A 72,089-nucleotide genomic window follows, 5' to 3' on the forward strand; every position below is an offset into this window, starting at 1 on the left:
TGTTCTCCAAAGGCCAAAACCCCTCTATATTTATAGGAGGAGGGGGAGGGGGTGCGCCACCCCTAGGGTTCCCCCCCTAGGGGTGCGGCAGCCACCAGATGGGAGGGGGGCGGCGGCCAGGGCAGGGAAAGAGGGGGGCGCGCCCTAGGTGGGCCTTGGGCCTCATCTGCGCCTAGGGTTTCCCCCTCCCCCCTTCTCTGGTGCGCATGGGCTGGGTGGGGGGCGCACCAGCCCACCTAGGGGATGGTTCCCTTCCCCACTTAGTCCATCTAGCCTCCCGGGGTCGTTGCCCCCCTTCGGTGGTCCCCCGGGGCCACCTCCGGTGGTCCCGGTGGTCCCTGTACATTACCGGTGACGCCCGAAACACTTCCGGTGTCCAAAACCATCCGTCCTATATATCAATCTTTACCTCCGGACCATTGCGGAGCTCCTCGTGACGTCCGGGATCTCATCCGGGACTCCGAACAACTTTCGGTAACCTCGTACAACAATTCCCTATAACCCTAGCGTCATCGAACATTAAGTGTGTAGACCCTACGGGTTTGGGAGACAGGCAGACATGACCGAGACACCTCTCTGGCCAATAACCATCACCGGGTCTGGATACCCATGGTGGCTCCCACTAGCTCCACGATGATCTCATTGGATGAACCACGATGTCAAGGATTCAATCAATCCCGTATACGATTCCCTTTGTCTGTCGGTATAGAACTTGCCCGAGATTCGATCGTCGGTATACCTATACCTTGTTCAATCTCGTTACTGGTAAGTCTCTTTACTCGTTCCGTAGCACGTCATCGTGTGACTAACTCCTTAGTCACATTGAGCTCATGATGATGTTCTACCGAGTGGGCCCAAAGATACCTCTCCGTCACACGGAGTGACAAATCCCGATCTTGATTCGTACCAACCCAACAGAGTCAATAATCTAGTTACATTGTGATGTAGCGAACACCCATAACATTATGGTGTTGATCATGTTTTGCTCGTGGAAGAGGTTTAGTCAACGGGTCTGCAATATTCAGATCCGTGTGTACTTTACAAATATCTATCACTCCACTCTGGACATGGTCCTGGATGGAGTTGTAGCGGCGTTTGATGTGCTTCGTCTTCCGGTGAAACCTGGGCTCCTTGGTTATGGCAATGGCTCCAGTGTTATCACAGAAGAGTGTCATAGGACCCGACGCACTTGGAACCACTCCAAGATCGGTGATGAGCTCCTTCATCCAAATTCCTTCATGAGCCGCTTCTGAAGCAGCTATGTACTCCGCCTCACATGTAGATGCTGCCACGACTTCTTGCTTGCTGCTGCACCAGCTCACTGCCCCACCATTCAACACATATACGTATCCGGTTTGTGACTTTGAGTCATCCGGATCTGTGTCGAAGCTAGCGTCGACGTAACCCTTTACGACGAGCTCTTCGTCACCTCCATAAACAAGAAACATTTCCTTAGTCCTTTTCAGGTACTTAAGGACATTCTTGACCGCTGTACAGTGTTCCATACCTGGATCACTTTGGTACCTCCCTACCAAACTTACGGCAAGGTTTATATCAGGTCTGGTACACAGCATGTCATACATTAGAGAGCCCATGGCTGAAGCATAGGGGACAGAACTCATCTTCTCTCTATCTGCTGCCGTGGTCGGCGATTGAGTCTTACTCAATCTCATACCTTGCAAAACTGGCAAGAACCCTTTCTTTGAGTTTTCCATATTGAACTTCTTCAATATCTTGTCAAGGTATGTACTTTGCGAAAGACCTATGAGGCGTCTCGATCTATCTCTATAGATCTTGATGTCTAATATGTATGCAGCTTCTCCAAGGTCCTTCATTGAAAAACTCTTGTTCAAATAGGCCTTTATGCTCTCCAACATCTCTATATCATTCCCCATCAATAATATGTCATCCACATACAGTATGAGGAAAGCTACAGAGCTCCCACTCACTTTCTTGTACAGACAGGCTTCTCCGTAAACCTGTATGAACCCAAACGCTTTAATCACCTCATTAAAGCGAATGGTCCAACTCCGAGATGCTTGCACCAGCCCATAGATGGAGCGCTGGAGCTTGCACACTTTGTTAGCACCCTTAGGGTCGACAAAACCTTCTGGTTGCATCATATACAACTCTTCCTTAAGGTTCCCGTTAAGGAACGCTGTTTTGACGTCCATTTGCCAAATTTCATAATCATAAAAGGCGGCAATTGCTAACATGATTCGGACTGATTTCAGCTTCGCTACGGGAGAGAAAGTCTCTTCGTAGTCAACTCCTTGAATTTGTCGAAAACCCTTTGCGCCAAGTCGAGCTTTGTAAACGGTTACATTACCGTTTGCATCAGTCTTCTTCTTGAAGATCCATTTATTTTCTATGGCTCGCCGGTCATCGGGCAAGTCCACCAAAGTCCACACTTTGTTCTCATACATGGATCCTATCTCGGATTTCATGGCCTCAAGCCATTTGTTGGAATCTGGGCCCGCCATCGCTTCTTCATAGTTCGAAGGTTCACCGTTGTCTAACAACATGATTTCCATCACAGGGTTGCCGTACCACTCTGGTGCGGAGCGTACCCTTGTGGACCTTCGCGGTTCAGTAGTAACTTGATCCGAAGCTTCATGATCATCATCATTAACTTCCTCTTCAGTCGGTGTAGGTGCCACAAGAACAACTTCCCGCGCTGCGCTACTTTCCTGTTCGAGAGGGGGTGTAATTACCTCATCAAGTTCTACCGTCCTCCCACTTACTTCTTTTGAGAGAAACTCTTTCTCTAGAAAGGATCCATTCTTGGCAACAAAGGTTTTACCTTCAGATCTAAGATAGAAGATATACCCAATAGTTTCCTTAGGGTATACTATGAATACGCATTTCTCCGCTTTGGGTTCGAGCTTTTCTGGTTGAAGTTTCTTCACATAAGCATCGCAGCCCCAAACTTTAAGAAACGACAACTTAGGTTTCTTGCCAAACCATAGTTCATACGGTGTCGTCTCAACGGATTTAGACGGTGCCCTATTTAAAGTGGATGCTGCAGTTTCTAATGCGTATCCCCAAAATGATAGCGGTAAGTCGGTGAGAGACATCATAGATCGTACCATATCTAATAAAGTGCGATTACGACGTTCAGACACTTCGTTGCGCTGCGGTGTGCCAGGCGGCGTCAGTTGTGAAACGATTCCACACTTCCTTACGTGTGTGCCAAACTCGTGACTCAAATATTCTCCTCCACGATCAGATCGTAGACATTTAATTTTTCTATCACGTTGATTCTCAACCTCACTCTAAAATTCCTTGAACTTTTCAAACGTTTCAGATTTGTGCTTCATCAAGTAGATATACCCATACCTACTCAAATCATCGGTGAGAGTGAGAACATAACGATAATCACCGCGAGCTTCGACGTTCATTGGACCACACACATCGGTATGTATTATTTCCAATAAGTCGGTTGCTCTCTCCATTATTCCTGAGAATGGAGTTTTAGTCATCTTGCTCATGAGGCACGGTTCACATGTGTCAAATGATTCAAAGTCAAGAGACTCTAATAGTCCATCAGTATGGAGCTTCTTCATGCGCTTAACACCGATATGACCAAGGCGGCAGTGCCACAAGTATGTGGGACTATCATTATCAACTTTGCATCTTTTGGTACTCACACTATGAATATGTGTAACATCACGATCGAGATTCATCAAGAATAAACCATTCACCAGCGGAGCATGACCATAAAACATATCACTCATATAAATAGAACAATCATTATTCTCTGACTTAAATGAGTAGCCGTCTCGCATTAAGCAAGACCCTGATACAATGTTCATGCTTAAAGTTGGTACTAAATAACAATTATTAAGGTTTAAAACTAATCCCGACGGTAGATGTAGAGGCAGCGTGCCGACGGCGATCACATCGACCTTTGAACCATTCCCGACGCGCATCGTCACCTCGTCCTTGGCCAGTCTCCGCTTATTCCGCAGTTCCTGCTTTGAGTTGCAAATGTGAGCAACAGCACCGGTATCAAATACCCAGGAGCTACTACGAGCGCTGGTAAGGTACACATCAATAACATGTATATGAGATATACCTTTAACGTTGCCGGCCTTCTTGTCCGCTAAGTATTTGGGGCAGTTCCGCTTCCAGTGACCTTTTCCCTTGCAATAGAAGCACTCAGTCTCAGGCTTGGGTCCGTTCTTTTTCTTCTTCCCGGCATCTGGCTTACCGGGCTTGGCAACAGCTTTGCCGTCTTTCTTGAAGTTCTTCTTAACCCTGCCTTTCTTGAAACTAGTGGTCTTGTTGACCATCAACACTTGATGCTCCTTCTTGATTTCTACTTCTATAGACTTGAGCATCGAGTACAACTCGGGAATGGTCTTCTCCATCCCTTGCATGTTGTAGTTAAGCACAAAGCCTTTGTAGCTTGGTGGGTGAGACTGGAGGATTCTGTCAATGATAGCATCATCCAGAAGTTCGACTCCAAGTGAAGTCAGACGACCGTGTAACCCAGACATTTTGAGTATATGCTCACTGACAGAACTGTTCTCCTCCATCTTACAGCTGAAGAACTTCTCGGAGACTTGATATCTCTCGACACGGCCATGAGCTTGAAAAACTAGCTTCAGCTCCTGGAACATCTCATATGCCCCGTGTTGCTCAAAACGCCTTTGGAGCCCCGTTTCTAAACTGTATAACATGCCACACCTGACCAAAGAGTAGTCATCACTCCGCGCTTGCCAGACGTTTAGAATGTCCTGGGCTGCTGCGGGAGCGGGAGGGTCACCTAGCGGCGCATTAAGGACATAAGCCTTTTTAGCTGCTTCAAGGATGAGCTTCAGGTTGCGAACCGAGTCCGCATAGTTGCTACCATCATCTTTCAGCTTGTTTTTCTCTAGGAATGCGTTGAAGTTGAGGTTGACGTTGGACATCTACAATATTTGTAAAGACAACTTTTAGACTAAGTTCATGAAAATTAAGTTCATTTAATCAAATTAAGTATGAACTCCCACTTAAATCGACATCCCTCTAGTCATCTAAGTGATACATGATCCATGTTGACTAACCCGTGTCCGATCATCACGTGAGACGGACTAGTCACCATGGTGAGCAACTTCATGCTGATCATATTCAACCATACGACTCATGTTCGACCTTTCGGTCTCTTGTATTCGAGGTCATGTCTGTACATGCTAAGCTCGTCGAGTCAACCTAGGTGTTTCGCGTGTGTAAATCTGGCTTACACCCGTTGTATGCGAACGTTAGAATCTATCACACCCGATCATCACGTGGTGCTTCGAGACAACGAACCTTCGCAACGGTGCACACTTAGGGGAATACGTTCTTGAAATTTTAAGAGGGATCATCTTATTATGCTACCATCGTTTTTAAGCAATAAGATGTAAAACATGATAAAACATCACAATGCAATCATATAGTGACATGATATGGCCATTATCATCTTTGCTCTTTCGATCTCCATCTTCAGGCATCGCATGATCATCATCGTCACCGGCGTGACACCATGATCTCCATCATCATGATCTCCATCATCGTGTCTCCGTGAAGTCGTCACGCCAACTACTACTATCACTACTACTATAGCTAACCGTTAGCGATGAAGTAAAAGTAGTAAGCACATGGCGTTGCATCTCATACAATAAATTAAGACAACTCCTATGGCTCCTTCCGGCTGTCATACTCATTGACATGCAAGTCATGAATCCTATTACAAGAACGTGATCAATCTCATACATCACATATGTAACATTACATCCTTTTGGCCATATCACATCACATGTCAAACCCTGCAAAAACAAGTTAGACGTCCTCTAATTGTTGTTGCAAGTTTTACGTGGCTGATTTGGGTTTCTAGCAAGAACGCCTTCTTACCTACGTGACAGCCACAACAATGATATGCCAAAGCTATTTACCCTTTTATAAGGACCCTTTTCATCAAATCCAATCCGACTAGAGTAGGAGAGACAGACACCCGCTAGCCACCTTTATGCACGGTGTGCATGTCTGTCGGTGGAACCAGTCTCACGTAAGCGTACGTGTAAAGTCGGTCCGGGCCGCTTCATCCCACAATACCGCCGGAAAAGAATAAGACTAGTAGCGGCAAGCAAATTCAAAAATCATCGTCCACAACTTTTGTGTTCTACTCGTGCATAGAATCTACGCATAGAAAACCTGGCTCTGATACCACTGTTGGGTAACGTAGCATAAATTCAAAATTTTCCTACGCATATTCAGATCTTCCTATGGAGAGACCAGCAACGAGAGAGGGGTAAGAGCATCTTCATACCTTTGAAGATCGCTAAGCGGAAGCGTTGCTAGAACGCGGTTGATGGAGTCGTACTCGCGGCGATTCCGATCTAATGCCGAACAACGACACCTCCGCGTTCAACACACGTGCAGCCCGGTGACGTCTCCCGCACCTTGATCCAGCAAGGAGGAGGGAGAGGTTGGGGAAGAAGTCCAGCAACACGACGGCGTGGTGTCAGTGGAGAGACGAGGTCTCCCGGCAGGGCATCGCCAAGCACCGGCGGAGAGGAGGAGGAAGAAGAGCAGGGCTGCGCCGAGGGAGAGGGAAAAGTGTGTTCTCCAAAGGCCAAAACCCCTCTATATTTATAGGAGGAGGGGGAGGGGGTGCGCCACCCCTAGGGTTCCCCCCTAGGGGGTGCGGCAGCCACCAGATGGGAGGGGGGCGGCCGCCAGGGCAGGGAAAGAGGGGGGCGCGCCCTAGGTGGGCCTTGGGCCTCATCTGCGCCTAGGGTTTCCCCCTCCCCCCTTCTCTGGTGCGCATGGGCTGGGTGGGGGGCGCACCAGCCCACCTAGGGGCTGGTTCCCTTCCCCACTTAGCCCATCTAGCCTCCCGGGGTCGTTGCCCCCCTTCGGTGGTCCCCCGGGGCCACCTCCAATGGTCCCGGTGGTCCCGGTACATTACCGGTGACGCCCGAAACACTTCCGGTGTCCAAAACCATCCGTCCTATATATCAATCTTTACCTCCGGACCATTCCGGAGCTCCTCGTGACGTCCGGGATCTCGTCCGGGACTCCGAACAACTTTTAGTAACCTCGTACAACAATTCCCTATAACCCTAACGTCATCGAACCTTAAGTGTGTAGACCCTACGGGTTCGGGAGACAGGCAGACATGACCGAGACTCCTCTCTAGCCAATAATCATCAGCGGGGTCTAGATACCCATGGTGGCTCCCACTAGCTCCAAGATGATCTCATCGGTTGAAGCACGATGTCAAGGATTCAATCAATCCCGTATACGATTCCCTTTGTCTGTTGGTATAGAACTTGCCCGAGATTCGATCGTCGGTATACCTATACCTTGTTCAATCTCGTTACTGGTAAGTCTCTTTACTCGTTCCGTAGCACGTCATCGTGTGAATAACTCCTTAGTCACATTGAGCTCATGATGATGTTCTATCGAGTGGGCCCAGAGATACCTCTCCGTCACACGGAGTGACAAATCCCGATCTTGATTCGTACCAACCCAACAGACACTTTCAGAGGTACCCGTAGTGCACCTTTATAGTCACCCAGTTACGTTGTGACATTTGATACACCCAAAGCACTCCTACGGTATTCGGGAGTTGCACAATCTCACGGTCGAAGGAAAATACACTTGACATTACAAAAGCTTTAGCATACGAACAATACGATCTAGTGCTATGCTTAGGATTCGGTCTTGTCCATCACATCATTCTCCCAATGATGTGATCCCGTTATCAATGACATCCAATGTCCATGATCAGGAAACCATGATCATCTATTGACTAACGAGCTAGCCAACTAGAGGCTTGCTAGGGACACATTGTGATCTATTTATCCACACATGTATTACTGTTTCCTGTTAATACAATTATAGCATGAACAATAGACGATTATCATGAACAAGGAAATATGATAATAACCATTTTATTATTGCCTCTAGGGCATATTTCCAACAAATATACCCCCAAGAAGAAGCCGTTCAATAATCCCATCCTGGACCAACCATGCCCGGTTCATACGAAGATGGACGAAGAGGGCAACCCAAATATCCCAAGCATACCACTCGGCAGTGCCAACTCCTGATCCAGGGATTTGGCGAAGGACAACCGAGTGAGAAAGTCAGCGAACAAGATGAGGAGGATAAAGAGGATCTGTTCCCCCAAGTCCATGCGACACTCATGATTTTTGCTGACGTCGAAAGCAAGAGTCGACTGAAGCTGGTGAACAGGGAGGTCCACATGGCCGTTCCGACCAACCCCAAGTTCCTTAAATGGTCTCAGACTGCGATCACCTTTGACCAGTCGGATTATCCAGCGCATGTCCCCACCCGAGGAAGACAGGCTCTGGTCGTCGACCCGGTGGTGGAAGGAGTCCGACTGCGCAAAGTCCTCATGGACGACGGTAGCGGACTGAACATCATGTACACCGACACTCTCAAGGGAATGGGCATTCCGATGTCCAAACTCAGCGAGAGCAGTATGCAGTTCCACGGAGTCGTCCCTGGACGGAAGGCCAAGTCACTCGGCCAGATCGCGTTGGACGTCGTTTTTGGCTCCGACAAGAACTTTTGCAAGGAGAAGCTCACATTTGAGGTGGTGGATTTCCAGAGCGCTTACCACGCAATTCTGCGCCGCCCAGCATATGTGAGCTCCATGGCACGTCCATGCTATGTATACTTGAAGTTGAAGATGCCAGGCCCGAAAGGCGTGATCACCATCACGGGCAACCGTCAGCGAGCCAAAGAGTGTCTGCAGCAGGGATCAAGAATCGCCGACCAGCAGATGGCTGTACTCGAGCTCGAAGAGTACAAGAAGACAGTCGACCATGCCGACCTCATGCGCTCAAAGAAACCTGCTTCTGAGTCTGCGTTCGACTCGGCGGGGGAGACGAAGAAGGTCAGCATCCACCCGACGGACGACTCTGCCGCCCCGAGGAACATCTCCACCACCCTCGATCCTAAATAGGAAGCCGAGCTCACCCAATTCCTCCATGAGAACTGGGACATCTTCGCATGGAAACCCTGTGACATGCCAGGTGTACCCATGGAGTTGGCTGAGCACCGACTGCATGTGGATCCCGTCGCTCGGCCCGTCCGAGAGCGCCTTCGCCGGTCCGCCGCGCACAAGAGGAAGGCAATCGGAGAAGAGGTGGCCAAGCTGTTGGCCGCCAACTTCATTCGCGAGGTTCACCACTCCGAGTGGCTCGCCAATGTTGTCATGGTGCCCAAGAAGGACAAGTCGTTCCGAATGTGCATTGACTTCAAGCATCTCAATAAGGTCTGCCCGAAAGACCATTTTCCGCTCCCCCGCATAGATCAAATTGTCGATTCGACTGCGGGATGCGAGCGTTTGTCATTTCTTGATGCCTATTTGGGCTATCATCAGATCCGTCTGTATGGTCCCGATGAGTTAAAAACAACCTTCATCACCCCATTCGGGTGCTTCTGCTACATCACTATGCCCTTCGGTCTAAAGAATGCAGGAGCTACCTTTATGCACATGATCCAAAAATGTCTCCTCGACCAGATCGGTCGGAATGTGGAGGCATATATGGATGATATCGTAGTCAAGTCACGCAAAGGTTCCGACCTGCTGACTGACTTGGCAGAAACATTTGCCAACCTTCGTAGGTACGATATCAAGCTCAACCCCGCCAAATGTTCATTCGGCGTTCCCAGCGGAAAGTTACTCGGTTTCTTCGTTTCCGAACGAGGGATCGATGTCAACCCCGAAAAGATCGGGACCATCGTCCGAATGGAGAGGCCGGTCAGAATACACGATGTTCAACGGCTCACAGGTTGCCTAGCGGCTTTGAGCAGGTTTATCAGTCGACTCGGCGAGAAAGCACTTCCTCTGTACCGACTCATGAAGAAATCAGATACTTTCGAGTGGACAGACGAAGCCCAAGTCGCATTCGACGACCTCAAAGTCCTACTTTCCACCCAGCCGGTTCTTACTGCCCCGCTCAGTAAAGAGCCCCTTCTTCTGTATATCGCGGCTACAAATCAAGTCGTCAGTATTGTTCTTACAGTCGAACGAGAAGAAGAAGGCAAAGCTTACAAAGTTCACCGACCAGTGTACTACATCTCCGAAGTCCTGACTCCTTCCAAGCAGAGGTATCCCCACTATCAAAAACTTATCTACGGGATTTACCTGACTACGAAGAAGGTGGCTCATTATTTCCAAGACCACTCGGTGTCTGTCGTTTCTGATGCTCCATTGTCAGAAATTCTCCACAATCGGGACGCGTCAGGCCGAGTGGCGAAGTGGGCGATGGAGATGTTGTACTGCGATATCAAGTTCGAGGCCAAGAAAGCTATTAAGTCTCAAGCCCTGGCTGAATTTATAGCAGAATGGGTAGAACAACAGCAATCGACCCACATTTGCTCGGCTCATTGGACAATGTTCTTTGATGGATCTAAGGTGTTGAATGGCTCCGGCGCTGGTGTTGTGATCATTTCACCAAAAGGCGACAAGCTCAAATACGTGCTATAGATACACTTCGATTCCTCCAACAACGAGGCAGAGTATGAAGCTCTCCTCTACGGATTGCGCATGGCCATCTCACTCGGCGTCCGTCGCCTGATGGTCTACGGCGATTCAGATTTGGTGGTCAATCAAGTGATGAAAGAGTGGGACGTCAGGAACCCCACCATGACCACATACTGCAATGCAGTAAGGAAGCTGGAGAAGAAGTTTGAAGGTCTGGAGCTCCACCATGTTCCGAGACTGAAGAACCAAGCAGCTGATGAGTTGGCAAAACTCGGATCCACTCGGAGACCAGTCCCGAGTGACGTCTGCCTCGAGTACCTCCATCTTCCCTCATTCAAAGAAGATCCTTTCACAGAGGAACCAGTACAACCCAAGAGCACAACAGATCCGAGTGAAGTCGATGTACCTGCTGTGGTTGATCTGGTTATGGAGATCCTCGCTGCCATCCCCGAGTGGACTGTGCCGATCATTGAATATATTCTGAGACAGGAACTACCACAAGACGAAGCTCAAGCCAGAGAGATAGTCCGTAGGTCGAAGGCATTCACTGTCATTGATGGCCAATTGTACAAGGAGAGTGTTTCAGGCGTTCTTCAACGCTGCATTTCCCCAGTGGAGGGGCAGTTGATCCTGGAAGAGATTCACTCGGGAACCTGCGGTCATCACGCCTCTTAAAGAGCAATCGTCGCCAAGGCGTTCAGGGCTGGTTTTTTCTGGCTACAGGCGAATGAGATGGCTAAAGACATGGTCGACCGATGCGAGGGCTGTCAGTTCTACTCCAACAAGTCCCACAAGCCAACTTCTGCATTGAAGACAATCCCGCTTGTCTGGCCGTTTGCAGTTTGGGGATTAGATACAGTCGGTCCCTTCAAGACAGGTCAAGGCGGCTACACTCATCTGTTGGTGGCAGTCGACAAGTTCACAAAATGGATAGAAGCCAAGCCCATCAAGAAACTCGACGCCTCAACAGCCGTCAAGTTTGTCAGGGACATCATCAGCAGATTCGGTGTACCTCACAGCATAATCACGGATAACGGGACAAATTTTGACTCGGACAGATTCAAAGGTTTTTGTGCAAGCCAAGGTATCCGAGTGGATTTTGCTTCCGTAGCACATCCTCAATCCAATGGACAAGCACAGCGGGCGAATGGACTTATTCTTCAGGGTTTAAGGCCCCAACTTTTGCGAGAGATGGGACATGCCGCTGGCGCTTGGGTCACCGAGTTACCTTCAGTACTTTGGGGTCTTCGCACGACCCCAAACAGATCTACAGGGCGATCGCTGTTCTTCCTCGTTTACGGAGCAGAAGCGGTCCTTCCGAGTGACTTGCTTCATAATGCTCCATGAGTCGACCTCTTCTCCGAAGCTGAAGCAGAACAAGCAAGGCAAGATGGAGTGGACCTTCTAGAGGAGGAGCGCGAGATGGCACTGACTCGCTCAACCATTTATCAACAAGATCTACGGCGTTTTCATGCACGCCACGTGAGGAGTCGCACGTTCCAAGCAGGCGACCTGGTGCTCCGAGTGGATCAGCAAAGACCTCACAAGTTGGCCCCGGCCTGGTAAGGACCCTTCATCATTTCCAAGGTGCATACACACTCTACAACATCGAGAGGGAGACAAACGAGCCACGCGCATGGAACGGAAACCTCTTGAAGCGCTTCTACACGTGATCGTCGACTGAAGCAGTGTAAAGAACTAGCATTGATGGAATAATATAAAGCGGATTCAGTTTTTGCAGTCTCAGAATTCTTCCAGAGTTGCAGACTCTGGTCACTCGAAAAAAAAACTTAGCTGTGATCAAGAATCACCTAAGTTCTAACTTTCTCCGAGTGTGCACTAAACGTCGCACTCGGGGACTTAGCTGTGATCAAGAATCACCTAAGTAATAACTTCCTCCGAGTGTGCACTACACGTCGCACTCGGGGACTTCGTTGTGATCAAGAATCACCTAAGTTCTAACTTTATCCGAGTGTGCACTAGACGTCGCACTCGGGGACTTAGCTGTGATCAAGAATCACCTAAGTAATAACTTCCTCCGAGTGTGCACTACACGTCGCACTCGGGGACTTAGCTGTGATCAAGAATCACCTAAGTTCTAACTTTCTCCGAGTGTGCACTAAACGTCGCACTCGGGGACTTAGCTGTGATCAAGAATCACCTAAGTTCTAACTTTCCCCGAGTGTGCACTAAACGTCGCACTCGGGGACTTAGCTGTGATCAAGAATCACCAAAGTTCTAACTTTCTCCGAGTGTGCACTAAACGTCGCACTCGGGGACTTAGCTGTGATCAAGAATCACCTAAGTAATAACTTCTTCTGAGTGTGCACTAAACGTCGTACTTGGAGACTTAGCTGTGATCAAGAATCACCTAAGTTCTAACTATCGTGGGTATAAGTCTGACAGTAGTTGTGTAGGGTACGAAAGGATGGGCAGAGCCTTAGCTACGGTGAGGTTGTATGAGTTCAGGCCCCTCTACGGTGGAGGTAACAGCCCTACGTCTCAATGCTCTCGGAGCTTGCTGTCGAGTGTAATATGGAATACAATGATTTTCTAACCCCTTTACCAGTGGGGGAGGGCGACTTATATAGAGTGCGTTGCCCTCCACAACGTTTCTGGTACAGGGTGGAGTAGTGGCGATTGAATGCATACGTTACAGGTAACGTATGCCCTTAATGCTAATAAATACACCCGGAAACGTACGACTGTTTCCCTCCAGGGGGTTACGATGTACCGAGTGGTATACAGTCGGTTGACTCGATGTCCTCCGAATGCTAGCCGCCGACTGGAGGACCGAAGGTATGTTACCGACTGGAAGACATGGATTCCTTAATTCAGTCGGAGTTGACTAAGGGTATTGTCCTATGTGGGGGGTAGTCCTTGGGTAGGACCTATAGGGCAGGCCTATGACCCTACCCTAGGACTATAACCCCATCATTAGTCCCCGAATGGATTGAGGTTGGAACGACGAAGCGATGTTTGAAGTTGAATCCGACTGGAACAGATTCGGCTTGGCCGTTGCTTGCCTCAGTCCATTTTGACTTTTCTGATCGTCGATCCGAGTGGAAGTACTCGCGGAATGGACTGTCGGGAGCCGAGTGTTTCGGCGGCATCTTCTGACGCGACCGGTCAAGTCACAACGGCGGATTTTTCGGGGTACTCAAATTTCGGTTTCCGCGCACCCAGCGGGGATGACGCCAGCGCGCTCGAGTAGCGCCTGACGCCTCGATTCTCGCACCTTCAACCTCTCCACTAATATCGCCACGATGGGTGAGGGGGATAAGGTTTCGGGGCCACCTGCCAGTGACCCAGTCGGAACCCTATTTAAATCTCGGCGACGAGGCTTCTCCGATATGCTCGCCGAATCCTTTGCTCTCGCCTGCTCCGCCGTTCTCTCCACCTCCAGCGCTCCTACACTCCTCCCTTCTCCTTCCTCCTGAGGGGCTCGCAGCCTCCGCCATGACCAAGGGCCAGACCAGCAAGATGGATGCAAGGAAGAAGAAGGGGAAGACGGCGGCGCCTGCTGAGCGGCGGCAGCGGCCGCTGCCAGCGGGATGGATCCAAGGAGACTTCCTCCCCTTCACGGTGACGGAGGAGGACCTGCTGCAGCTGGTGGAGCACGGGATGATCGTGCACAAGTCCTGGAGGCTGCCGGCGGAGAACGAGGTCGAGCCAGCGCCTCGGGAGGGGAGCGTCCTGCTGCTCAGGCACGTCCACCGAGGTTTTTCTTTGCCCCCGCATCCTTTCTTCAAGGGTATCATGAACCACTTTGGGGCCCAACTCCACCATTTTCCTCCGAATGCCATCGCCCATCTTTCTGCCTTTATTGTTTGTGCGAGTGTTTCATCGTCTTCCCTCCCCATTGGGGTTTGTTCAAACACATCTTTTCCGCCAGATCCCAAACCATCAAACGACTTAGCCAGTCGGATGATAAGATGCATCTCCTCCAGCTCTGCGGGGGCTTAGGTTTCTAGAAAAAGAGTCGGAGTAGCTATCCTGCTCTCCAGTTAAGTGAGTCGGTTAGGAACTGGCAGTCGACGTGGTTCTACTGCGAGGATATCGCCTGTCTGAATGCGTCGACTGGGCTGCCTCCTTTTATTCTAGATCGGCCCGCCCCGCCTAAGCAGCTCGTGCTCTCAAAGGCGGAGAAGAACGACATCCAGCCCTTGGTTGAGGAACTCGCGGACGTCCTCAAGAGGGGGTCACCGCTTGCTGGAAGTCTTCCTTGGGAGGCGGATCCAGCCTCTGCAGGCTCGCGACCATGCCATGTGGCACTACACGGGGCTCGAAGACTCCAGTCGGACCATCATGGTGGGCGTGACCGAGGAGAGGGTGACCTCGTGGGTGCTCCAAATCACGGGCCCCTGCGAGAATCCCAAACGAGCTCGGCGAGTGAAGCCTTACAGCGCAGATCATCCTCCGCCGAATCAGGTGAGTGGTACTTGCCGAGTGCACTGAACTGTCTTTTGTCTATATCACCGTGTGGTGTTTGATGTTTCCGACTGGAATTTATGCAGGCGTGGACCAACTGGTTCTCCCCCGTCTCGAATGGGAATCCGGAGGAGGAAGAGGAGGAAGGCAGCCAGGAGGGCAGTGTGGAGAGCGTCGAGTACGTCTCTAACAGCGGGGAATCGGAGGAGGAGAGCAGCGAGGAAGAGGAAGAAGACGAGGAGCAAGACTCGCCACCTCCACGACCAGAGCATCAGACCAAGCGCCGACACGAGCCCGCCGTCCCTTCGGCTCCTCCTGCGTCGTCGAGTGCTCCACCTACTACTCCCGTGGTCCCGAGTGTTCGAAGCACCAAGAGGGCTAGGGACGCCGCTGCTGAGCCCGCGAGCCAGTCTTCTAGGGCGCCCAAGCCGAGTGAGCCTAAGCCTCGGAAGGCTCTGCCGCGAATGAGGGTTGCTATCCCCGTCACCTCCACGTAAGTGTATCCAGCTTTCGGTTCTTTCTGTTATCCGAGTGAACTTCTATTTACTGGCCGAATGGATTTCACTCGACAGGGTCGCTACCTCTTCCACCTCTCCGGCGCGACAAGGAGATGACCCCATGGACACAGACAACGTCGTTTCGTCTCAGCTAGGTGCGTTGTAGGAGCATCGAGTGTTTTATCCCATCGCGTCTCAAATTCTATCATAGGGCTTGCTTCTTTCTTTTTCTGAGACGTCATGTCATTCGGCCTGTCAGGGGCGATTTGCCTGGATGAGGACGACCAGGGGAGAGCCGACCCCGCTGTGGAGCCTATTCTTGAGGCTGCTCCTCCTGCTGCCGCTCCCGTCGCCGGTGTCCTGCCGACTGAGGCGCTGCCGCAGACTGAACCAGTGCTGGTGGAGGAGGAGCCGACTGGGGCGGACCTTGGGATGCCTCAGGAGCTTCCGACGATTCCAGGCTCGTCGAATGCTGAATTCAGCATCCAGCGCCTTCCGGAGGAGCAGGTGGGGGCGGCCAAGGGGGCTATGGTGCAGGCGGAGCTGATGGCTGGAGAAGCCAAGAGGGCCTACGACTCCATTGCAGCCTTGTACCAGCGGAGCTTGGAGCTGCGAGACGACATCCGAGTAAGTGGTCTAGTAAGTAATTACTTTTCTCTTGTAACCCACTGGGTGGTCTTGAATAACAGCTGTTTTTGCAATGGGTTCACTCTGAGTGAACCCAGTGGGTGTAGTCCCCAAGACTTCTGTCGAGTGCTTGCACCGACAGTTGTCTTTATACATATTGTCTTTACTTTGTTTGTGTCTGTAAATAGTATGACTGAGTACGAGTAGTTGTTGCAGTCGGATTGCATTTACTGTAGGAGTCCCCGAGAGTAAGTTGTACTCAGGTCGGGTAGTATCGGCCTCGTAGGCATAAGTTATGACATGCATCTCAATAGGGCAGGCCTGCTTGAGGTGCATGCCAGTGGGGTCACTCTGAGTGAACCCACTGGTGTAGTCCCCGAGACCGCTGTCGACTGCTTGCGTCGGCAGGGGTCTAAAGAACTTAGATCTTTAACTGTTGAACTTTCTGATTGTCCCTTGGTGCTTGGTGGCAGAAAACTTGTGAAATGGGGACGGCCTATGAGGCACTCAGAGCGGAGAGGAACCAGTACGCTGGTGAGCTTGATGCGGCTATGCTCGCCATGGCCGGCATGAAGGATGCTCTGGAGGGACGAGAGAAGTCCTTGGAGGAGGCTCGGGAGGCGAACAAGGTGTTGACTGAGGAGGTGGAAAGAATGAAGAAACAGAGGACTGCTCTGAATAATCAGATGGCCGTCCTGAATAGACGATGCCTAGCTCAGGAGAAGTATGTCAACGACTGGGCTGGGCACATGATGACGCGTCTGGCTGGTAAGTCGTATGTTATGCTGAGTGCTTGTACCGTGTGCGTTACACTCGGCGTTTATTGTATGCTTGCCCTTTTGTTGCAGACTTTTGCGTTGATGCTGAAGCTGAAGCAGCGGATGTGGAGCGGTCCATGCGCGAGAACGTGCCACTCGGCAAGGACGCCAATCGGGATCTTCTCCGGGCGCATATCCGCGTAGGCAAAGTGGGTCCTTTCATCGGTCAACTGAGAGAGGTCGTCGACCGAATTGACAAGGAACTGTGGTCAGAAGATGAGTCGCGGCACGAGATGGAGAGCCTGATGGCGCGATTGAAGGATATTCCGAACCAAGTGCAATCGTGGAAGAAATCGGCAGCATGTTGCGGCACTGATGTTGCCCTGCCCTTGGTCCGAGTCCATTCCAAGGAGGTGCAGGAAGAGAAGCTGAAGACACTGAAGGTCGCCAACACGAAGAAGCTTCGATTCGAAGACTTCATGGAGACGTTCCTTGAGAGTGCTACCCGCATCGCCGACGGAATCGACTTGGACACCTTCATGGAGCTCTCCAGTCCTGGCGCCGGCCCAGCTAACGCGTAATAAAACTTTATCCTCGGTATGCCGAGTGTTTATCTGTAAGATACTTTGGCTACTTCTGTTGGCCGTCACATTCTTAAATCGGTGCGGGTAAGCTTGATCCGCACCGAGTTAGCTATCGTTGCGAGGATTTTGGAATCCGAATGAAAGCGTTTACTCTTTTGTTTGAATGTTGTTCCGAGTGCGACGTTTAGTGCACACTTCCGGGAAAGTGATTACTTAGATGATTCTTGATCACATCTAAGTCTCCGAGTGCGACATTTAGTGCACACTCGGAGAGAGTTAGGACTTAAGTGATTCTTGATCACATCTAAGTCTCCAAGTGCGACGTTTAGTGCACACTCGGAAGAAGTTATTACTTAGGTGATTCTTGATCACAGCTAAGTCCCCGAGTGCGACGTTTAGTGCACACTCGGAGAAAGTTAGAACTTAGGTGATTCTTGATCACAGCTAAGTCCCCGAGTGCGACGTTTAGTGCACACTCGGAGAAAGTTAGAACTTAGGTGATTCTTGATCACAGCTAAGTCCCCGAGTGCGGCGTGTAGTGCACACTCGGAGGAAGTTATTACTTAGGTGATTCTTGATCACAGCTAAGTCCCCGAGTGCGAAGTTTAGTGCACACTCGGAGAAAGTTAGAACTTAGGTGATTCTTGATCACAACTAAGTCCCCGAGTGCGACGTGTAGTGCACACTCGGAGGAAGTTATTACTTAGGTGATTCTTGATCACAGCTAAGTCCCCGAGTGCGACGTTTAGTGCACACTCGGAGAAAGTTAGAACTTAGGTGATTCTTGATCACATCTAAGTTTTTTTTTTGAGTGACCAGAGTCTGCAACTGTGGAAGAATTCTGAGATTGCAAAAACTGAATCCGCTTTATATTATTCCATCAATGCTAGTTCTTTATGCTGGTTTAGTCGACGATCACGTGTAGAAGCGCTTCAAGAGGTCTCCGTTCCATGCGCGTGGCTCGTCTGTCTCCCTCTCGATGTTGTAGAGTCTGTATGCTCCGTTGTTCAGCACCTTGGAAATGATGAAGGTTCTTTCCCAGGCCAGGGCCAACTTGTGAGGTCTTTGCTGATCCACTCGGAGCACCAGGTCGCCTGCTTGGAACGTGCGACTCCTGACGTGGCGTGCATGAAAACGCCGTAGATCTTGTTGATAAATGGTTGAGCGAGTCAGTGCCATCTCGCGCTCCTCCTCTAGAAGGTCCACTCCATCTTGCCTTGCTTGTTCTGCTTCAGCTTCGGAGAAGAGTTCGACTCGTGGAGCATTATGAAGCAAGTCACTCGGAAGGACCGCTTTTGCTCCGTAAACGAGGAAGAACGGCGATCGCCCTGTAGATCTGTTTGGGGTCGTGCGAAGACTCCAAAGTACTGAAGGTAACTCGGTGACCCAAGCGCCAGCGGCATGTCCCATCTCTCGCAAAAGTTGGGGCCTTAAACCCTGAAGAATAAGTCCATTCGCCCGCTGTGCTTGTCCATTGGATTGAGGATGTGCTACGGAAGCAAAATCCACTCGGATACCTTGGCGTGCACAAAAACCTTTGAATCTGTCCGAGTCAAAATTTGTCCCGTTATCCGTGATTATGCTGTGAGGTACACCGAATCTGCTGATGATGTCCCTGACAAACTTGACGGCTGTTGAGGCGTCGAGTTTCTTGATGGGCTTGGCTTCTATCCATTTTGTGAACTTGTCGACTGCCACCAACAGATGAGTGTAGCCTCCTTGACCTGTCTTGAAGGGACCGACTATATCTAATCCCCAAACTGCAAACGGCCACAAAAGCGGGATTGTCTTCAATGCAGAAGTTGGCTTGTGGGACTTGTTGGAGTAGAACTGACAGCCCTCGCATCGGTCGACCATGTCTTTAGCCATCTCATTCGCCTGTAGCCAGAAAAAACCAGCCCTGAACGCCTTGGCGACGATTGCTCTTGAAGTGGCGTGATGACCGCAGGTTCCTGAGTGAATCTCTTCCAGGATCAACTGCCCCTCCACTGGGGAAATGCAGCGTTGAAGAACGCCTGAAACACTCTCCTTGTACAATTGGCCATCAATGACAGTGAATGCCTTCGACCTGCAGACTATCTGTCTGGCCTGAGCTTCGTCTTCTGGTAGTTCCTGTCTCAGAATATATGCAATGATCGGCACAGTCCACTCGGGGATGGCAACGAGGATCTCCATAACCAGATCAACCACAGCAGGTACATCGACTTCAGTCGGATCTGCTGTGCTCTTGGGTTGTACTGGTTCCTCTGTGAAAGGATCTTCTTTGACTGAGGGAAGATGGAGGTGCTCGAGGCAGACGTCACTCGGGACTGGTCTCCGAGTGGATCCGAGTTTTGCCAACTCATCAGCTGCTTGGTTCTTTAGTCTCGGAACATGGTGGAGCTCCAGATCTTCAAACTTCTTCTCCAGCTTCCTTACTGCATTGCAGTATGTGGTCATGGTGGGGTTCCTGACGTCCCACTCTTTCATCACTTGATTGACCACCAAATCTGAATCGCCGTAGACCATCAGGCGACGGACGCCGAGTGAGATGGCCATGCGCAATCCGTAGAGGAGAGCTTCATACTTTGCCTCGTTGTTGGAGGAATCGAAGTGTATCTGTAGCACGTATTTGAGCTTGTCACCTTTTGGTGAAATGATCACAACACCAGCGCCGGAGCCATTCAACATCTTAGACCCATCAAAGAACATTGTCCAATGAGCCGAGCAGATGTGGGTCGATTGCTGTTGTTCTACCCATTCTGCTATAAAGTCAGCCAGGGCTTGAGACTTAATAGCTTTCTTAGCCTCGAACTTGATATCGCAGTACAGCATCTCCATCGCCCACTTTGCCACTCGGCCTGACGCGTCCCGATTGTGGAGAATTTCTGCCAATGGAGCATCAGAAACGACAAACACCGAGTGGTCTTGGAAATAATGAGCCACCTTCTTCGCAGTCAGGTAAATCCCGTAGATAAGTTTTTGATAGTGGGGATACCTCTGCTTGGCAGGAGTCAGGACTTCGGAGATGTAGTACACTGGTCGCTGAACTTTGTAAGCTTTGCCTTCTTCTTCTCGTTCGACTGTAAGAACAATACTGACAACTTGATTTGTAGCCGCGATATACAGAAGAAGGGGCTCTTTACTGAGTGGGGCAGTAAGAACCGACTGGGTGGAAAGTAGGACTTTGAGGTCGTCGAATGCGACTTGGGCTTCGTCTGTCCACTCGAAAGTATCTGATTTCTTCATGAGTCGGTACAGAGGAAGTGCTTTCTCGCCGAGTCGACTGATAAACCTGTTGGGGAACGTCGCATGGGAAACAAAAAATTTCCTACGCTCACGAAGACCTATCATGGTGATGTCCATCTACGAGAGGGGATGAGTGATCTACGTACCCTTGTAGACCGTACAGCAGAAGCGTTAGAGAACGCGGTTGATGTAGTGGAACGTCCTCACGTCCCTCGATCCGCCCCGCGAACAATCCCGCGATCAGTCCCACGATCTAGTACCGAACGGACGACACCTCCGCGTTCAGCACACGTACAGCTCGACGATGATCTCGGCCTTCTTGATCCAGCAAGAGAGACGGAGAGGTAGAAGAGTTCTCCGGCAGCGTGACGGCGCTCCGGAGGTTGGTGATGACCTTGTCTCAACAGGGCTCCGCCCGAGCTCCGCAGAAACGCGATCTAGAGGAAAAACCGTGGAGGTATGTGGTCGAGCTGCCGTGGAAAAATCGTCTCAAATCATCCCTAAAACCTCCGTATATATAGGTGGGAGGGAGGGGGCCTTGCCTTGGGGTCCAAGGACCCTCAAGGGGGTCGGCCGAGCCAAGGGGGAGGACTCTCCCCCCCCCCAAACCGAGTTGGACTAGGTTTGGTGGGAGGGAGTCCTCCTCCCTTCCCACCTCCTCCCCTTTTTTTTCTTTCCTCTTGATTTTCTTTTCCTTGGCGCATAGAGCCCTTTTGGGCTGTCCCACCAGCCCACTAAGGGCTGGTGTGCCACCCTCAAGGCCTATGGGCTTCCCCGGGGTGGGTTGCCCCCCCCCCCCCCCCGGTGAACTCCCGGAACCCATTCGTCATTCCCGGTACATTCCCGGTAACTCCGAAAACCTTCCGGTAATCAAATGAGGTCATCCTATATATCAATCTTCGTTTCCGGACCATTCCGGAAACCCTCGTGACGTCCGTGATCTCATCCGGGACTCCGAACAACATTCGGTAACCAACCATATAACTCTAATACGCATAAAACAACGTCGAACCTTAAGTGTGCAGACCCTGCGGGTTCGAGAACTATGTAGACATGACCCGAGAGACTCCTCGGTCAATATCCAATAGCGGGACCTCGATGCCCATATTGGATCCTACATATTCTACGAAGATCTTATCGTTTGAACCTCAGTGCCAAGGATTCATATAATCCCGTATGCCATTCCCTTTGTCCTTCGGTATGTTACTTGCTCGAGATTCGATCGTCAGTATCCGCATACCTATTTCAATCTCGTTTACTGGCAAGTCTCTTTACTCGTTCCGTAATACAAGATCCCGTAACTTACACTAAGTCACATTGCTTGCAAGGCTTGTGTGTGATGTTGTATTACCGAGTGGGCCCCGAGATACCTCACCGTTTACACGGAGTGACAAATCCCAGTCTTGATCCATACTAACTCAACGAACACCTTCGGAGATACCTGTAGAGCATCTTTTTAGTCACCCAGTTACGTTGCGACGTTTGATACACGCAAAGCATTCCTCCGGTGTCAGTGAGTTATATGATCTCATGGTCATAGGAACAAATACTTTACACGCAGAAAACAGTAGCAACAAAATGACACGATCAACATGCTACGTCTATTAGTTTGGGTCTAGTCCATCACATGATTCTCCTAATGATGTGATCCCGTTATCAAGTGACAACACTTGCCTATGGCCAGGAAACCTTGACCATCTTTGATCAACGAGCTAGTCAACTAGAGGCTCACTAGGGATAGTGTTTTGTCTATGTATCCACACAAGTATTGTGTTTCCAATCAATACAATTATAGCATGGATAATAAACGATTATCATGAACTAAGAAATATAATAATAACTAATTTATTATTGCCTCTAGGGCATATTTCCAACTGTCTCCCACTTGCACTAGAGTCAATAATCTAGTTCACATCACCATGTGATTCCAACGAATCCAACACCCATATAGTTCTGGGGTCTGATCATGTCTTGCTCGTGAGAGAGGTTTTAGTCAACGGTTCTGAAACTTTCAGATTCATGCGTTCTTTACAAATCTTTATGTCATATTATAGACGCTGCTACTACGTGCTATTTGGAAATGCTCCAAATATCTACTCTACTATACGAATCCGTTTCACTACTCATAGTTATTCGGATTAGTGTCAAAGCTTGCATCAACGTAACCCTTTACGACGAACTCTTTAACCACCTCCATAATCGAGAAAAATTCCTTAGTCCATTAGTTACTAAGGATAAATTTTGACCGCTGCTAGTGATTCAATCATGGATCACTCTCTGTACCCTCAACAGACTTTGAGTCAAGGCACACATCAGGTGCGGTACACAGCATGGCATACTTTAGATTCTACGGCTAAGGCATAGAAGACGACCTTCGTCTATTCTCTTTATTCTGCCGTGGTCGGGTTTTGAGTCTTACTCAAATTCACACATTACAACACAACCAAGAACTCCTTCTTTGCTGATCTATTTTGAACTCATTCAAAAACTTGTCAAGGCATGCATCTTATTGAAACTTTCATTAAGCGCTTTTGATCCATCTCCATAGATCTTTGATGCTCAATGTTCAAGTAGCGCAATCCAGGTATTCCTTTGAAAACTCCTTTCAAACAACCTTGTATGTTTTACAGAAATTCTACATTACTTCTGATCCACAATATGTCAACCACATATACTTATCAGAAATTCTATAGTGCTCCCACTCACTTCTTTGGAAATACAAGTTTCTCATAAACCTTGTACAAACCAAAAATCTTTGATCATCTCATCAAAGTGTATATTCCAACTCCGAGATGCTTGCACCAGTCCATTGAAGGATCACTGGAGCCTGCATACTTGCTAGTATCTTTAGGATCGACAAAACCTTCTGGTTGTATCACATACAATGTTTGCTCAAGGAAACCATCGAGAAAACAATGTTTTGACATCCCACGTGCAATATTTCATAAATAATGCATCAACAACTAACATAATTCTAACAGACCTTTAGCATCGCTACGAGTGAGAAAGTCTCATCATAGTCAACTGTTTGATCTTGTCGAAAACATCTTTGCGACAAGTCGAGCTTTTCTTAATAGTGACTTATCACCATCATCGTCTGTCTTCCTTTTAAAGATCCATATTTACTCAATAGTCTTATGACCATCAAGTAGTTCTTTCAAAGTCTACACTTTGTTTTCATACATGGAACCTCTCTCGGATTTCATGGCCTTCAGCCATTTGTCGGAATCCGGGCCCACCATTGCTTTCTCCATAACTCGTAGGTTCACTATTGCTCAACAACATGACCTCCAAGACAGGGTTACCGTACTACTCTGCAGCAGTACGCGACCTTGTCGACCTATGAGGTTTGTAGTAACTTGATTCGAAGCTCAATGATCATCATCATCAGCTTCCACTTCAACTGGTGTAGGCGCCACATGAACAACTTCCTGCGCCCTGCTACACACTGGTTGAAGTGATGGTTCCATAACCTCATCAAGTTCTACTACCCTCCCACTCAATTCTTTCGAGAGAAACCTTTCCTCGAGAAAGGATCCGTTTCTAGAAACAAACACTTTGCTTTCGGATATGAGATAGGAGATGTACCCAACTGTTTTGGATATCCTATGAAGATGCATTTATCCGCTTTGGGTTCGAGCTTATCAGACTGAAACTTTTTCACATAAGTGTCGAAACCCCAAACTTTCAAGAAACGACAATTTAGATTTCTCTAAACCTCAGTCTATACTGTGTCATCTCAACAGAAATACGCGGTGCCCTATTTAAAGTGACTGCGGTTGTCTCTAATGCATAACCCATAAACGATAGTGGTAATTCGATAAGAGACATCATAGTATGCACCATACCAAATAGTGTGTGGCTATGACGTTCAGACACATCATCACACTATGATGTTCCAGGTGGCATGAACTGCGAAACAATTTCCACATTGTCTTAACTGTGTACCAAAACTCATAACTCAGATATTCATTTCCATGATCATATCGTAGATAGTTTATCCTCTTGTTACGACGAACTTCACTCTGAAACGGAATTGAACTTTTCAACATTTTAGACTTGTGATTCATTAAGTAAATACTCATGTATCTACTCAAATCGTCAGTGAAGTAAGAACATAATGATATCCACTGCGTGCCTCAGCACCCATTGGACTGCATACATCAAAATGTATCACTTCCAACAAGTTACTATCTTATTTCATCTCAATAAAAACAAGGCCTTGCTCATGTGGTATGATTCGCATGTCACTAGTGATTCGAAATCAGGTGAGTAGAAAGATCCATCAGCATGGAGCCTCTTCATGCAATTTATACTAACATGACTCAAGCGGCAGTGCCACAAGTAAGTGGTACTATCATCATCAACTCGTATCTTTTGGCACCAATATCATGAACATGTGTAACACTATGATCGAGATTCAATAAACCATTGAAGGTGATTATTCAAGAAAATAGAGTAACCATTATTCTCTTTAAATGAATAATCGTATTGCAATAAACACGATCCAATCATGTTCATGCTTAACGCAAGCACCAAATAACAATTATTTAGGTTTAACACCAATCCCGATGGTAGAGGGAGCGTGCGACGTTTGATCATATCAATCTTGGAAACACTTCCAACACGTATCGTCACCTCGCCTTTAGCTAGTCTCCGTTTATGCCGTAGCTTTCATTTCGCGTCACTAATCATTTAGCAACCGAACCGGTATCCAATACCCTCGTGCTACTAGGAGTACTAGTAAAGTACACATCAACATCATGTATATCAAATACACTTCTTTCGACTTTTGCCAGCCTTCTTATCTACCAAGTATCTTGAGTTGCTCCGCCTCAGTGATTGTTCCCCTCATTACAGAAGCACTTAGTCTCGGGTTTGGGTTTAATCTTGGGTCTCTTCATTAGTGCAGCAATTGTTTTGCCGTTTCACGAAGTATCCCTTCTAGCCCTTGCCTTTCTTGAAACTTAGTGGTTTTACAAACCATCAACTATTGATGCTCCTTCTTGATTTCTACTTTCGCAGTGTCAAACATCGCGAATCGCTCAAGGATCATTGTATGTATCCTTGATATGTTATAGTTCATCACGAAGCTCTCACAGCTTGGTGGCAGTGACTTTGGAGAACTATCACTATCTCATCTGAAGATTAACTCCCACTTAATTCAAGCGATTGTAGTACTCAGACAATCTGAGCACATGCTCAACGATTGAGCCTTTTCTCCTGTGCTTTGTGGACAAAGAATCTTGTCGGAGGTCTCGTACCTCTTAACAAGGGCACAAGCATGAAATCACAATTTCATCTCTTTAGAACATCACTTATGTTCCGTGACGTTTTACAACGTTTTCGGGGCCTTGCTTCTAAGCCATTAAGTATTTTTGTACTGAACTATCGTGTAGTCATCAGAAACGTGTATGTCGGATGTTCACAGCATCCACAGACGACGCTCGAGGTGCAGCACACCGAGTGGTGCATTAAGGACATAAGCCTTCTGTGCAGCAATGAGGACAATCCTCGGTTTTACAGACTCAGTCTGCAAAGTTTGCTACTATCAACTTTCAACTAAATTTTCTCTAGGAAAATATAAAACAATAGAGCTATAGCGCAAGCTACATCGTAATTCGCAAAGACCATTAGACTATGTTCATGACAATTAGTTCAATTAATCATATTACTTAAGAACTCCCACTCAAAAAGTACATCTCTCTAGTCATTTGAGTGGTACATGATCCAAATCCACTATCTCAAGTCCGATCATCACGTGAGTCGAGAATAGTTTCAGTGGTAAGCATCTCTATGCTAATCATATCAACTATACGATTCATGCTCGACCTTTCGGTCTCATATGTTCCGAGGCCATGTCTGCACATGCTAGGCTCGTCAAGCTTAACCCGAGTGTTCCGCGTGCGCAACTGTTTTGCACCCGTTGTATGTGAACGTTGAGTCTATCACACCCGATCATCACGTGGTGTCTCGAAACGACGAACTGTAGCAACGGTGCACAGTCGGGGAGAACACAATTTCGTCTTGAAATTTTAGTGAGAGATCACCTCATAATGCTACTGTCGTTCTAAGCAAAATAAGGTGCATAAAAGGATTAACATCACATGCAATTTATAAGTGACATGATATGGCCATCATCACGTGCTTCTTGATCTCCATCACCAAAGCACCGGCACGATCTTCTTGTCACCGGCGTCACACCATGATCTCCAACATCATGATCTCCATCAACGTGTCGCCATCGGGGTTGTCTTGCTACTCATGCTATTACTACTAAAGCTACGTCCTAGCAAAATAGTAAACGCATCTGCAAGCACAAACGTTAGTTATAAAGACAACCCTATGGCTCCTGCCGGTTGCCGTACCATCGACGTGCAAGTCGATATTATCTATTACAACATGATCATCTCATACATCCAATATATCACATCACATCGTTGGCCATATCACATCACAAGCATACCCTGAAAAAACAAGTTAGACGTCCTCTAATTTTGTTGTTGCATGTTTTACGTGGTGACCATCGGTATCTAGTAGGATCGCATCTTACTTACGCAAACACCACAACGGAGATATATGAGTTGCTATTTAACCTCATCCAAGGACCTCCTCGGTCAAATCCGATTCAACTAAAGTTGGAGAAACCGACACTTGCCAGTCATCTTTGAGCAACGGGGTTACTCGTAGCGATGAAACCAGTCTCTCGTAAGCGTACGAGTAATGTCGGTCCAAGCCGCTTCAATCCAACAATACCGCGGAATCAAGAAAAGACTAAGGAGGGCAGCAAAACGCACATCACCGCCCACAAAAACTTTTGTGTTCTACTCGAGAAGACATCTACGCATGAACCTAGCTCATGATGCCACTGTTGGGGAACGTCGCATGGGAAACAAAAATTTTCCTACGCGCACGAAGACCTATCATGGTGATGTCCATCTACGAGAGGGGATGAGTGATCTACGTACCCTTGTAGACCGTACAGCAGAAGCGTTAGAGAACGCGGTTGATGTAGTGGAACGTCCTCACGTCCATCGACCCGCCCCGCGAACAATCCCGCGATCAGTCCCACGATCTAGTACCGAACGGACGGCACCTCCGCATTCAGCACACGTACAGCTCGACGATGATCTCGGCCTTCTAGATCCAGCAAGAGATACGGAGAGGTAGAAGAGTTCTCCGGCAGCGTGACGGCACTCCGGAGGTTGGTGATGACCTTGTCTCAGCAGGGCTCCGCCCGAGCTACGCAGAAACGCGATCTAGAGGAAAAACGTGGAGGTATGTGGTCGGGCTGCCGTGGAAAAATCGTCTCAAATCATCCCTAAAACCTCCGTATATATAGGTGGGAGGGAGGGGGCCTTGCCTTGGGGTCCAAGGACCCTCAAGGGGGTCGGCCGAGCCAAGGGGGAGGACTCTCCCCCCCCCAAACCGAGTTGGACTAGGTTTGGTGGGAGGGAGTCCTCCTCCCTTCCCACCTCCTCCCCTTTTTTTTTCTTTCCTCTTGATTTTCTTTTCCTTGGCGCATAGAGCCCTTTTGGGCTGTCCCACCAGCCCACTAAGGGCTGGTGTGCCACCCTCAAGGCCTATGGGCTTCCCCGGGGAGGGTTGCCCCCCCCCCCCCCCCGGTGAACTCCCGGAACCCATTCGTCATTCCCGGTACATTCCCGGTAACTCCGAAAACCTTCCGGTAATCAAATGAGGTCACCTATATATCAATCTTCGTTTCCGGACCATTTCGGAAACCCTCGTGACGACCGTGATCTCATCCGGGACTCCGAACAACATTCGGTAACCAACCATATAACTCTAATACGCATAAAACAACGTCAAACCTTAAGTGTGCAGACCCTGCGGGTTCGAGAACTATGTAGACATGACCCGAGAGACTCCTCGGTCAATATCCAATAGCGGGACCTGGATGCCCATATTGGATCCTACATATTCTACGAAGATCTTATCGTTTGAACCTCAGTGCCAAGGATTCATATAATCCCGTGTGCCATTCCCTTTGTCCTTCGGTATGTTACTTGCCCGAGATTCGATCGTCAGTATCCGCATACCTATTTCAATCTCGTTTACCGGCAAGTCTCTTTACTCGTTCCGTAATACAAGATCCCGTAACTTACACTAAGTCACATTGCTTGCAAGGCTTGTGTGTGATGTTGTATTACCGAGTGGGCCCCGAGATACCTCTCCGTTTACACGGAGTGACAAATCCCGGTCTTGATCCATACTAACTCAACGAACACCTTCGGAGATACCTGTAGAGCATCTTTATAGTCACCCAGTTACGTTGCGACGTTTGATACACACAAAGCATTCCTCCGGTGTCCGTGAGTTATATGATCTCATGGTCATAGGAACAAATACTTGACACGCAGAAAACAGTAGCAACAAAATGACACGATCAACATGCTACGTCTATTAGTTTGGGTCTAGTCCATCACATGATTCTCCTAATGATGTGATCCCGTTATCAAGTGACAACACTTGCCTATGGCCAGGAAACCTTGACCATCTTTGATCAACGAGCTAGTCAACTAGAGGCTCACTAGGGACAGTGTTTTGTCTATGTATCCACACAAGTATTGTGTTTCCAATCAATACAATTATAGCATGGATAATAAACGATTATCATGAACTAAGAAATATAATAATAACTAATTTATTATTGCCTCTAGGGCATATTTCCAACAAAACCTGCTCAAAGCCGCTAGGCAACCTGTGAGCCGTTGAACATCGTGTATTCTGACGGCCTCTCCATTCGGACGATGGTCCCGATCTTTTCGGGGTTGACATCGATCCCTCGTTCGGAAACGAAGAAACCGAGTAACTTTCCGCTGGGAACGCCGAATGAACATTTGGCGGGGTTGAGCTTGATATCGTACCTACGAAGGTTGGCAAATGTTTCTGCCAAGTTAGTCAGCAGGTCGGAACCTTTGCGTGACTTGACTACGATATCATCCATATATGCCTCCACATTCCGACCGATCTGGTCGAGGAGACATTTTTGGATCATGCGCATAAAGGTAGCTCCTGCATTCTTTAGACCGAAGGGCATAGTGATGTAGCAGAAGCACCCGAATGGGGTGATGAAGGCTGTTTTTAACTCATCGGGACCATACAGACGGATCTGATGATAGCCCGAATAGGCATCAAGAAATGACAAACGCTCGCATTCCGCAGTCGAATCGACAATTTGATCTATGCGAGGGAGCGGAAAATGGTCTTTCGGGCAGACCTTATTGAGATGCTTGAAGTCAATGCACATTCGGAGCGACTTGTCCTTCTTGGGCACCATGACAACATTGGCGAGCCACAGGAGTGGTGAACCTCGCGAATGAAGTTCGCGGCCAACAACTTGGCCTCCTCTTCTCCGATTGCCTTCCTCTTGTGCACGGCAGACCGGCGCAGGCGCTCTCGGACAGGCCGAGCGACGGGATCCACATGCAGTCGGTGCTCAGCCAACTCCATGGGTACACCTGGCATGTCAGAGGGTTTCCATGCGAAGATGTCCTAGTTCTCACGGAGGAATTGGGTGAGCTCGGCTTCCTATTTAGGATCGAGGGTGGTGGAGATGTTCGTCGGGGCGGTAGAGTCGTCCGTCGGGTGGATGCTGACCTTCTTCGTCTCCCCCGCTGACTGGAACGCGGACTCAGAAGCTGGTTTCTTTGAGCGCATCAGGTCGGCAGGGTCGACTGTCTTCTTGTACTCGTCGAGCTCGAGTACAGCCATCTGCTGGTCGGCGATTCTTGATCCCTGCTGCAGACACTCCTCGGCTCGCTGACGGTTGCCCGTGATGGTGATCACGCCTTTCGGGCCTGGCATCTTCAACTTCAAGTATACATAGCATGGACGTGCCATGAAGCTCACATATGTTGGGCGGCCCAGAATTGCGTGGTAAGCGCTCCGGAAATCCACCACCTCAAATGTGAGCTTCTCCTTGCAAAAGTTCTTGTCGGAGCCGAAAACGACGTCCAACGCGATCTGGCCGAGTGACTTGACCTTCCGTCCAGGGACGACTCCGTGGAACTGCATACTGCTCTCGCTGAGTTTGGACATCGGAATGCCCATTCCCTTGAGAGTGTCGGCGTACATGATGTTCAGCCCGCTACCGCCGTCCATGAGGACTTTGCGCAGTCGAACTCCTTCCACCACCGGGTCGACGACCAGAGCCTGTCTTCCTGGGGTGAGGACATGCGCTGGATGATCCGACTGGTCAAAGGTGATCGCAGTCTGAGACCATTTAAGGAACTTGGGGTTGGTCGGAACGGCCATGTTGACCTCCCTGTTCATCAGCTTCAGTCGACTCTTGCTTTCGACGTTAGCAAAAATCATGAGTGTCGCATGGACTTGGGGGAACGGATCCTCCTTATCCTCCTCATCCTGTTCGCTGACTTTCTCACTCGGTTGTCCTTCGCCAAATCCCTGGATCAGGAGTCGGCACTGCCGAGTGGTATGCTTGGGATATATGGGGTTGCCCTCTTCGTCCATCTTCGTATGAACCGGGCATGGTTGGTCCAGGATGGGATTATTTAACGGCTTCTTCTTGGGGTTATACTGCGCCTTCCCTTTGCCTTTGAACTTGGCATTGGTCACGACTGCAGCTTCTGCCTGCGGAGTGGATGGAGCTTTTTGTTTTTGCTTCCGAGTGTTGCTTCCTTCTCCGTCGTCGACTGTCTTGTGTTTGCCGCTTCGGATACGGTCCTCTTCTTCGCCATTTGCGTAGCGAGCTGCTATCTCCATCATCTTGCTCATGGAGATGTCGCCTGTGCGGCCATACTTCAGGTACAGCTCTCTGTACCTCACGCCTGCCTTGAAGGCGCAGACTGCTTGATGTTCGGTGACGTTCTCCACCGTGTGGTAGAGAGTCGTCTAGCGCTGGATGAAGTCGCGCAGGGGCTCATTCGGCTTCTGGACGCAATGCTGGAGCTCCACGAGGCCCGCAGGGCGCTTGCATGTCCCTTCAAAGGTCCGGATGAACACTCGGGCCAGATCCGCCCAACAATAAATGCTCGAGGGGGCTAGTTGATTCAGCCACGCTCGCGCCGAGCCGTCGAGCATCAGAGGGAGGTGCTTCATGGCGACGTGGTCGTCCCCTCCTCCGATCTGGACTGCCACTCGGTAGTCGTCTAGCCATGTTTCAGGCTTGGATTCTCCCATAAATTTACCGATTCCCGCTGCCAATCGGAAGTTGGGCGGGATTTCAGCCGAGCGGATGGCTCGACTAAAACACTCGGGGCCGGACACGATGGTCCTGCTTCCGCTTGGACGGTCCATATCGTGACCATCGCGGTGGGCTCGACCCGTGTCGACTCTTGTTGGGCGATTCGCCCTCTTGCGTTGGGTCTTGGGTCGTAAGTGTTGCCGACTGAACGCCGATCATCATGATGTCGGGACCCATAGGGCCCACCCCGCGGAGGGGTGCGTGAGCGGCGGCGATCTTCATGGATCATGGAACGGCTGCCTCCCCTGTGGCGCTGATGGGAACCAGGGCTGTGAACCGACCGATGTGTATTCGCGTGGACGGAGCTATTATAGATCCGGTTATGTGAGTGGGAGACCGCTGAATTCTGCTGCTGCACCGTGTGCAACAGGGCTTGGATCTGCTCGATTCCCCTTCCTGCCTCTGAATCAGTCGGCTGGAGGGAATCGGCAATCTTGGCAGCCGCAGCCAAGTTGAGGAGAGGTGTGCGGAACAACTCCACGTTGCTCCGCCGAGTGTGCCGACTGGCAGAACGGCGAGGTGGACGGCGTGCACCGGATGCTTCACCGACCTCGCGCTCGCTCCGGCCAGCTTGACGGGGATCTTCATGGGAGTTGGCCATGTGTACTTCTGCTGCAGGCCCGCGACCCGCATACTCGAAAGGAAACTCAGACGGAACCGAGTCCGAGTGCTGGGACAACGGAGCAACCACAACGGACTCAAGAACTACCACTTGTGGAGACGCGTTCTGGCGCGCTTGGGCATGTTGGACCCAACGTTGGAGCCGCGGACGACGGGACCGCTTGCTGCGGCGCGTGGCAGCGGTGCAAGTCGATACCGGAGTCGACTGTTGGAGAAGAAGGATGCCGCGAGCGCTGGCACGGAAGTGCGTAGCTCCGCGACGGGGAAGCGCCTCGACGTTGAGAGGGGCATCCCGAAGCCACGCCGAATCGTCGACGATGAAGGAGAGAGCGCCGAAGAAGATCTGGCGACCAATGCTCGAACCTCCACCGGATGACATGGCGAAAGGAATTAGTCGCAAACTCGCCGGAAGTCGCTTAGACGCCTGCCCCATGGTGGGCGCCAACTGTCGTGGGTATAAGTCTGACAGTAGTTGTGTAGGGTACGAAAGGATGGGCAGAGCCTTAGCTACGGCGAGGTTCTATGAGTTCAGGCCCCTCTACGGTGGAGGTAACAGCCCTACGTCTCAATGCTCTCGGAGCTTGTTGTCGAGTGTAATATGGAATACAATGATTTTCTAACCCCTTTACCAGTGGGGGAGGGCAGCTTATATAGAGTGCGCTGCCCTCCACAACGGTTCTGGTACAGGGGTGGAGTAGTGGCGATTGAATGCATACGTTACAGGTAACGTATGCCCTTAATGCTAATAAATACACCCGGAAACGTACGACCGTTTCCCTCGAGGGGGGTTATGATGTACCGAGTGGTATACAGTCGGTTGACTCGATGTCCTCCGAATGCTAGTCGCCGATTGGAGGACTGAAGGTATGTTACCGACTGGAAGACATGGATTCCTTAATTCAGTCGGAGTTGACTAAGGGTATTGTCCTGTGTGGGGGGTAGTCCTTGGGTAGGACCTATAGGGCAGGCCTATGACCCTATCCTAGGACTATAACCCCATCACTAACTTTCTCCGAGTGTGCACTAATCGTCGCACTCGGAGACTTAGCTGTGATCAACAATCACCTAAGTAATAACTCCCTCCGAGTGTGCACTAAACCTCACACTCGAGGACTTAGCTGTGATCAAGAATCACCTAAGTACTAACTTCCTCCGAGTGTGCGCTACACGTCGCACTCGGGGACTTAGATGTGATCAAGAATCACTTAAGTCCTAACTCTCTCTGAGTGTGCACTAAACGTCGCACTCAGAGACTTAGATGTGATCAAGAATCATCTAAGTAATCACTTTCCCCGAAGTGTGCACTAAACGTCACACTCGAAACAACATTCCAACAAAAGAGTAAACGCTTTCATTCGGATTCCAAAATCCTCGCAACGATAGCTAACTCGGTGCGGATCAAGCTTACCCGCACCGATTTAAGAATGTGACGGCCAACAGAAGTGGCCAAAGTACCTTACAGATAAACACTCGGCATACCGAGGATAAAGTTTTATTACGCGTCAGCTGGGCCGGCGCCAGGACTGGAGGGCTCCACGAAGGTGTCCAAGTCGATTCCGTCGGCGATGCGGGTAGCACTCGCAAGGAACGTGTCCATGAAGTCTTCGAATCGAAGCTTCTTCGTGTTAGCGACCTTCAGTGTCTTCAGCTTCTCTTCACGCACCTCCTTGCAATGGACTCGGACCAAGGACAGGGCAACATCAGCACCGCAACGCGCTGCCGATTTCTTCCACGATTGCACTCGGTTCAGAATATCCTCCAATCGCGCCATCAGGCTCTCCATCTCCTGCCGTGACTCATCTTCTGGCCACAGTTCCTTGTCAATTCGGCCGACGACCTCTCTCAGTCGATCGATGAAAGGACCCACTTTGCCTACGCGGATATGCGCCCGGAGATGATCCCGATTGGCGTCCTTGCCGAGTGGCACGTTCTCGCGCATGGACCGCTCCACATCCGCTGCTTCAGCTTCGGCATCAACGCAAAAGTCTGCAACAAAAGGGCAAGCATACAATAAACGCCGAGTGTAACGCACATGGTACAAGCACTCAGCATAACATACGACTTACCAGCCAGACGCGTCATCATCTGCCCAGCCCAGTCGTTGACATACTTCTCCTGAGCTAGGCATCGTCTATTCAGGACGGCCATCTGATTGTTCAGAGCAGTCCTCTGTTTCTTCATTCTTTCCACCTCCTCTGTCAACACCTTGTTCGCCTCCCGAGCCTCCTGCAAGGACTTCTCTCGTCCCTCCAGAGCATCCTTCATGCCGGCCATGGCGAGCATAGCCGCATCAAGCTCACCAGCGAACTGGTTCCTCTCCGCTCTGAGTGCCTCATAGGCCGTCCCCATTTCACAAGTTTTCGGCCACCAAGCACCAAGGGACAATCAGAAAGTTCAACAGTTAAAGATCTAAGTTCTTTAGACCCCTGCCGATGCAAGCAGTCGACAGCGGTCTCGGGGACTACACCCAGTGGGTTCACTCAGAGTGACCCCACTGGCATGCACCTCAAGCAGGCCTGCCCTATTGAGATGCATGTCATAACTTACGCCTACGAGGCCGATACTACCTGACCTGAGTACAACTTACTCTCGGGGACTCCTACAGTAAATGCAATCTGACTGCAACAACTACTCGTACTCAGTCATACTATTTACAGACACAAACAAAGTAAAGACAATATGTATAAAGACAACTGTCGGTGCAAGCACTCGACGGAAGTCTCGGGGACTACACCCACTAGGTTCACTCGGAGTGAACCCATAGCAAAAACAGCTGTTATTCAAGACCACCCAGTGGGTTACAAGAGAAAAGTAATTACTTACTAGACCACTTACTCGGATGTCGTCTCGCAGCTCCAAGCTCCGCTGGTACAAGGCTGCAATGGAGTCGTAGGCCCTCTTGGCTTCTCCAGCCATCAGCTCCGCCTGCACCATAGCCCCCTTGGCCGCCCCACCTGCTCCTCCGGAAGACGCTGGATGCTGAATTCAGCATTCGACGAGCCTGGAATCGTCGGAAGCTCCTGAGGCATCCCAAGGTCCGCCCCTGTCGGCTCCTCCTCCACCAGCACTGGTTCAGTCTACGGCAGCGCCTCAGTCGGCAGGACGTCGGCGGCGGGAGCGGCAGCAGGAGGAGCAGCCTCAAGAAAAGGCTCCACAGCGGGGTCGGCTCTCCCCTGGTCGTCCTCGTCCAGGCAAATCGCCCCTGACAGGCCAAATGACATGACGTCTCAGAAAAAGAAAGAAGCAAGCCCTATGATAGAATTTGAGGCGCGATGGGATAAAACACTCGACGCTCCTACAACGCACCGGGCTGAGACGAAACGACGTTGTCTGTGTCCATGGGGTCGTCTCCTTGGCGCGCCGGAGAGGTGGCAGAGTTAGCGACCCTGTCGAGTGAAATCCATTCGGCCAGTAAACAGAAGTTCACTCAGATAATAGAAAGAACCGAAAGCTGGATACACTTACGTGGAGGTGACGGGGATAGCAACCCTCATTCGCGGCAGAGGCTTCCGAGGCTTAGGCCCACTCGGCTTGGGCGCCTTAGAAGACTGGCCCGCGGGCTCAGCGGCGGCGTCCCTAGCCCTCTTGTTGCTTCGAACACTCGGGACCATCGGAGCAGTAGGTGGAGCACTCGACGACGCAGGAGGAGCCGAAGGGACGGCGGGCTCGTGTCGGCGCTTGGTCCGATGCTCTGTTCGTGGAGGTGGCGAGTCTTGATCCTCGTCTTCTTCCTCTTCCTCGCTGCTCTCCTCCTCCGATTCCACGCTGCCAGAGACGTACTCGGCGCTCTCCACACTACCCTCCTGGCTGCCTTCCTCCTCTTCCTCCTCCGGATTCCCATTCGAGACGGGGGAGAACCAGTTGGTCCACGCCTGCATAAATTCCAGTCGGAAACATCAAACACCACACGGTGATATAGACAAAAGACAGTTCAGTGCACTCGGCAAGTACCACTCACCTGATTCGGCGGAGGATGATCCGCGCTGTAAGGCTTCACTCGTCGAGCTCCTTTGGGATTCTCGCAGGGGCCCGTGATTTGGAGCACCCACGAGGTCACCCTCTCCTCGGTCACGCCCACCACGATGGTCCGAGTGGAGTCTTCGGGCCCCGTGTAGTGCCACATGGCATGGTCGCGAGCCTGCAGAGGCTGGATCCGCCGACCATGGAAGACTTCCAGCAAGTCTATGCCGGTGACCCCCCTCGTGACGACGTCCGCGAGTGCCTCAACCAAGGGCTGGATGTCGTTCTTCTCCGCCTTTGAGAGCGCGAGCTGCTTAGGCGGGGCGGGCCGATCTAGACTAAAAGGAGGCAGCCCAGTCGATGCATTCGGACAGGCGATATCCTGGCAGTAGAACCACGTCGACTGCCAGTTCCTAACCGACTCACTTAACTCGAGAGCAGGATAGCTACTCCGACTCTTTTTCTGGAAGCCTAAGCCCCCGCAGAGCTGGAGGAGATGCGTCTTATCATCCGACTGTCTAAGTCGTTTGATGGTTTGGGATCTGGCAGAAAAGATGTGTTTGGACAAACCCCAATGGGGAGGGCAGCCGATGAAACACTCGCACAAAACAATAAAGGCAGAAAGATGGGCGACGACATTCGGAGGAAAATGGTGGAGTTGGGCCCCGAAGTGGTTCATGATACCCTTGAAGAAAGGATGCGGCGGCAAAGAAAAACCTCGGTGGACATGGCTGAGCAGCAGGACGCGCTCCCCGTCCCGAGGCGCTGGCTCAACCTCGTTCTCCGCCGGCAGCCTCCAGGACTTGTGCACGATCATCCCGTGCTCCACCAGCTGCAGCAGGTCCCCCTCCGTCACCGTGGAGGGGAGGAAGTCTCCTTGGATCCATCCCGCCGGCAGCGGCCACTGCGGCCGCTGAGCAGGCGCCGCCGTCTTCCCCTTCTTCTCCCTCGCCTCCATCTTGCTGGTCTGGCCCTTGGTCATGGCGGCGGCTGCGAGCCCCTCGGGAGGAAGGAGAAGGTAGGAGTGTAGGAGCGCTGGAGGTGGCGAGAAGGGCGGAGCAGGCGAGAGCAAAGGATTCGGCGAGCGTATCGGAGAAGCCTCGTCGCCGAGATTTAAATAGGGTTCCGACTGGGTCACTGGCAGGTGGCCCCGAAACCTTATCCCCCCGACCCACCGCGGCGATATTAGTGGAGAGGTTGAAGGCGCGAGAATCGAGGCGTCAGGCGCTACTCGAGCGCGTTGGCATCATCCCCGCTGGGCGCGCGGAAACCGAAATTTGAGTATCCCGGAAATCCACCGTTGTCAGTTGACCGGTCGCGTCAGAAGATGCCGCCGAAACACTCGGCTCCCGACAGTCCGTTCCGCGAGTACTTCCACTCGGATCGACGATCAGAAAAGTCGAAATGGACTGAGGAAAGCAACGGCCAAGCCGAATCTGTTCTAGTCGGATTCAACTTCAAACATCGCTTCATCGTTCCAACCTCAATCCATTCGTGGACTAATAATGGGGTTATAGTCCTAGGGTAGGGTCATAGGCCTGCCCTATAGGTCCTACCCAAGGACTACCCCCCACAGAGGATAATACCCTTAGTCAACTCCGACTGAATTAAGGAATCCATGTCTTCCAGTCGGTAACATACCTTCGGTCCTCCAGTCGGCGGCTAGCATTCGGAGGACATCGAGTCAACCGACTGTATACCACTCGGTACATCATAACCCCCCTGGAGGGAAATGGTCGTACGTTTCCGGGTGTATTTATTAGCATTAAGGGCATACGTTACCTGTAACGTATGCATTCAGTCGCCACTACTCCACCCTTGTACCAGAACCGTTATGGAGGGCAGCGCACTCTATATAAGCCGCCCTCCCCACTGGTAAAGGGGTTAGAAAATCATTGTATTCCATATTACACTCGACAACAAGCTCCGAGAGCATTGAGACGTAGGGCTGTTACCTCCACCGTAGAGGGGTCTGAACTCATACAACCTCGCCGTAGCTCAGGCTCTGCCCATCCTTTCGTACCCTACACAACTACTGTCAGACTTATACCCACGACAGGCATGCTATCATCATTTCACCCACATAGCATGTGTTAAAAATTTGAAAGGGCTACGACAAAAACTGGATGCAGTTCGTGTACAAAACTGACAATCTCTCTCGAAGTAGCAGGGTGTCGAACGAGAACTCATCTCTTACAAAGGGATTTCATTTTTTTGAACTTATTTGGACTCCATACTTTTTTTGTGTTCAAAATGCACCATTCAAAGGCACATCACAAAATGGACAATATCTCTCGAAGTAGAAGCGACCCCCACAATAAGAGACGACATTCTTCTTCTCTCATATATGATGGACACTAGCTCACCTGATTTTTCAACTGTCGATGATGGTCGCTACTCCTACTACCCCTAGTGCATAACCAATATCTAGCACAAGGAGAAGAAGGAGAAGCGACCCCCACAACAAAAGTGGTTCCGCGGCACGCCACGTGGTTCCGCTGCACGCCACGTGGGACTAATGGTCTTTCATTTTTAAATGATTATTTTAATCAAAAACAGATCTGTTACAAAAGGGATTTCATTTTTAAACTTATTTGAACTGAATACTTTTTGTATATATATGTGGTCGAAATGCATGATACCATGAAGTTAGAAAGGGCTAAACCATTCAAAAGTAGCAAATGAAGTTAGAAAGGGCTAAACCATTCAAATTTGGAAACTATAATGGCACAAACAGAAACTAGACATATATAAATTGGTCCAAGAAGTACATGATACTAGTCCAAACAGTACATAATAATAGCTACCATAGATATATATACAAGTGTTCGACGTTCAGAACACTACTCGTCTGAATCATCTAAATCACAATGTCCACGTTCCTCGAGGTGACGCTGGCCATAGTTGACGACTCGAATCTTGCGGTACAACTCGTATGAAACGTATGCATCTTTTGCTGCATACTCAATGTTGATATCATCAAGTGGGCCCTTCTCCCAAAGTTTGTGCTGATACTTTGGGAAATTGGTCTTCATATCACCATATGACTCGTCGATCAAGGCAACTGCCATATGAGCCATCGAAGTCCTGTCATGTCGAAGCCTGAATATCGTTTGGAGATCGACGAGGCAACCAGCTGGTATCTCAATACCGAAGCTGTGCCTCATCTTCAGCTTGTCGTTCCTTATGTCAACGGAAGCAAAAGTGATGCCGCTGCGAAGGAACTCCATGAGTTCTGGACAATGCTTGTCACTCCTGCAACAGAAACAAATTAAAATGGAACAAATGTTACATACTGCTGCAATAAGGAAACATGTTTCACTACAACTAAAGAGAAACTTATCTTTAGGATTCAAATAGAACATATGCAATGGAACCTAGAGAGATCACTATAGCTATCCAATGGAACCTAGAGAGATCACTAGCTATATGCAATTTTCATGACTATGACATATCATATTGCTATCCAATGGAACCTAGAGAGATCACTAGCTATATTCAATTTTCATAACCTTGGCTCAAAGAACACCGCATAAAATTGTATCACTACAACTATGATTTCAATGGAACATATTGAACCAATCAGATTTTTCATATTATGCAACACTATTCCAATCAGATTGTGTTCCCTTCAACTAATCAAAATTGTTTCACTACAACTATTTGAAGCGAACCAACTATGATTCCAATGGAACATATTAAACACTAGTTGATTCTAATACGATTTTTCAGATTATGGAACACTATTCCAATCAGATTGTGTTCCCCTTCAACTAATCAAAATTGTTTCACTACAACTATTTGAAGGGAACCAACTATGATTCCAATGGAACATATTAAACACTAGTTGATTCTAATACGATTTTTCAGATTATGGAACACTATTCCAATCAGATTGTGCTCCCCTTCAACTAATCAAAATTGTTTCACTACAACTATTTGAAGGGAACCAACTATGATTCCAATGGAACATATTAAACACTAGTTGATTCTAATACGATTTTTCAGATTATGGAACACTATTCCAATTAGATTGTGCTCCCCTTCAACTAATCAAAATTGTTTCACTACAACTATTTGAAGGGAACCAACTATGATTCCAATGGAACATATTAAACACTTGTTGATTCTAATACGATTTTTCAGATTATGGAACACTATTCCAATTAGATTGTGCTCCCCTTCAACTAATCAAAATTGTTTCACTACAACTTTTTGAAGGGAACCAACTATGATTGAAACAAATAAACTTACAATGTCATTATCTTGGATCAAAGAAAGCCTCAAAACTTACCTCGCCCATTGGAAGATCAAGACATGGCGTGCGAAGCATAGTTGGATGACGGAAACACCGCGTTGATCGGCCGTGTACTCTAGATCAAGCCCCAAGAACTTCTCATGATCCGCTGCGTGGTCAAACCATCGTTCCTTCAACTGTTGAAGAAAAAATGGCACCTCCCTGCTCAGGTTCGTGTACACGACACGGAGCTTGGTCGTGCCATGCGCGACCACCTCATGAAAGCTAGTTGGCATGGTGGAAGAAGAGAAGGGAAGAAGAGAGGAGAAGAACAGAGAGGGCGACGCGAGAGAGAAGAAGAACAGAGAAATGACGATTGTACGCTTCGGTTCGTGCTTTTCATCGCCCGAAACGACGCGGGATGCAAACCGTTTGGGCCTTTAGTCCCGGGTTGAGCCACCAACCGGGACTAAAGAGGTATACCAAACGGTTGCCACCACTACGGCAGGCCACGTGTTAGGCCTTTAGTCCCGGGTTGAGCCACCAACCGGGACTAAAGAGGTATACCAACGGTCGCCACCACTACGGCAGGCCACGTGTTAGTCCTTTAGTCCCGGGTTGAGCCATCAACCGGGACTAAAGGGGGATACGAACGGTTGCCACCACCACTGCCTGCCGCGTAGCCCTTTAGTCCCGGTTTGGAACACGAACCGGAACTAAAGGCTCCTTACGGGCCGGGACTAAAGCCTCGAGGGAGGCATTGAGAATTGGGGCGACGTGGCCGGGCCTTTAGTCCCGGCCCAGAGGCAGGCCGGGACTAAATGGTCCCGTCCAAAGGCCCGTTTTCCACTAGTGTGTTTAGACAATCGCATTACTTTGTTATGTACTAACCTACTGATTGATGCATATATCTCAATTGCCATGTCAAGTTACAAAAGATTTATGTGTGGCGCCTCACCTACCATACATTGTTGGGGTTCGTCATCCATGACTCCTATCCCCGAGATGCATGCAAGTAACCCACTATTCTTAACTGCCAATAAATCAGATTAATCCCGAAACTTTGATGAAGAAATTTTGGTTTTATAGTGTCCATCCATGTGCACTACTCACTATCGTCGTATAAACGAGGGAATAATATAATAACAAAACTTTGATGAAGAAATTTTGGTTTTATAGTGTCCATCCATGTGCACTACTCACTATCGTCGTATAAACGAGCGAATAATATAATAACAATCGTAGGTTGTGGTACGTTGAAGAATATGAAGCAAAGAAGGCTACTGTACCATGTCCCGGGTTTCGATAGAAATTGGAGTATTTCATTTGTCTCAAGTTAATTTCCGATGAACTTCATCCAGGTTCATGGAAGCTAGAACATGCTAGAACTTACTCTGAGAAAGGCGGTTTATTTTGATGTTGCGCTCACTGCTCAAGATTATACAATTAATATAGTTGTTACTCAGTTGTTCAGTTAGTTAAACTATATAGAGTTAAGCGGCGATGCTTTTTTTTCTGCTTCACAGGGCTCTAAGGCTGGCAAAACATACAATTTTAATCGTTCTGTAGGGGCAGACCAGCTGACTAGTCGTTAACTACATGAACTAATCGAACACCAGCAAGCCGGTTAACTTTGAGACGGCGATGCTTTTTTTTTTTCTGTTTCACAGGGCTCTAAGGCTGGCAAAACGTACAATTTTAATCGTTTTGTAGGGTCAGACCAGCTGACTGGTCGTTAACTACATGAACTAATCGAACACCAGCAAGCCGGTTAACTTTTGAGATTTATATAGAAGGCTGATATACGGATTCCCAACCGCTTACGTCACTCCCTCTGAGCCAACAAAATAATTTATATTTGTATGGATACGATTACTATCTCATCTATTGTCTTTGGAGAGTATAATTGTTTATTTCAAGATATATAGAGTCCGAACTTGCTGACTGCTTCTACATCCACATTCCCTTCAACTCAATATTATCAGAATCGCTCGTGAGGCGAACGACCGAACCTATACCGTTAGCTTCCATTTAGGTAATTTATTTACTGATGTTGTTTATATGGTTTACTAAAACTTTACTCCGAATATATATGCACCTCTCTGAATTCAAAGCTTTAATTAAGCTGCATTCATACTCAAACATGAAATTACTTGTCAATTGACGTTGGACGTAAATTAAATCGATGAGTTAATATTTATTTCCTGTCAATACTCTAACCCAGTGTTTTCCCTTTGTTAATGATGCAGACATACGGTGCAAGTACCATTAATTCAGACGTACAAGTATATGCTCGATCTGGACTTTGGAGATGCCATTGTATGGCATATAGATAGGACCAATTAATTAATGGAAGGATGAGAACACACTTAAAGACCAAAAAACCAACTGAGTGCAACGTATATTTCTTGATCCAGATGCATAGGCATGCATTCGCCACTTGCTAAGAGAGAACAGTAACAAATACAATAAAAAACATCTCATGTATATTCAATATATAAAAAATGCCTTTTTTACAGTCTATAATCAACTTCTTTGGTACCGGCCTGGCGGGCCTGCTATACATATAGACCCTCGGTCGGTATAGATCACAAAAAGGAATAAGAACCAAATAAATAAAATCAGAATCAAAGGAAAAAAATTAAAATAATAGTTGTCCCCTAAATATAGGGATTTGTATAGCTCCTTGAACAGTTGGTCAGTGCACTTAATCCATGATACTGCTGGTAGTCTTCTTGATGAGGTCCCATGCACTTCTCACATGTCTCTCCTCCTGCAGTGATGATCCAACGGCGAAACGAAGGACAAATCTGTCACCGACCACGGTGTGCGCAAGATAAGCCTTGCCAGTCTTGTTTAGATTCTCCATTAGAAGGCGGTTGACCTCGTCGGCATCCTCCTCCGTCATGTCTCCCCTTGCCTTGATCCTAAAGCACACAAGAGCAAAGTTCCTCGGTACGACCACTTCAAACCTATCATCGGCACGGACAGAATCTTCAAACATCTTGGCCATGGCAACGTCACTACGGATGTGCTCTTGGAGCTTTGTGGTACCGTAGGTGCGCATGACCATCCAGAGCTTAAGCCCACGGAAGCGACGGCCGACACCGACCTGCATGTCCTTAAGATCGGTGACCTCGCCGGAATCGGTGGCGTCGTTCTTGAGGTACTCCGGGTTGGTCTCCAATGAGTCGCTCAGTCGGTGAGCGTCACGGACATAGAGACATGTGCAGTCGAGGCACGTGAGAAGCCATTTGTGTGGGCTCATGCTAATGGAGTCCACGCGCTCGACACCGTCGAGATGATGGCGAAACTCCGGACAGATACACGCGCTGCCAGCGTATGCAGCATCAACATGGACCCACGCATTGAACATGGCGGCAACATCGGCAACGGCGCCCACCGGGTCGACGGCATTGGAAGACGTGGTGCCCACGGTGGCGCAAACATATGTTGGCACGAGACCGGCATCAGCATCAGCTTGCATGACCTCAAGAAGCTTGGCTGGGTCGAGCCCATAGTTTGTTTCCGGCCCAGTAGAGATGGAGCGAATGTTGGCGGGGTCGAAGCCTGCAAGGCGACACGCCTTGAAGAACGTGGAGTGAGTCTGGTCGGCAGCATACACAGCCAAGCGTGGGATGTCAGACACGCCGACAGAGCCGCTTCGACGCAGTGCTGCATCACGGGCGGCAACTAGCGTGACAAGCATTGCCTCGCTCGTTGTGCCGAGGATGACACCACCGCCGGTGCCACGACCAGTGCTGGTGCGATTCATGAAGGTGGTGGGCAGGCGCAGGAGCTGCGCAAGCCAGTCCAGAGCGAGGACCTCCATCTCGGTGGCTGCAGGCGAGGCTTGCCACGTGAATCCGACGGTGTTCATGGCCGAGGCGATGAGGTCGCCGGCGATGGCTGCGGCGCTGTTGGTGGAGGGGAAGAAGGCGAAGAAGTTGGGGCTAGCCCAGTGCGTCATGCCGGGGACGACGGATGTCCTGAGCTCCTTCATGGTGACGTCGAACGGCGCGGAGTAGGTCGGCGGGGACGCGGTGAGCTCATCTTGCAGGTATCCCGGTTTCACGTTAGGAAGAACGGGCATGGACTCGACGTTGGTGTAGTAGTCGGAGATGAAATCAACGGCCTTGTGAAGGTATGCACGGACATCTTCGGGGTTGAGCGGCTCGAACGCCGCCTTGTCGTCGGGGATGGCGGAGAAGGACGTGGGGTTGGTGCCCAAGCTGCCCATTCCTTCTAAGTAGGTAATGATTTAGCCCTGGATTAGGAGCAAAGAAGGTTGGAAGGCGGAGAGAAGGCTTGGTTAATGAATAGGAGCTAGCTACCTTTGCTGCCGAGAGCAAGAAGAAGCGGAGGAGCTGGTGATTAGCTAGCTGCTGAGTTTGGTGAATGGAGTTCGTGCTTGGTGCGGGGTATATATACGTGGATGCGTGAAGCGGCGTGGCGGGGTGGGCGTTGGAATGGTCCTGGTCGCGGGGGGCCTACTATGTTGGAGTAGGAAGGTTGGTGGTTAATTGGTAGGGATCCGAGGTCGACGCGCGCGACACGAGTCAAATGTTCAACTCGTCCGTTCAAATCGGATACTGCCGGATGCTTTTCGTCATCAAATGTTCAACGTGTTTTCTTTTTCTTTCTAGTATATCTATGCTAGGGGGCCTGCATGCACGGATGGTTTTCGTCATCATAGAAAATAATAGGAAATCATTTCCCATCCGCGCGTCGGCCCAACCGACGCATCGGTCGTTCACTGGCGCGCGCGGGCCTTTGCAACATTTTTGTCATCCATGCGCTTCTTCTGTCAATGGATGCAATATTTTTTGTCTAAATATGTTGCAACCTGCGTCATTTTTGCTGCAAGCGTTTTTTACTATATTTTGTCTCAGTAAAAAAGCTGCATATACGTTTGGTTGCAACTCTAGTTCGTCGGATTTTTTTGTTATAATCGATGTTTTTTACTTTTTGCTACAACCGTGTTAATTTTTTATACAACCGGCATCATGTTTTGCTGCAACCGTTCACTAAAAAGTTACATACACGTCACGTAAATTTTTGTTACAACCGGCGTTTGACTTTTGCTACCACGTACCACCAACTTCGTTTTTTTGCTACGATCACGTAGACATTTTTTTTGCTACAAATTTTATTTTTTATTGCAACCGTTGAAAAAATTGCTGCATGTCATTGAAATTTTGCTGCATAAGAAGGAAAATGTTGCATGCGGATCCAACGGTGCAGACGACACGGAGTTGGTGGATCCTGCGGCCCACGCGCGACCGGCCGAAAATCTAGGCCAGGGCGCCGGCGCAAATCACCCCCTAGGAAATATCGTCAACCGCACTCGGGCACACCCGTCATGGTGCCGTTCGCTAATTGGTCACCATCCGGCTGCTTGAGTTTTTTTTTCTTTCTATCTATGCTAGGGGGGCTGCATGCATAGACAGTGGCGGAGGACGGAAAAAAATAAGATAGGGCAGGCTCGGAGGCTCCGCGCTGTGGCCTGCAGGCTCGTACTTGTTGTGCTGCCAATCTTCCACCTCCATGGCGTCTCGTGATTTTGATTTGGAGGAATTGTTCAGTGGAAAATTTTGTAAAGAAGAATGCATGACTCGTGCTGGTGACACTTCTCTTTCTCTTCGTGTACTTGTGCGTGCGTTCGCTCAATGTTGGATCGATTCATTGCTTGCCGATCGACAGCCCGGGAAACGGGCTCACGCACAGCCCAACTAATGGGGCCCGGCGGCACCTTATGACCATCCCTTCTCATTCTCTTTTTCACGGGCAGCAGGGAGGACACAGATGTGCATACACGTACATGTATTAACTGTTTTGTATCTAATCAACGTAGGACGGGCGTCCTAGCTCGCCCTACTGAGAACTTCGTCTGTGTGCATGGATGATTTTCATCAAAATAGAAAATCGTTACTTTTTCATCTCTAGTCTAAAAGAGGTGTTGCTAGGCCGGCATCCCTCGTTTATTTTCTCATAACCTCTCACCACCATCGTGTTATTTCTGTTCATCTCATGTTGGATTTTTCCCCTTCCACCTTCTAAATTCGTTTTTTCTCCTTTGATCTCGGTTTTCCTCTAAATCGCTCGGCTCCATACTATATCCTCTCATCTTCTCAAATGCTGCAAATCTCTTTAGAGGGAGACAATCTGGAAGCAGTCCAAGCAGTCCTTTCTTTTCCAAAATCGGATGCAATCTTATTAAATCGATTGGCACTTTACGGATGTCATGAGCAATTGCCGCAAATCTCTCCTGTGCGAAGAAATCCAGACACAATCTACTATTTTCAAAAATCAGGACGCGATCCAATTACATTTGATTGACTCTCCTTTAGCGCCATACAGGGAAAGAATCCACAAGCAATCCACTCTTTCCTAAAATAGGATGCAATCTTATTAAATTGATTGAAAAGAATGTCATGAGCAAATTCGAAAAATCTCTTCCGAGGGAAGGAATTCGAACACGATTCCCTCTTTCTAAAAATCAGGACACAATTCGATTAGATTGATTGACACTTCCTCTGTTCTATGCAAAGTGAGGAAACCCACAAGGCCACGTGGTGTCGGACGGACACTCGGCATAGCTGCAGTGAAAGATGACATGAGCAAAGCACATGACAGAATCGAGTAGGACTTCTTACGAGCTATGTTGCACATGCTTGGCTTTGGGGTGCGGTGGATTGACCTGGTTATGAACCGTGTAACCATAGTGAGGTATCAAATCAAGGTGAATGGAGGGATGACAGAACAGTTTTCACCCACTCGTGGACTACGACAAGGTGACCCAATATCGCCCTATTTGTTCGTCATTTGTGCGGAGGGTCTGTCAGCGCTACTGCATGAGGCTGAAGCAACTAGGCGCATTACTGATATTAAAATCTGTCGGGTTGCTCCCGTTGTTTCGCATCTCTTATTTGCACACGACTCGGTGCTCTTGATCAAGGCCAACCAGAATGAAGTCCATACCCTGTGGGAGATCTTGGACTTGTATGGGGAGTGCTCCGGCTAGTGCATCAACCTAGAGAAATCTGCGATCATGTTTAGCCTGAACACTCAGGCAACGGAGAAGTCTACAGTTAAGGATGCCCTACAAATTCAGAGCGAGACTTGGAATGAGAAATACTTAGGTGTGTCGGTTCATGTGGGTAAGTCCAGGAAGAAGGCCTTTGCATTTGTGGAAGGGGCTATGGCAGGCAGAGTTTACGGATGGAAGGAGAGACTCATTGCTAAATGTGGGAAAGAAATGTTGGTCACGGCCGTGGCTCAAGCCATCCCCACGTTTGCCATGTCATGCTTCTACCTCACAAAGACTTTCTGCGAGGAATTGAGCTCACTCCTTGGTGACTACTGGTGGAGTCAATATGACAAAGAACACACCACACACTGGATCGCCTGGAAGAAGCCGACGTTACCAAAGGCACAATGAGGGCTAGGCTTTCGTGATATGCATGGTTTCAACTTGGCAATGCTCTCGAGGCAAATATGGAGACTGGTCCAGTTCCCACAGTCGTTGTGTGCCCGGACTTTGCAGGCTCGTTACTTTCCGAATGACAAACTTCTGGAAGCGAAACCACGGGACAATATCTCATACGCTTGGAAGAGCTTGCTGCATGGCCTGCAGCTGTTCCGTGAGGGCTATATCAGGCAAATCGGTGACGGAACACAGGTCAAGATCTGGTCTGATCCATGGCTACCACGCCCGTGGTCTCAGGGGGGGGGGGGGTGATTACTCCCCGAGGGCCTAATCTGCTAGAGCAAGTTAGTGATCTCTTCGACCCGAGGACTGGGACTTGGGACATACAGCTAGTCAGGGACAACTTCTGGCCCGATGATGTGAAGCACATCCTTCAAATCCCTCTACGGGATGGGACACATGACTTCATGGCTTGGCAGTATGAGAAGAAAGGAGTTCACTCTGTCAAGAGCACCTACAAGCTCCAGGTCCATCTCGAGCGCATGAAACAGGATGGGGGAGTGGGAGGAAGTTCACACGAGGCAGGTAACCTGGACATCATCAGCGACGATTCATGGAAAAGGATGTGGAAGCTGCCGTTCCCGCGTAATATTCAGATGTTTGCCTGGCGTCTAAAGCATGACTCCGTCGTGTTCCCTACCCATGTGGCAAGGAAGGGGATCCCCATTGCTGAGACCAAGTGCCTGTTCTACGGGGGAGCGGATGAAGATCGTGCCCATCTGTTCATAAAATGCAAGAACGTGAAGGCAGTGTGGAGAGAGATAGCAATGGAGAGAGAACATACTACATTGGTGAAGATTGGACATGTGCATGCAGTTCTCGATTTCGTCTGGGGGCTGGATGTAAAAAAATGGCTCCACATCCTCACCTTCTGGTGGATGTGGTGGTCTAACCGCAATAAGCTATGTCAGGGAGAGTTGCCCTGGTCAGCTGATGTGGTGGTGCGTCGCACGAGAAGCAGCGTGTTGGAGTACCTGGACATCTTTGGGAAGCAATCGGGCAAGACGAGGCCCGACATGTGGAGGCCGCCAGCACAAACTGAGTACAAGATTAATATTAATGGTTCGTTTGTTCCCGGGCTGGCAGACAGGACCACATCACTGACGTTTTTGCTGCTGAGATCATCGCTATGTCGCATGCTGTTCATACTGCAGCAGATCTTGGGATTGTCCGGGTGAAATTGAAGGACTCACAGCTGCTAGCTGAAGCCTTGGATATGCGAAAGGCCGATTCTTCGGCGTACGCAACGGTCATCGAGGATATCAAATTCCACTTAAAGCTTTGGTTTTCCGGTTCATTATATATGTGTGTAGGCGTAGTACGAATTTTGTAGCTCTTGATCTCGCCAATGTTGGGCGTGTGTCTAAACCCAACCACTTTTTGGAATGGGAGAACGATGTTCCCGCCCATGTGGGCGCTTGTATCTTGGGTGATTTGCCTAAAAACAGTTAAGTTATAAAGCTTTGGCTTTATCCTTAAAAAAACACGCCATCCTACAGAAAAGGGGATTGGATGATTTGCCCCACTTTACAAGGGGTTGGATGATTTACCCCGGTATTATTTCAATGATCAGTGGCCCCGGCCTCATCCGACAGTCTCAGGGGGAGGGCAAATTATCAAATTGAAAAGTAAAGTGGACCAAAAAATCCAATTTCTCCATACAGGAACCGTGTGCACACCAATCAAGAAACGTAGAGCCCTCGCACATACCATCATTTCATTAATTCGAAACAACCAAGCTAGTACAGAAATTGAACAACCGGCGGATTATAAAAGTAGGCTTCAAACCGTTCTTTAAAATACCATTATAAGTGTTTGTGAGTTGTGACACACGTGTAGTCAACAATGATTTTCAGGTCCTTGAAAAAATGTTTTTCAGGTTAAACAACGTTCGCCGAAATCTGCCAGTTTGAACCCAGCCGGAGCATGCTTTTCGTAATTTAACATTCAAGACGTGTGGTGTGCAAGCCCACGTTATCAACGTCACTTGGAAAAAGAGCCACGTGAATGTATACATGTGGAAATTCCTGTGAAGTCGTCAGTCATCCCTAACGTCGAACCCTTTTAATTTTCTCGTGCTATAACGAGCACGTGGATGTGGTTGATTCCTCTGAAGTCGTCAGTCCGCATGGGCACAAATTTCAAGAATTATTTTGTTAGCTAGCCAAACTGATTGTTTAATGTTGACTAATGTTCAAATTTGCGAAAGTAAGGGGATGTTTCTTTTCAGGGACTTTTTGATGTATGGACTAAAAAAGTCCCTTTTAGTCTCATGTGAAAGAAACATGAGGGGCTTTTAAGGACTAAAAATGGGTATTTGGGACTAAAGGAAGAAGTCCCTATGGGAGAGACTTTTTTGGACTTTTTTGGCACTTTTTCTAACAGTGCCCCTACTTTTAGCATGTCATTTAATAACTTCTAGTATATTATTAGGGGTAACATGGTCTTTTTGCATATCATTTAATGACCTCTAGTCCATGTTTAATCCTTGGAAAGAAACGGATAGGGACTAGAGACTTTTTAGTTGGGACTAAAAAAAATCCTAAGACTTTTTAAAGAAACCGGGCCTAAGTACGTCATCTGAAAAACTTTTCGGTACAATCGATGACTTTTCTTAGGAAACGAGTAGAGATGGCTGATTCCAATAAACTAATTTATGACAGTTATAACGAGAGCATCGAATCTACTCCCTCTATCATAGTATATTGGACGTATCTTATAAGGCTCTGGGACCTAAATATTTTTTTATTGGTAGGAAAAACCGAGTCGACGAGCTATAAAAGCGCCTAATTAATCGCAAAACTGAGCATTAGTAACCCCGTCCACTAAAGAAGCGACTTCCTCGCATGCATTGGCGGAGACGGTTTCCAAAACACCCCAATCAATAGGCTAATTAATACCATGCGCCTTATTTTCTTCTAATTATGAAAAATTATCGTTTTGGAGATATGCCCAATATACTGTGATGCAGGGAGTAACTATTATGATTGTTCCAAAAAAAATCTAACTACTATGATTTTTTTTACTTTTAATCCCTTATAAACTAAAAATATACTAGATAAGTTTGACCATTAACGTCTAGACAAGCATTTTGCTGCCTAAATAATGACACATCATTTTTGGGTGCAGAAATGACAACTATGTACGCAAAATAAAAAAGTAACAGGAAATGTAAAAAATGTTGGGAATAATAGAATTTATAAAATTCCATTCCAAACTACTAAATGCTTTGGAAATAGTAACTTCAAAAAAAAAACTTAGACTACTCTGAAAATTAATACATTCAGATGCGCAAGGAGCGTGCAAAATTTTCCACATTTGAAACATGTTTGGACATTTGAGGACCTCTAGGCAAAAAAGAACAGAAAATCGGGTCCAAACAATGTCCTGTTTCAAAGTTTGTTTCACAATTAACTTTTTTTACCATGACCTTCTTGAATGTCCAAACACCACAAATTTCTGCACGCACATCGCACATTCGAATACCTTCAATATATAAAAAAGAATGAGTTCTTTTAACTATTTTATTTGAATCTACTATTCACATCATGCTTTTTGCTATACTTTTGGTGCTATATGTGTGCTGGCACGTGTGAGAAACTATCAGCACACAATTCTACATGGCTAGAGCCCACTTTGGCTAAGGCAATGAACAAATTTCTTGTATTTAAATTTAATAGTGCTAAAAGTTATCTGTCGAAAGTTGTGAGCCAAATCTAAATATAATGAATAATTTACAGACCAAAAGAACTTCGCCAATTTATGTTCAATCACGAACTGATTTGGCAGTGTAAAAGTTGATCTCAAAGTCGAGCCATGGTGATTCTTTTTTGTTCATGCTGACACAATTTTATTTTTCATCTATTTTTTCTGTGTTGAAAGAAATCCCTTACTATTTGGACATAGTGTTCACACAACTTATACTAACTGGATTTACTTCCTTCTACTACCTCAAATGCTAATTTCAAGATTAAGATTTCGTAGAAACCCTATTTCATTTTGTGAGCTATGATGTTGCCATGAATAGGGGTACCCCCAATTTACGTGAACTTGGCCGAATGGGCCTCATTGTGGCCCACACCCTCAACATGACATACGTCTATTTGGTGGTCAAATCAAGGACTCCAAAGATCCTAGACGACCCCCAATCAGTAGCAACCGACTTATAACATTATAAGCACTAGCCTTATCCCGAGATATATGCAATCATAAAGCTAGATCATAGATCATCTACTCCTTTCACTAGTAGAAAAGAGGGCTTTGGTCCAGGTCCTGCAATCCCATTAGTCCCGGTTCACCCATGAACCGGGACCTATGGTGTCATTGGTCCCGGTTCGTGAGGCCAGGGTGCCAGGCGGGCATCATGGGCCATTGGTCCCGGTTCGTGTCAACCCTTTGGTCCCAGTTCCACACACGCACCGGGACCAATAGGCCGGAACTGTTCGTATCCACCTTTAGTCCCGGTTGGTGGATCAAACCGGGATCAGGTGGACCGTTCGTATCCCCCTTTAGTCCTAGTTAGTATATCAAACCGGGACGAAGTGGTGGTGGCAACCGTTCGTATCACCCTTTAGTCCCAGTTCGTGGCTCAACTCGGGACTAAAGACCCAAATGGTTTGCCTCCCGCGTCGTTTCCAGCGATGAAAAAAACCACAACCGAAGCAGAGTCTCTCACCATTCTATGTTCTTCTCCTCTCTCGCTCTCCTCTCTTCTTCCTCTCTTCTTCCCCTCTCTTCTACCCTTCTCTTCTTCCACCATAACAACTTGCTACGAAGAGGTGCTCGCACATGGCAAGACCAAGCTCGATGTCGTGTACACGAACAACAGCAGGGAGATGTCGCATTTTCTTAGACAGTTGAAGGGATGGCTTGACGGCGCGGTCGAGCATGAGAAGTTCTTGGGGCTTGATCTGGAGTACACGGCCGATCAACGAGGTGTTGCCGTCATCCAACTATGTTTCAAACTCCATGTCTTGATCTTCCAATGGGTGAGGTATGTTTTGAGGCTTTCTATGATCCAAGGTTATGAAAATTGCATATATATAGTGATTTCTTTAGGTTCAGTTCGATAGCAGTAAGCAGTTTTTCTATATATGTTTCATTGGATAGTTAATTGAGGGTTTCTTGATTAATTCATAGGATATGAAAATTGCATAGGACTGATAGAAATATGTTCCATTTTGGAATCCTATAAAGATCAATTTCTCTTTAGTTGTAGTGAAACAATTTTATGCGGCGTTCTTTGATCGAAGTTTATGAAAATTGCATATAGTGATCTCTCTAGGTTCCATTGGATAGCAATATGGAGTTTCTATATATGTTCCATTTGATAGTTAATTGAGGGTTTCTTGATCAATTCATAGGATACGAAAATTGCATTGGATTAGGGCTGCAAACGAGTCGAGTTCGAACAAGTTGTATTTGGCTCAGTTCACCTCATATTAAAATTCGAGTGAGCTCAAACTGAGTGAAGCTCAATGTCGAGCTGTAAAATATGGCTCGTGCTCACCTTGTAATAATCTCGAGTTCGTTTCGAGCTAAATGAGACTGTAAAAAATATAAAATTTATAAGGATTATTCCAACTAGATAAGTACATCATCATAATAAGATCTAATTTTCCTTTAAGCTTAATTAAACTTTCATGTTAACTCCTCCCTCCGTCCCATGTAAATTTTTTCTTATATTATGGGACGAAGGGAGTAGTAAATAAAATGAAAAAAATTCGTGGAAAACATATATACTAATAAATTACTCTATTTTCAGTTAATATATGGCATGATCATTTAACATAATGATGCTAAGCCGAGTTATCGAGCTAAAATCGAGCGAGCTAGTATTGACTCAACATCACTTCGTTTCTGTATCGAGCTACATAAAATGTTGATACTTAACTCGTTTCTTTTTGAGTTGATCTCGAGTCGAGCCAAAAGATGAGTCGATCTCGAGAGGCTCACGAGCCTCGAGCTTTTCTTTCAGCCCTACATAGGATAGCAATATGTTTCATTGGAATCCTATAAAGATCAATTTCTCTTTAGTTATAGTGAAACAATTTTCCACGGCGTTCTTTGATCCAAGGTTATGAAAATTGCATATAGTGATCTCTCTAGGTTCCATTGGATAGCAATATGAAGTTTCTATATATTTTCCATTGGATAGTTAATTGAGGTTTCTTGCATAGGATAGCAATATCTTCCATTGGAATCCTATAAAGATCAATTTCTTCTTAGTTGTAGTGAAACAATTTTCCTTGTTGCATATTTGCAAAACCGTGGGAGAATATATATACATGTCAAACTTAATTTACGGTTTCTTGATTAATTCATAGGATACTAAATTGCATAGGATAGCAATATGTTCATCACGGTTAGCAACCTTATCCTTTTCATCTGTAATTGATACAAAAATATTGCATGTGTCAATGTACGGTGGTCATTTCATTATTCATGTATGATGACAGATCGATGCACGGAAGCGATGGATGTACGGTGAACGATGCGGTTCCGGTTTTATTGCAGACCTGCATAAATTTATCGATGTGGCTGAGGCAAACAAAATGGATAATTTTATGTCTTGTCCATGTGTTGGCTGTCGAAATGTGAAGGAGTACTCTAGCTCGAAAGCCATTCATCTCCACTTGCTTCAGAGAGGTTTCATGCCCACATATTATTGTTGGACCATGTACGGAGAAAGAGGGGTTAGGATGGAAGATAATGAAGAAGAAGATGATGATGACAACTATCCTATTTTCACTAAAGAATACGGTGATACTACAATGGAAGACAATGAAGAAGAAGGAGGTGAAGAACAACCGGCATCAGATGATCCCGCTGATGGTCTTGGTCGGGTCAATTCTGATGCAAAGAGAGAATGCGATGCAGAAAAGGAGAAGCTGAAGTTGGAGGCCATGCTAAAGGATCATAAAAAGTTATTGTACCCAAATTGCGAAGATGGCAACACAAAGCTCGGTACCACACTAGAACTGCTGAAATGGAAGGCAGAAACTGGTTTATCTGACAAGGGATTTGAGAAGTTACTGAAAATATTGAAGCCGAAGCTTCCAAGGGATAACGAATTGCCCGAGACTACGTACGAAGCAAAGAACGCTATTTGGCCTCTTGGATTAGATGTGCAGAAGATACATGCATGCATTAATGACTGCATCCTGTGCCGCGGTAAGAAGTACGAGAATATGGATAAATGCCCGATATGCATTGCATGTCGGTACAAGATGAGACAAGATGACCCTGGTGATGTTGAGGGTGATGACGAGCCCTCCAGGAAGAAGGTTCCTGCTAAGGTTATGTGGTATTCTCCTATAATACCACGGCTGAAACGCCTGTTCAGAAACAATAAGGATGCCAAGTTGATGCGATGGACAAAGACGAGCGTAAGAAAGACGGGAAAAAGTTGAGACACCTCGCAGATGCGTCGTAGTGGAGGAAAATCGAGTGGGAGTGTCCGGACTTTGCAGATGACCCAAGGAACGTATGGCTTGGTCTAAGTACAGACGACATGAATCCTTTTGGGGAGCAGAGCTGCAGTCACAACACCTGGCCCGTGACTCTATGTATCCACAACCTTCCTCCTTGGTTGTGCATGAAGCGGAAGTTCATTATGATGCTAGTGCTCATCCAAGGACCGAAGCAACCCGGCAACGACATTGATGTGTACCTAAGGCCATTAGTTGATGAACTTTTGCAATTGTGGGCCAAACCAGGTATACGTGTGTGGGATGAGCACAAACAGCAGGAATTTGACCTACGGGTATTGTTGTTCGTAACCATCAATGATTGGCCTACTCTTAGTAACATTTTAGGACAATCAAACAAGGGATACAATGCATGCACGCACTTTTTAGATCAGACTAAAGGTACATATTTGGAAAAATCTAAGAAGGTTGTCTACCTGGGGTGTCGTGAATTTCTTCCGACCAATCATCCCGTAAGAAAGAAAGGTAAGCATTTCAACGGTGAGGCAGATCACCGGAAGAAGCCTAACCTCCCTATTGGTGACGAGTTATTGGCTATGGTCAAGGATTTGGATCAAATAGTAATCTTTGGAAAGGGTCCTGGCGGTCAATCTGCTCCGAAAGACGACGTTACCACACACGTGCCCATGTGGAAAAAGAAATCTTTATTTTGGGAGCTACCCTATTTGAAACACCTAGAGGTCCGGTCTTCAATCGACGTGATGCACGTGACGAATAATCTTTACGTGAACCTGCTAGGCTTCCTAGGAGTGTATGGGAAGACAAAAGGTACAACAGAAGCTCGGAAGGAGGAGCAACGTATGAAAGACTCATACAACAAGAAGACTGATAAAGTGCGTCAATACTTAAGCAGCTACACTCTTACCAAAGCAGAGAAGGAAATATTTTTTGAATGCCTAAGCAATATGAAGGTCCCCGCTGGCTTCTCGCCTAATATAAAGGGAATAATGAATATGGCATAGAAAAAAATTCCAGAACCTGAAGTCTCATGATTCCCACGTGATTATGACGCAGTTGCTTCCGGTTGCATTGAGGGGGCTTCTACCGGAAAATGTTCGATTACCCATTGTGAAGCTATGTGCATTCCTCAATGCAATATCTCAGAAGGTAATCGATCGAGAATGTCTGGAAATGCTACATAAGGATGTGGTCCAATGTCTTGTTAGTTTTGAGTTGTTGTTCCCCCCGTCCTTCTTCAATATTATGACGCATCTCCTGTTTCACCTAGTCGACAAGATTTCCATTCTCGGTCCTGTATTTCTACACAATATGTTCCCCTTTGAGAGGTTCATGGGAGTCTTAAAGAAATATGTTCATAATCGTGCTAGGCCAGAAGGAAGCATCTCCAAGGGCTATGGAACAGAGGAGGTCATTGGTTTTTGTGTAGACTTTCTTCCTGACCTTAAGCCGATTGGTGTCCCTGAATCGTGGCATGAGGGGAGACTGAGTGGAAAAGGCACACTAGGAAAGAAAGCAGTGATATGTAGGGACGCGCATTCTTTCACTCAAGCACACTACACAGTTCTAAAAAGTTCCACCTTCGTGGCTTCGTATATCAAGGAGCATAAGAATTTTGTACGCTCCGAGTTCCCGGGGAAGGCTATCTCTTGGATTGAAGAAAAACATATGGATACTTTTGGCAGTTGGTTGTGAGCACGTTTCATGAATGACAACACTGTTGGAGATAAACTCTACTTGTTGGCCGCGTCACCTTCTTCGACTGTATCACATTTCCCAGGGTACGAGATAAATGGGAATACATTTTACACGATCGCCGAAGATAAAAAGAGCACCAACCAAAACAGTGGTGTCCGCTATGATGCAACAGACGACAATGGGAAAAAGGACACATACTATGGTTACATAGAGGAGATATGGGAACTTGACTACGGACCTACTTTTAAGGTCCCTTTGTTTCGGTGTAGTTGGGTGAACATGAATGGAGAAGGGGTAAAGGTAGACCAGTTTTACGAAATGACAACAGTTGAAGAAGAAGGGAAGGCAATTTATAACCAAAGACACAAAGATAATCCCCTACCCATCGAGGAGATTAAACGTAGAAGCCGTCAGAGGAGAAAGGAAAAGGAGGCACGTGATAAAGCGACTGAGGCAGACCGACTGCATAATCTAAAAGAAGGAGTAAAGCAGCTGCAGCAGGATCAAATCGACAAACAACTAGGTAGCGGCCAATCTCAGCGGCTCATGATAGAAGCTCCATCGAATCGGAAAAGCAGTGTCGCTTCCACGCAGCTCCAAGATGATGGTGATGATGCACTGACAACGGATCCTCCTCGTCGCTACCTAGTGGATGATATCATAGATGTTGGAAATATGCTCTAGAGGCAATAATAAATTAGTTATTATTATATTTCTTTGTTCATGATAATCGTTTATTATCCATGCTATAATTGTATTGATTGGAAACACAGTGCATGTGTGGATACATAGACAAAACACTGTCCCTAGTAAGCCTCTAGTTGACTAGCTCGTTGCTCAAAGATGGTCAAGGTTTCCTGACCATAGGCAAGTGTTGTCACTTGATAACGGGATCACATCATTAGGAGAATCATGTGATGGACTAGACCCAAACTAATAGACGTAGCATGTTGATCGTGTCATTTTGTTGCTACTATTTTCTGCGTGTCAAGTATTTGTTCCTATGACCATGAGATCATATAACTCACTGACACCGGAGGAATGCTTTGTGTGTATCAAACGTCGCAACCTAACTGGGTGACTATAAAGATGCTCTACAGGTATCTCCGAAGGTGTTAGTTGAGTTAGTATGGATCGAGACTGGGATTTGTCACTCCGTGTGACGGAGAGGTATCTCGGGGCCCACTCGGTAATACAACATCACACACAAGCCTTGCAAGCAATGTGACTTAGAGTAAAGAGACTTGCCGGTAAACGAGATTGAAATAGGTACGCGGATACTGACGATCGAATTTCAGGCAAGTAACATACCGAAGGACAAAGGGAATGACATACGGGATTATATGAATCCTTGGCACTGAGGTTCAAACGATAAGATCTTCGTAGAATATGTAGGATCCAATATGGGCATCCATGTCCCGCTATTGGATATTGACCGAGGAGTCTCTCGGGTCATGGCTACATAGTTCTCAAACCCGCAGGGTCTGCACACTTAAGGTTCGACGTTGTTTTATGCGTATTTGAGTTATATGGTTGGTTAGCGAATGTTGTTCGGAGTCCCGGATGATATCACTGACGTCACGAGGGTTTCCGGAATGGTCCGGAAACAAAAATTGATATATAGGATAACCTCATTTGGTTACCGGAAGGTTTTCGTGCATTACCGGAAAAGTTTCGGGCTCATCGGTAGTGTACCGGGAGTGCCGGGAGGGGTGCCGGGGACCATCGGGAGGGGTGTCACGCCCCAAGGGGTCTCATGGGCTATGGGAAGAGTTAAACCAGCCCCTAGTGGGCTGGAATAAGTTCCCACTAAGGCCCATAAGGTTTGAGAAGGAAAAAACACAAGGTGGAAAGAGTTTCCAAGTGGGAAGGTGGAATCCTACTCCAAGTAGGATTGGAGTAGGACTCCTCCACCTCCAATTTCGGCCAAACCTTTAGGTTTTGAGGCTGCCTCCTCCCCTCCCTCCCACCTATATATACGGAGGTTTTAGGGCTGATTTGAGATGACTTTTCCACGGCAGCCCGACCACATACCTCCACGGTTTTTCCTCTAGATCGCGTTTCTGCGGAGCTCGGGCGGAGCCCTGCTGAGACAAGGTCATCACCAACCTCCGGAGCGCCGTCACGCTGCCGGAGAACTCTTCTACCTCTCCGTCTCTCTTGCTGGATCAAGAAGGCCGAGATCATCGTCGAGCTGTACGTGTGCTGAACGCGGAGGTGCCGTCCGTTCGGTACTAGATCGTGGGACTGATCGCGGGATTGTTCCCGGGGTGGATCGAGGGACGTGAGGACGTTCCACTACATCAACCGCGTTCACTAACGCTTCTGCTGTACGATCTACAAGGGTACGTAGATCACTCATCCCCTCTCGTAGATGGACATCACCATGATAGGTCTTCGTGCGCGTAGGAATTTTTTTTGTTTCCCATGCGACGTTCCCCAACAGTGGCATCATGAGCCAGGTTCATGCGTAGATGTCTTCTCGAGTAGAACACAAAAGTTTTTGTGGGCGGTGATGTGCGTTTTGCTGCACTCCTCAGTCTTTTCTTGATTCCGCGGTATTGTTGGATTGAAGCGGCTTGGACCGACAATACTCGTACGCTTACGAGAGACTGGTTTCATCGTTACAAGTAACTCCGTTGCTCAAAGATGACTGGCAAGTGTCGGTTTCTCCAACTTTAGTTGAATCGGATTTGACCGAGGAGGTCCTTGGATGAGGTTAAATAGCAACTCATATATCTCCGTTGTGGTGTTTGCGTAAGTAAGATGCGATCCTACTAGATACCCATGGTCACCACGTAAAACATACAACAACAAAATTAGAGGACGTCTAACTTGTTTTTGCAGGGTATGCTTGTGATGTGATATGGCCAACGATGTGATGTGATATATTGGATGTATGAGATGATCATGTTGTAATAGAAATATCGACTTGCACGTCGATGGTACGGCAACCGGCAGGAGCCATAGGGTTGTCTTTATACTAACGTTTGTGCTTGCAGATGCGTTTACTATTTTGCTAGGATGTAGCTTTAGTAGTAATAGCATGAGTAGCACGACAACCCCGATGGCAACACGTTGATGGAGATCATGGCGTGGCGCCGGTGACAAGAAGATCCTGCCGGTGCTTTGGTGATGGAGATCAAGAAGCATGTGATGATGGCCATATCATGTCACTTATGAATTGCATGTGATGTTAATCCTTTTATGCACCTTATTTTGCTTAGAACGACGGTAGCATTATGAGGTGATCTCTCACTAAAATTTCAAGACGAAATTGTGTTCTCCCCGACTGTGCACCGTTGCTACAGTTCGTCGTTTCGAGACACCACGTGATGATCGGGTGTGATAGACTCAACGCTCACATACAACGGGTGCAAAACAGTTGCGCACGCGGAACACTCGGGTTAAGCTTGACGAGCCTAGCATGTGCAGACATGGCCTCGGAACACATGAGACCAAAAGGTCGAGCATGAATCGTATAGTTGATATGATTAGCATAGAGATGCTTACCACTGAAACTATTCTCGACTCACGTGATGATCGGACTTGAGATAGTGGATTTGGATCATGTACCACTCAAATGACTAGAGAGATGTACTTTTTGAGTGGGAGTTCTTAAGTAATATGATTAGTTGAACTAATTGTCATGAACATAGTCTAATGGTCTTTGCGAATTACGATGTAGCTTGCGCTATAGCTCTACTGTTTTTATATGTTCATAGAGAAAATTTAGTTGAAAATTGATAGTAGAAAAACTTTGCAGACTGGGTCTGTAAAACCGAGGATTGTCCTCGTTGCTGCGCAGAAGGATTATGTCCTTAATGCACCACTCGGTGTGCTGCACCTCGAGCGTCGTCTGTGGATGCTATGAACATCCGACATACACGTTTCTGATGACTACACGATAGTTCAGTACAAAAATACTTAATGGCTTAGAAGCAAGGCGCCGAAAACGTTGTAAAACGTCAAGGAACATAAGTGATGTTCTAAAGAGATGAAATTGTGATTTCATGCTTGTGCCCTTGTTAAGAGGTACGAGACCTCCAACAAAATTCTTTGTCCACAAAGTAAAGGAGAAAGGCTCAATCGTTGAGCATGTGCTCAGATTGTCTGAGAACGACAATCGCTTGAATCAAGTGGGAGTTAATCTTCCAGATGAGATAGTGATAGTTCTCCAAAGTCACTGCCACCAAGCTGTGAGAGCTTCGTGATGAACTATAACATATCAAGGATACATACAATGATCCTTGAGCGATTCGCGATGTTTGACACTGCGAAAGTAGAAATCAAGAAGGAGCATCAATAGTTGATGGTTTGTAAAACCACTAAGTTTCAAGAAGGGCAAGGGCTAGAAGGGATACTTCGTGAAACGGCAAAACAGTTGCTGCACTAATGAAGAGACCCAAGATTAAACCCAAACCCGAGACTATGTGCTTTTGTAAGGAGGGGAACAGTCACTGAGGCGGAGCAACTCTAGATACTTGGTAGATAAGAAGGCTGGCAAAAGTCGAAAGAAGTGTATTTGATATACATGATGTTGATGTGTACTTTACTAGTACTCCTAGTAGCATGTGGGTATTGGATACCGGTTCGGTTGCTGAGTGATTAGTAACACGAAATGTAAGCTACGGCATAAACGGAGACTAGCTAAAGGCGAGGTGACGATACGTGTTGGAAGTGTTTCCAAGATTGATATGATCAAACGTCGCACGCTCCTCTACCATCGGTATTGGTGTTAAACCTAAATAATTGTTATTTGGTGCTTGCGTTAAGCATGAACATGATTGGATCGTGTTTATTGCAATACGATTATTCATTTAAAGAGAATAATGGTTACTCTATTTTCTTGAATAATCACCTTCAATGGTTTATTGAATCTCGATCGTAGTGTTACACATATTCATGATATTAGTGCCAAAAGATACGAGTTGATGATGATAGTACCACTTACTTGTGGCACTGCCGCTTGAGTCATGTTAGTATAAATTGCATGAAGAGGCTCCATGCTGATGGATCTTTGTACTCACCTGATTTCGAATCACTAGTGACATGCAAATCATACCACATGAGCAAGGCCTTGTTATCATTGAGATGAAATAAGATAGTAACTTGTTGGAAGTGATACATTTTGATGTATGCAGTCCAATGGGTGCTGAGGCACGCAGTGGATATCATTATGTTCTTACTTCACTGACGATTTGAGTAGATACAGGAGTATTTACTTAATGAATCACAAGTCTGAAATGTTGAAAAGTTCAAATTCTGTTTCAGAGTGAAGTTCGTCGTAACAAGAGGATAAACTGTCTACGATATGATCATGGAAATGAATATCTGAGTTACGAGTTTTGGTACACAGTTAAGGCAATGTGGAAATTGTTTCACAGTTCATGCCACCTGGAACATCATAGTGTGATGATGTGTCTGAACGTCATAGCCATGCACTATTTGGTATGGTGCATACTATGATGTCTCTTATCGAATTACCACTATCGTTTATGGGTTATGCACTAGAGACAACCGCACTCACTTTAAATAGGGCACCGCGTATTTCCGTTGAGATGACACAGTATAGACTGAGGTTTAGAGAAATCTAAACTGTCGTTTCTTGAAAGTTTGGGGTTTCGACACTTATGTGAAAAAGTTTCAGTCTGATAAGCTCGAACCCAAAGCGGATAAATGCATCTTCATAGGATATCCAAAACAGTTGGGTACATCTCCTATCTCAGATCCGAAAGCAAAGTGTTTGTTTCTAGAAACGGATCCTTTCTCGAGGAAAGGTTTCTCTCGAAAGAATTGAGTGGGAGGGTAGTAGAACTTGATGAGGTTATTGAACCATCACTTCAACCAGTGTGTAGCAGGGCGCAGGAAGTTGTTCATGTGGCGCCTACACCGATTGAAGTGGAAGCTGATGATGATGATCATTAAGCTTCAAATCAAGTTACTACAAACCTCGTAGGTCGACAAGGTCGCGTACTGCTGCAGAGTAGTACGGTAACCCTGTCTTGGAGGTCATGTTGTTGAGCAACAGTGAACCTACGAGTTATGGAGAAAGCGATGGTGGGCCCAGATTCCGACAAATGGCTGGAAGCCATGAAATCCGAGAGAGGATCCATGTGTGAAAACAAAGTGTAGACTTTGGTAGAACTACTTGATGGTCATAGGACTATTGAGTAGAAATGGATCTTTAAAAGAAGACAGACGATGATGGTGATAAGTCACTATTAAGAAAAGCTCGACTTGTCGCAAAGATGTTTTCGACAAGATCAAACAGTTGACTATGATGAGACTTTCTCACTCGTAGCGATGCTAAAGGTCTGTTAGAATTATGTTAGTTGTTGATGCATTATTTATGAAATATTGCATGTAGGATGTCAAAACATTGTTTTCTCGACGGTTTCCTTGAGAAAACATTGTATGTGATACAACCAGAAGGTTTTGTCGATCCTAAAGATACTAGCAAATATGCAAACTCCAGCGATCCTTCAATGGAATGGTGCAAGCATCTCGGAGTTGGAATATACACTTTGATGAGATGATCAAAGATTTTGGGTTTGTACAAGGTTTATGAGAAACTTGTATTTCCAAAAAAAGTGAGTGGGAGCACTATAGAATTTCTGATAAGTATATGTGATTGACATATTGTGGATCAGAAGTAATGTAGAATTTCTGTAAAGCATATAAGGTTGTTTGAAAGGAGTTTTCAAAGGAATATCTGGATTGAGCTACTTGAACGTTGAGCATCAAATCTATGGAGATAGCTCAAAACGCTTAATAGAAGTTTCAACAAGATGCATGCCTTGACAAGTTTTGAAGGAGTTCAAAATAGATCAGCAAAGAAGGAGTTCTTGGCTGCGTTGTAAGGTGTGAATTTGAGTAAGACTCAAAACCCGACCACGGCAGAATAAAGAGAATAGACGAAGGTCATCTTCTATGCCTTAGCCGTAGAATCTAAAGTATGCCATGCTGTGTACCGCACCTGATGTGTGCCTTGACTCAAAGTATGTTGAGAGGTACAGAGAGTGATCCATGATTAAATCACTAGCAGCGGTCGAAATTTATCCTTAGTAACTAATGGACTAAGGAATTTTTCTCGGTTATGGAGGTGGTTAAAGAGTTTGTCGTAAAGGGTTACGTCAATGCAAGCTTTGACACTAATCCGAATAACTATGAGTAGTGAAACGGATTCGTATAGTAGAGTAGATATTTGAAGCATTTCCGAATAGCACGTAGTAGCAGCATCTATAAGATGACATAAAGATTTGTAAAGAACGCACGGATCTGAAAGTTTCAAAACCGTTGACTAAAACCTCTCTCACGAGCAAGACGTGATCAGACCCCATAACTATATGGGTGTTGGATTCGTTGGAATCACATGGTGATGTGAACTAGATTATTGACTCTAGTGCAAGTGGGAGACTGTTGGAAATATGCCCTAGAGGCAATAATTAGTTATTGTTATATTTCTTAGTTCATGATAATCGTTTATTATCCATGCTATAATTGTATTGATTGGAAACACAATACTTGTGTGGATACATAGACAAAACACTGTCCCTAGTAAGCCTCTAGTTGACTAGTTCGTTGATCAAAGATGGTCAAGGTTTCCTGGCCATAGGCAAGTGTTGTCACTTGATAACGGGATCACATCATTAGGAGAATCATGTGATGGACTAGACCCAAACTAATAGACGTAGCATGTTGATCGTGTCCTTTTGTTGCTACTGTTTTCTGCGTGTCAAGTATTTGTTCCTATGACCATGAGATCATATAACTCACGGACACCGGAGGAATGCTTTGTGTGTATCAAACGTCGCAACGTAACTGGGTGACTATAAAGATGCTCTACAGGTATCTCCGAAGGTGTTCGTTGAGTTAGTATGGATCGAGACTGGGATTTGTCACTCCGTGTGACGGAGAGGTATCTCGGGGCCCACTCGGTAATACAACATCACACACAAGCCTTGCAAGCAATGTAACTTAATGTAAGTTGCGGGATCTTGTATTACGGAACGAGTAAAGAGACTTGCCGGTAAACGAGATTGAAATAGGTATGCGGATACTAACGATCGAATCTCGGGCAAGTAACATACCGAAGGACAAAGGGAATGACATACGGGATTATATGAATCCTTGGCACTGAGGTTCAAACAATAAGATCTTCGTAGAATATGTAGGATCCAATATGGGCATCCAGGTCCCGCTATTGGATATTGACCGAGGAGTCTCTCGGGTCATGTCTACATAGTTCTCGAACCCGCAGGGTCTGCACACTTAAGGTTCGACGTTGTTTTATGCGTATTTGAGTTATATGGTTGGTTAACGAATGTTCTTCGGAGTCCCGGATGAGATCACGGACGTCACGAGGGTTTCCGGAATGGTCCGAAAACGAAGATTGATATATAGGATGACCTCATTTGGTTACCGGAAGGTTTTCGTGCATTACCGGAAAAGTTTCGGGCTCATCGGTAGTGTACCGGGAGTGCCGGGAGGGGTGCCGGGGACCATCGGGAGGGGTGTCACGCCCCAAGGGGTCTCATGGTCTATGGGAAGAGATAAACCAGCCCCTAGTGGGCTGGAATAAGTTCCCACTAAGGCCCATAAGGTTTGAGAAGGAAAAAACACAAGGTGGAAAGAGTTTCCAAGTGGGAAGGTGGAATCCTACTCCAAGTAGGATTGGAGTAGGACTCCTCCACCTCCAATTTCGGCCAAACCTTTAGGTTTTGAGGCTGCCTCCTCCCCTCCCTCCCACCTATATATACGGAGGTTTTAGGGCTGATTGGAGACGACTTTTCCACGGCAGCCCGACCACATACCTCCACGGTTTTTCCTCTAGATCGCGTTTCTGCGGAGCTCGGGCGGAGCCCTGCTGAGACAAGGTCATCACCAACCTCCGGAGCGCCCTCACGCTGCCGGAGAACTCTTCTACCTCTCCGTCTCTCTTGCTGGATCAAGAAGGCCGAGATCATCGTCGAGCTGTACGTGTGCTGAACGTGGAGGTGTCGTCCGTTCGGTACTAGATCGTGGGACTGATCGTGGGATTGTTCCCGGGGCGGATCGAGGGACGTGAGGACGTTCCACTGCATCAACCGCGTTCACTAACGCTTCTGCTGTACGATCTACAAGGGTACGTAGATCACTCATCCCCTCTCGTAGATGGACATCACCATGATAGGTCTTCGTGCGCGTAGGAAATTTTTTGTTTCCCATGCGACGTTCCCCAACAATTAACATGTACGGCAGCATATCAAATAGGATTATATGTTAGCTTAAGTTAGAAATCATCTAGACTGTTGTACAAATAACATATCATTGTGACAAAATCTGGTCTTCATAATTTCAGTTATGTCACCTGGTACGTGATACACTAGGTGCACACATGTTGGTCTAGACTGGAACCTGACGACAATGCTGAGGAGAACAAGCATGCCTACAGTGTCTCCACCATCCAGTCAAAATTGTACGTTCCGGCCTTGCCCCTACACCTACTTCATGATTGCTTGTGGGTTGGTGAGTCCATTTGTCTCCCATGTTTTCTTCCTACTCTATGGTGCCCATCGATTGTCCGTGGCTTTGTGATGAGTTTGTTGTGATGGTCTATAGACATGCCCTTGTGTTGTCCTAGAAATTATACATCGAAGGAAAGTAGCCAGACTAGTAATTGTAGTGTCTACACACTCCCACCAGCAAACTGTTTATGTACCTAATGCTCTTTCTGGCCATATGTTTATAGTAGATGACTTTAGCTAGTATGTAATGTTGTAGCATATGATTTGTTAAATATCTAAACAAATCATGCAAAATATAACAAGCCATTGGTAGTGTGAAACTAATATGTTGTCATCTTTAAGCTCTTACATACGTAAATTACGACCATGTAGAGATGTCCTAAATTCTTTGGCAACATATCAACAAATGGATATTGTTTAGGGGGTGAGAATTTAGAAATCTTATCTGTTGTTATTCTTCTTTGCTTCTAATCTAGAATGAATGTCTTTTTCTCACTGCTTTACCTTCTTCATAGAACTTATTTCTTGTAATTAAAAAGTAACATGTATATGAAGCATTCCCATTGCCATAGAACACATCACTTTTTATTTTGTTTTGTGGAGTTAGTTTACTTTTGATAAGCAATTGAATTCTTTTATTTCCATTCCCTTTTGTTCTATTGTCTTCTCAATTCTCATGTGTGATGCTTTCAACTCTAGGTTGATATGTTGATGGGAAGAAGTTGGAAACACAAGACTATGAAGGCATCAATTATGCTTTGTAGATTCTTTCAGCTCCAGCTTGATATGTTGCATGGAGGAAGTTGGAAACACAAGACTATGAAGCCATCAATTATGATTTCTTTTCCTAATTACGTGTTTCTCTTACTCTTTGTGTATATCATGTTACTGTTTTAGTTTTGTTTGTTTAATGAAAATTAGAAAAGTATTTGAACTTTCCTGTTGTGCACTTGGATTGGAATGTGGCGTGTAGGCTATCAAATGTTTTTCATGTGATATTATTGAAATGAAAACCACGCTTGACAAAGCCTCATACGAGATAAAACTATGTAACTTTGGTATATAAACGAGGATAATAACTAATTAGTAGAAAAAATAATAATACTAGAAGGCCCATGGCCTGATAAATAACTGAACATCGGCCCAATACAAGTTTGGCCAAGGAATTTGTACAAAAAAATACTGGGTTGAACTAATGGGCTTGACCAATTTATCCTATGTGGTGTCCACGTCACCAGTTTGCCATGTCACACCAGCCGAGTCATTTCATGTCCTACGTGGATCAAATAAATTGCTAATGACCATAATTTTGGTCACTGCATGTTTCTGACCAATTTTAAAAGGTCAAGTTTTTCTGTTCTTGACGGCCAACTGTTGACATATTGAATTTGGTCAAAAAAGGTCATAACTTAAAAGTAAGGACCATTCTACGACCAAAATAGGGGGTCAAGAATCAATGTTTTTCTTGTAGTGCGCCCAGCATCAACAGTGGAAGGCTGAAGTGGCTAGCAAGAAGAAGCCGAAAGAGCCACAGTTCCCGAACACCCCAGAAGATCACGCCGCGTGCGTGAAAATGCTGAAAAACCTTGCAGATCCCCCGCCACCGTTGCCAGCAGACTATGAACCCTCTATTCTCAAGTCAACTCAGGCAAAAAAGCAGCGGTTGAAGAGTAGTACGTCCAGCGGGAAATCAGTTGCCTAGCTTGGACAACAGAAAAACCAATCGTGCCGCCCGCTCAAAGTGTATTCCGATACAAAGGTGTGCTCGAGTGGAGCTGCGGTCGAGCAGATGAATGATGAAACAGCTGCTATCGATTCGGAGTTTGTTACAATATACAGAGAAGTGGCCAAGGCTCAAGGCATGTCTATTGATGAGTACTTAGACCATGTGCAGGAATTCGCTGACGTAACATACGTGTACCGGTCCGGGTCTTCTCTCGTCAAACCCGAGTTAGTCAACGAGCTACCAACCAAAATGCAGAGATTGCATAACTGGTACATGTAAATCTGTGCTAAACAACAAAACTAGATCTACGTTGCATATGGAGACGAGCATTTTGGGACTGGACGAGGCGTGCTAATGATTGAATTCGACGAATTATTCCAGTTATACAAACAAGACGCCCTCGACAAATCTATCATCACTGCCTATTGTTTGTAAGTATTATTAATTTATGTCATTAAGTCTTACTCAACTCGTTGTGGCATGTATAATCTTACTCATCACTATATTAATTTTGTAGAATGAAGATTCTCGAATGCAAAAGAGGACAAATCTATGACATTGGGTTCATTGACCCATATTACAATCATCACCAAAGTCTCGCAATGAATCCCCGCGAGACACAGAATAACTTGATACAAGGGTTAAAGTTTTGCAGTACCAAAAGGGATATACTATTTCCTTACAACTTCAAGTGAGTGTACCTATACACACATTCTATTTTCGCTTACTCGATGTTACTATAAGTGTACGCATAATTGACTCGTTATGCGCGCGCAGGTTCCATTTTATTTTGTTAATAATTGTACCTGATGAGGGACAAGTAATAGTCATGGACCCGAAACGCACATCCCTCGCTGAATGGGAGAACATGCATGAATGCCTCCATAGGTAATTTCAATCATTATGTGTAATGCCCCAAGAGTGTAACTTGCCTTATTTGGAACCTTCTGTATGTGGGTCCATCTTGTCATTGTCATGAGAGCTCAATGCATGAGTTATTTCATGTGTCACATTGGTTTGTTTTCCTTTGCATGCATGCATCACTATCATTCCATGTCTTTGTGTTTGTGCCTTTGTGAATCCATGTGTAATAGTGGTATGTGATGTGGTGATGTGTGTTGATAGGTGGTGCTATGTGATATGTTGTCGAATAGTGCATTTGAAAGTAGAGAGCACCATGTTGGTTTGCACTAGGGTTTCAAAAACTTCCCCCCTCTCTATTTATCTCAAGACAAGATTCTTTTGCTCCTTCCTTGATTCAAAAATGCCCATGCTTTAGTATTATTTTTGGTGAATATGATGCTATGATTTTGTTGTTTTGAAACTATGTCTTAGTGGTGCAAATATTCACAAAACAGATCAACTTAATGTTGTTTTGTAAATATTTACTTGCTCCAAATATTCCTTTTATATTTTATTCAAATAGGTCATAATTCCTTATGACGAGGGGTATTTTTTGCTTTATTTTTAGCATCTCAGTTTAGCCTGTGTTTTTAGTTCTTTGTCTGTGTTGGGTTAAATAAGAAACCCCAGTGGGTTTCTTTTTCCTTACCTGTCGCCAACATGGGCCACTCCCCCTCCCGAGGCCCATCTATTCCTTGTGTCTCCCCGTGGTAGCCCATAGCGCGCCACCTCCTTCCTCCTGACGTCGTCGCCGCCCTTGTGCACGCTTTCCGTCAAAACTTCAGGAGAGAGCGAGCGACGCCGTGAGGCTCACGGACATCGAGGCCCTATTAATCCTTGGCGTGCGTGCCACCCTTGGCCTAGGGTTCCGCGTTTCCCCCTCCTAGCGCCGCCACCTCCCTCCATCTCCTTCTTCCTCCCTGATACGTCTCAAACGTATCTATAATTTTTGATGGTTTCATGCTGTAATCTTGTCATCTTTGGATGTTTTGTTTACCTTTTATATCTTTTTTGGACTAACTTATTAATTCAGTGTCAAGCGCCAGTTCCTGTTTTTCCTGTGTTTTTGACTCTTTTCAGATCTTACTTTGGAACGGAGTCCAAACGGAATAAAATCCCCGAAATAAATTTTTTCAGAACGGAAGAAGATCGGGAGACTTGAGGGCCAAGGCAGTGGGCTCTCACGGAGCCCACAAGCCCTGTTGCCGCGACCAGGGGGGAGGCCACGACAACCAAGCTTGTGGCCCCCCTAGCGCTCCCCTGCCCTAGGTCTTTGGCCTATAAATTTCCTAAAATCCAGAAAAATGAGGGCATCCACGAAAACACTTTTCCGCTGCCGCAAGCTTCCGTTTCCGTGAGATCTCATCTGGAGACCCTTCCCGGTGCCCTGCCGGAGGGGACTTTGGAGTTGGAGGGCTTCTACATCAACATCATCGCCTCTCCAATGACTCGTGAGTATTCCACTTCAGACCTACGGGTCCGTAGTTAGTAGCTAGATGGCTTCTTCTCTCTCTTGGATCTTCAATACAAAGTTCTCCACGATCTTCATGGAGATCTATCCGATGTAATCCTCTTTGGCGGTGTGCTTGTCGAGATCCGATGAATTGCGGATTTGTGATCAGATTATCTATGAATTATATTTGAGTCTTTGCTGATTTCTTATATGCATGATTTGATATCCTTGTAAGCCTCTCCGAGTCTTGGGTTTTGTTTGGCCAACTAGGTCTATGATTCTTGCAATGAGAGAAGTGCTTGGTTTTGGGTTCACACCGTGTGGTGACCTTTCCCAGTGACAGAAGGGGCAGCAAGGCACACATCGTGTTGTTGCCATCAAGGGTAACAAGATGGGCTTTTATCGTAGATATGAGATTGTCCATCTATATCATGTCATCTTGCTTAAGGCGTTACTCTGTTCTTTTGGACTTAATACACTAGATGCATGCTGGATAGCGGTCGACGTGTGGAGTAATAGTAGTAGATGCAGAAAGTATCAGTCTACTTGTTTTGGACGTGATGCCTATAGATATAATCATTGCCTTAGATAACGTCACGACTTTACGCGGTTCTATCAATTGCTCGACAGTAATTCGTTCACCCACCGTCTACTTGCTTTCATGAGAGAAGCCACTAGTGAACACTACGGCCCCCGGGTCTATTCACAACTATTGTTTCCACTTTCACTTTTGCTTTGCTTGTTTACTTTGTTGCTTTCAGTTCTCACTTTGCAAACAATCTATAAGGGATTGACAACCCCTTCATAGAGTTGGGTGCAAGCTCTTTGTGTTTGTGCAGGTACTTGTGACTTGACGAGATCTTCCATTGGTTCGATACCTTGGTTCTCAAAACTGAGGGAAATACTTACCGCCGTTGTGCTACATCACCCTTTCCTCTTCAAGGGAACACCAACGCAAGGCTCCAAGGCCGCAGGGAAATCCTTTGCATATTTGCCAAGGAAGTCCCTAAAGGCGTAGCCGTAGCAGCAGGATTCCTGGCGCCATACCAGGGAAGGTCTATTGTCGCAGTAACACTCCCCACGTAAGTTTGCTGTAGATCGGGCTAGCAGAGAGAGCAGCAGTGCGCCGCCGTCGTCCACCGTGCGTCTCTCGCCTCCGGTGCCAGCAGACATGTTAGGGAGCTCGGGGAAGGCACCCGCGTTC

The 72,089-nt window shown here is 47.1% G+C and overlaps 1 protein-coding gene across 1 annotated transcript; it reads right to left on the reverse strand.

The window, feature by feature from the left end:
* Positions 1-43,192: 43,192 nt before the first annotated feature.
* Positions 43,193-44,964, reverse strand: LOC123431052 (tryptophan decarboxylase 1-like). The gene has a single exon (XM_045114865.1). The coding sequence runs from the start codon at positions 44,897-44,899 to the stop codon at positions 43,367-43,369; it is 1,533 nt and encodes a 510-aa protein (XP_044970800.1). The 5' UTR covers positions 44,900-44,964; the 3' UTR covers positions 43,193-43,366.
* Between the last annotated feature and the right edge of the window lie 27,125 nt (positions 44,965-72,089).

This window comes from Hordeum vulgare, chromosome 2H (assembly GCF_904849725.1).
Source record: "Hordeum vulgare subsp. vulgare chromosome 2H, MorexV3_pseudomolecules_assembly, whole genome shotgun sequence".
In the NCBI taxonomy this organism is placed as follows: Eukaryota; Viridiplantae; Streptophyta; class Magnoliopsida; order Poales; family Poaceae; genus Hordeum; species Hordeum vulgare.

Excerpts from the sequence above, each read along its gene's own strand:
- LOC123431052 (XM_045114865.1), bottom strand. The coding sequence starts at position 44,899 with ATGGGCAGCTTGGGCACCAACCCCACGTCCTTCTCCGCCATCCCCGAC.